The following is a 68,676-nucleotide window of genomic DNA, read 5'->3' as shown; positions in this document are numbered from 1 at the left end:
TTTGGCCAGTCCTGGGCCTTGGACTCAGGGCCTGAGCACTGTCCCTGGCTTCTTCCCGCTCAAGGCTAGCACTCTGCCTCTTGAGCCACAGTGCCGCTTCTGGCCGTTTTCTGTATATGTGGTGCTGGGGAATCGAACCTAGGGCCTCGTGTATCCGAGGCAGGCACTCTTGCCACTAGGCTATATCCCCAGCCCCCCTTTGGGGTCTTATTATGCCTCTCAATTATGGCTTGACCCTTTGGGTTATAAGGTATTCCAGTGGTATGTTTAATATTCCACCTTTGGAAAATGCCTGTAAAGGCTTACTGGTGAAACAAGGTCCATTATCTGTTTTGACCTGTAAAGGCAGTCCTAGGATAGCAAAACATTGTAAGAAGTGGCTTTCAGCATGCCATGTTCTTTCCCCGGTATGCAGAGAGGCTCAACACGCTCCAGAGCATGTGTCAATGGACATAAATATATATTTTAGCCTTCCAAAGGGGGCGTAATGGGTCACATCAGTCTGCCAAATTGAGTTAGGTTTGAGACCTCTTGGATTCACCCCTGGAGATTGCAGGGGAGGGACTTGCACGAAAGGCATACATGATTTGCAAGTCCTTATAATCTTTTTTAAGTCTTTTATAGGAATTGAAGGAAATCTCTGATGTAACCCTCTCCAATTTAAGTGAGTACGCTCATGGAGTCCTTTGGCCATTTGAAGGTTTTGAGGTTGTACAATGGCCAGAGCTATGTTGGTTCCATTAGTGGCCAGCTGGTCAGCCATACGATTACCTTGTGCCAGGTCCCCAGGCAGTCCTTGGTGTCCACGAAGGTGCTGTAAAAAAAATAGGCTCACTCCGCTCTTTTAACAGAGACCTGACTTGGATCATCAGAGGAGTGATTGGGTTTTCATCCAATTTGATATATGAACATACCAGGTTGGGTAGCAAATTAACCACATACAGACTATCAGAGAACAAGTTCATTGGCTGTTTAACATGGGTCAGTGCCAAGGCAACTGCGTACAACTCTTTAAATTGTGCAGAGCCAGTGATGGCTTCAAAGTAATGGGTGTTCTCTTTCCCACCAGCAGGGGGTGAGGCGGAGCGCACCACTACGGCAGAGCCGGCTCGTCCCCCATCTGTAAACACATTGGCAGCCTTGACAAGAGGCTTGGTAGAGAAAAGCACAGGGGGTGTCCATTGTAGCCTGGAAAATGAGGTCACCCATCTCGAAGTGCCATAGTGGCAATCTATCTTACCCATAAAACCCTCCAGGGCACTAGACACACGTGCATTATTTCTTCTGACCCATTCAAAATCTGACAACCGGCAGGGAATAGTTAGCACGTCAGGATCTCTTCCATAATGTCTCAGGGAAGTATCCCTGCCCTTAATTACCAAGTCAGCTAGCTGGGAATAAACCCTGGGAGCTCCTCCCACTGATGCGTGCACCCACTGAAGGGGCTCGCCTGATTGTGTAATTACAGCTGAAGAAAGTTCGGACCCGGGGAGGATCCAAGCTTAGCCAATTAAATTCACCTAACAGTCTTTGCATCTCCACCAGAGTATAAGTTGCCTGGAAGGATAACTGGGGCTTGAGTGGGCATACAGAGTCTAGTTTAAGCTCTGCCCCCAAGATCTTAAAGGGGTATACTTTCTGAACCTTGTCACTGGCTATACGCAGCCCTCCTCTTTGAAGGAGTGTTTGGGCCTTGCTATAGGCCAAATCTAGCACATGGGCGTCTGCTGATCCAATAATAATGTTGTCCAATTAAATGCATATGGTCCGATCTGCTCCTGTATCAATTAAGAATCGGAACTTTTTTCCAAATATCATGATTACTGTCTCTGGCCTTATCTCGGGGGCAATAGGGACTGCCCAGCAAGGGGCTTGAGGCTGTTTATTGCCTTGGTTGGTGGGGAATTTGAAAGTCAGGCCGTAAAGCAGATGTTTTGCCCAGGGCGCATTTGGCCTGCCTCTCTCAAGAACCATCCTGCAGAACTCATGGAACTCTGTAGTTTCAAGGCCTCTGAATTTAAAAGTGGCCAGGCCGGTTTTTTTTTTTTTTTTTGCTGCGGGGCGCCGCCCGCCGCCTAGGAAAAGGAAAAGCGGTGGCTCAGGGCTGCCGAAATCTGCATATGTATAGAGTCAAGCTGAGTCTCACATGGAGGAGGGGTAGCAAGCCTGCGGCTGCTCTGCTCATCTCCTGCCTGCCGCAGCTTGGATTCCTGGGTACCGAACGAGCTTTTGTCCCAGGGCCTCTCGGAGTGGGGCGTCGGGGCCGCTCCAGATCAAAATTCCCTCCGGCTTCCTTCTCCTGAATCCAGGGACTCCCCGCCCAGGTCCCAAGAGAGGCAAGCCTTGAGAGTCTTAATGGCTCGCAGTGGGAATTTTCCTCCCCATTGTGCCGTTTGTAATTCCCGCTCTAGTCGGTCCCAAGTTTCCCACAAGAGTGGGTTGGCTCCAGTTAGCCACAGGACCCTGTGGGTCAATTCCTCCCAAATTTGTATGGCGCAGGGCTCTGAGATATTAATCCCTGCGTTTTGGAGGGTGAACTTTAGGATTTTAGGGGGCGAACTGTTTCGCCAACTCTGGACTTGTCCCATCCTCTTACCTGGGGTGGGAGGATCACGTGTCTCAGGGTTTCCAACCTGCTTTCTGTCAGGGTCGGTCGGGAGCCGGGCTTCCTCGCGTGGATTCGTGCAACCCACATGGGCGCCACAATGTTGGGGTTTTTTGCCCCTCCCGTCTCGGTGCCTGTGATGGCACCAGCACCGGCAGGGCGCTGTTTGGAGCTCAAATCTGTGTTTTCAGGCCAGCAAAGTGATTTTTTCTTTCTGGCCAGAATCCCTGTACTGTTATAACTTAGTTGGGCTGTCTTTCTAGGAGTAAAAATTTCTCTGGAATGGTAAAACTGGGATGTCAGAGGGAGCTTAGCTAGGGCTCTGCTGCTCCACTGCCATCTTCCCAGAAGTGTAGATATTTGTCTTTTTGTATGCCTTCTGACTTTGTACCTCCTCTTCCTCCTCCTCAATTTTGCATATACTTGAATACTCTGTGCCTGTTCCCTGTAGCTCAAGCGTACATGGATGAACAGTAAGGCTTACAGAAAAACTAAGTTTTGGTCACTATTATGCTATTGGTTTTGTTGTTGTTGTTTGTTTGTTTTTTGCCATTCCTGGGGCTTGAACTCAAGGCCTGAACACTGTCCCTGGCTTCTTTTTGCTCAAGGCTAGAACTCTACCACTTGAGCCACAGCACCACATCTGGCTTTTTCTATATATGTGGTGCTGAGGAATCGAACCCAGGGCTTCATGTATATGAGGTGAGCACTTTACCACTAGGCCATATTCCCAGCCCTGCTATTGTTTATCTACATCTATATTATCCTAACTGTAGTCTATAATTAAAAGTATAATTTTAAAAAATGAAAAGACAAAGGATACAAAAGTGAAGCAGATTATTTGAAGAAGATAATCAAAGCCAAAAAACTCAGCATTGAATAAAAATCACTCAAAGGCTAGCTTAGTGAACACAAGAAGAAGAAACAAGAAAGCTATAAGAAAACAACAAAATGGCAGGAAACAAGATAAACGTCCATAGTAATACTAAACACCAATGGACTAAACTCCCCAGCCAAGCAGATTGGATCAAAAAACAAGATCTAACCATTTGTTGTCTCCAAGCAAACCATCTCACAGTCAAAGATAAACATGAATTCTAAGTGATGGGTAGAAAAATATCTTTCATGCAGGGCTGGGGATGTGGTTTAATGGTAGATTGCTTGCCTAGCATGCATGAAACCTTGGGCTCAATTCCTCAGTACCACATACACAGACAAAGCCAGAAGTGGCACTGTGGCTCAAGTGGTAGAGTGCTAACCTTGAGCAAAAGAAGCTCAGAGACAGGGCCCAGACTTGGAGTTTAAGCCCCAAGACTGGCAAAAAAAAAAAAACCTTTCATCCAAATACATTCTGCAAGAAGCCAGGAATAATCTTATTGTTATCTGATCAAAACAATCTTTTCATTAACATCAGTACAAAAAGGCAAGGAAGGTCATTACATATTAATAAAGTGAATGATCCACAAAGAGGAAATCACAGTGGCTAATAGATGCGTGTGTATATATATGTATACATACATATGTATGTATATATGTATATGTATGTGCATATATGTATATGAGTATATATAAATATAATATTACATTATAATATAATAGGGCATGTATTCTATATTTCATATAACATATAGAATATAATATACAATATATAATATGTAATATATTATCATATATAATATAATGTATATTTTACATATTAATCACATATCATATGTCATATAATATATAATGTGTTATATATTTTAGAATATATATGTATATTTGTATATATATGTGTATGTCATATACATAATATGCACCAAGCAATGGAGCACCTAAATACATATGTATGTATATATGTGCATATATAATGTATACATTTTATATATACATAATATGCATATATATGATATATAATTATATAATAAATATATTATATGTGTAATATATAATACATAAATAATAAAATGGTATAAATGTCATATATTATATATTATATATAATAGATTATACATAATAGATTATAATACATACACACATATATGTATATATAATATATGTACCAAGCAATGGTGCACCTAAATATATATGTATACATACACATATAAATTATATTGCATATTAATTTTATAATATATTATATAATTATTATATAATTATATGTATATAATAATATATTATATATATACCCACTGTGTATACATATATAATATATGCACCAAGCAATGGAGCATCTAAATACATTAAACAAACACTTTTAGATTTACAGAACATGATAGATCCCAGAACAATAATAATGGGAGACTTTAACACTCCACCTCACCAAAAGACAGATCAACCAAATAAAAGATCAGCAAAGAAGTCTCTGAATTAAAAGACACCATAACCCAAATAGACTCAATAGAAATCTGCAGGGTATTTCACTCAACAACTACACAATTGACTTTCTTCTCAGCATCCCATGGAATCTTCTCCATATCCTAGGATATTAAACAAGCCTGGGCAAATACAAAAGGATCGAGATAATGCCTAGCTTGCTATCTGATCACAATGGCAACTTAAGCTAGATGTCAACAGAAAGCACTCAAATACATGGAAATACTGTTGAACAAGAGGGGGGTCAATCAAGAAATAAAGGAGGAAATCAGATAGTTCTCACAATTCATTGAAAATGAAAACACATCATACCAAAACCTCTAGGATGCAGCAAAAACAATTTTGACAGGAAAGTTCATAGCTCTAGCCATGCACATAGAGAAAGCAGAAGCTGATGAAGTAAATAATCTTAAAACGCAACTAAGGCTGCTAGAAAAATAGGAACCAATCAAACATAGAACTACCAGACAGGGGCTGGGAATATGGCCTAGTGGCAAGAATGCTTGGCTCATATTATACATGAAGCCCTTGGTTCAATTCCTCAGCACCACATATATAGAAAATGGCCAGAAGTGGAGCTGTAGGTCAAGTTGGCAGAGTGCTAGGCTTGAGCAAAAAGAAGCCGGGGACAGTGCTCAGGCCCTGAGTCCAAGCCCCAGGACTGGCAAAAAACCAACTAACTAAACAAACAAACGAACAAAAAAAAACTACCAGACACAGAGAGATAGCAAAGATTAGGGCAGAAATCAATTTACTAGAGACTAAAAACAAACAAACAAAAACACCTTATGTATATAAAATCAACTAAACAAAAGCTAGTTTTTGAAATAATAAAATTGACAGACAGCTAACTGAATTGATGAAGAAAAAGAGAGAAGAGACTCAAATGAACAAAATTAGAGAGGCCAAAGGAACATTACAACAGAGATCTCCAACACTTTGGGTCTTCAGTACCTTTCGTAGTTTTCAAAGGAACCTAAATCTGAAAAGCCTCTGAACAAAGGACCCAAGTTTCCTTGCCATATAAATAATACAAGCCCAGATAGTTCAGCTGAACACAGCAAAGTTAGTTCTGAACTCAAAATGGCTCAGAAGAGCCACCGGATAACAAGGGAAGGCATAGTCAAGGCCCAAGATGCAGGATCAGGAAGAACTCACCAAGGTCAAACTTTAGGACCCTTCAGTCCAGATATTCACTTGTCTGGCTCACAGATAATAAAAAAAAAAAAAAAACCCTGATGCTAGTGGAAGTGGAAAGATAAGAAAAAGTCCCTGGAGTAAAAGTGATTTTATCAGCTACCAGGAACCAATTCCATCTTTCCTCTCCATCCAGGGTCAACTAGGATCTAAAGGGTGCATATTCTCCTGCTGAAGGTGGCCAAAGATGAAACTGAGGGCTCAGACTTCACGCCCCAAATCCAGTATGTCCACATATCAGGTGCAGCCAGTCACCCCTATATACCAACTAAAGAGACATGGTAAAGGGCAGAGGAAGGAGGTGTCATCTGTGGCAGCCACAGAACAATAGCACTTCAGGACATTTCCAGCCATCTTTAGCTATCTTGGGTAAAACAGATATTTGCTTTATGTTAAATAGAAAGAATTGGGGCGCAGAGGTGAGAAGGCATAAATACAGCAGTCTCAGTTCATAGGTGTGTTCAAAAGTGAACATACACCATGGGCTGGGGATATGGCCTAGTGGCAAGAGTGCCTGCCTCATATACATGAGGCCCTGGGTTCGATTCCCCAGCACCCACATATACAGAAAATGGCCAGAAGTGTCGCTGTGGCTCATGTGGCAGAGTGCTAGCCTTGAGCAAAAAGAAGCCAGGGACAGTGCTCAGGCCCTGAGTCCAAGGCCCAGGACTGGCCAAAAAAAAACCACAAAAGTGAACACACACCAAAGGTGCAATGCCTGTGTGCCTCTGACCACATAAAATACTATTTCTCACAATGAATTCCAGGAAATGAAACACAAGACTTTTTTCCTTGTTATTTTCTTTTTGTCTTGTTTATCTGTCTTTAAAAGGGTGAGGGGCACAGAAATGGAGAGACAAAGGGTGCACAAATGCAGCAGGGATACTCACTAGACACCTTATTAAAAATGAAGGATTACACCTTGTGGGTGGGGACAGGAGAGGAAAAATTAGGAGAGAGTGAAGGAAGGGTAACTTTGTTCAAAAAGAAATGAACTCATTACTTAGGTGACTAAAACCACTCTGTATATTATCTTTATTATTTTTTTAAAGTGATGTCAGAAAAAAAGTGAGTGTCAGGTGGTCTGGAAGTCCTTTGTTTCAGGATTGTTCAGGTGAGGCTTTGTTATAATAGGAGTCATTGACATTTGGCAGGTGGTCTGTTCCTTTTTATATTCCAAGATGGCTGCAAAGTGACTACAGGAGAGAAAGGCTCAGAACACAGGACACGGATACTAAATCGAGCACTCTGGAATACTTAGCCTTTATTATGCTCCTAGTTAATTCATGGGCCCTAATTAAGGAGTCAGTTGTTCTTAGCAAAAAAATACCTTTTATAATATTAGGGGTGTTAATTAATTCTTAAATAAAGGATGCTTATTTTTAAGTTGATAATTTCATATGGCCCATGTATTAAATTATAAATATCCAAATGTGGGCTGGGGATATGGCCTACTGGCAAGAGTGCTTGCCTTGTATACATGAGGCCCTGGGTTCAATTCCCCAGCACCACATATACAGAAAATGGCCAGAAGTGTCGCTGTGGCTCAAGTGGCAGAGTGCTAGCCTTGAGCAAAAAGAAGCCAGGGACAGTGCTCAGGCCCTGAGTCCAAGCCCCAGGACTGGCCAAAAAAAAAAAAATAATAAATAAATAAATAAATATCCAAATGTCCCTCAGTAAATAAAAGACTCCAGGCCATTGGCTTAGAACAAAAGTCAATACAAAGTGGAGGCAAGTGTGCCAAGCTACTTCTTTTCCTGCTCTTATTTCATTTGTGGGGCTAAGTAGGAGTTAGTGCCTTTCAGTCAGAGAAGCTTTTAAGCACCTGTTATAATAGCAAAAGTGGGAAAAGTACAGTGTAAAATTCTATGTGCTGTATGTTTACAACTATGTGTATAAAAACACCTGCTTGGAAGAAATACTTCAAAATATTAACACTGGTAACTTGGGGGAAGGGTGAAAGCTTAGGCAGCCTGCATTTTTGCTTTGTTTTGTGTCTATTTGTATTCATTATTCAAATGCTCTTTAATGGAAAGAAGTGTATTATTACATAACTGGGTAGAAGTCTTAAATAGGTGTTAAGGAGAATAAAGAGATGGTAGTCCACAAACGGTAGAGGAAAGGATGAACTAATTCTGCAGTTATAGACATTATGCTGGAAATGAACTATACCACTTGGGAGGGAAGGGGGTTAGGAGGGAAAAAACTGGGAAAAAATGAGGGAGGAGATGACACCGTTCAAAAGGAAATATATTCAATATCTAACTTACTGTACATCACCTTTGCCATAAAAATAAAAAAGAGAGAGATGGGGCTTATGGTGAGCGGCTGACAAGAAGTCCTCCTGTGGTAGGTGTGGTGGAGGAGGACAGAAAGGGCCCCTTTCAGTGAGAAGTGGGTGGAGGGAAGGAAGGAAGCCCCACCCACTCCCCCCAGAGGATAGCTTGGGGCTGTGGCTGCCTAGACTCTATGTAGGTGGGGTCAGGAGGAGAGTGGAATCTGCTGGGCTTTAGAATACTTTCTGCCACCATCTCCTACTTCCTACTTCCTAGGAGTCAATGCTGTTCACCTGCTCTGTTCATCTCCCTCCCCTTTTTTAACCAGTGCCTCAATAGGGCTGGGGGAGACCTATAGCTCTGAGTCTAGAAACTTAATGATAAAATCCCTCCATTGCTGACTGCAGAAAGCAGCTCCTCCTCAGAATTCAACCAGCAGGCAAGGAAACCATTGTGAGTGAAGTCACACTACCTCACACGCCCACCACAGACAGCCCCTGAGCTATGTGGTTTGGGACGTGTGAAGTATGAGCAACAGAATCTAAATGTAGAAACCTGGTGAGGGGAAGGCAAGAGAAGGCATCTGCATCATTTCAGGAAGGCGCTTGATCATTCATTCATGCATACATGCATGCATGCATTTATTCACTCACTGGTATTTACTAAGCACTATTATAAACTAGTCACTATCTTCAACACAGGGAATACAATTATATATGAAAAATGAGGACTCTTCTCTTGGGGTGCTTACATTCTAATGAAAGAGGCCAGCATTCAAATTGTCCTTCAAATAACATTGCAGCAGTAATGATTGTTATGCAGGAGAGATTGTATGAGGATTATTCCGGGGGCCAGAGAAAGGTCAGGGAAAGCCTTAAATGACTAAAAATTGAGCTGAGATCTAAAACTGAGTAATGCCAACAATAAGAAGGGAATATAAATGTTCTTTCTAGGCAAAGGATAAAGCCTGCACAAAGGCCCTGGGGTAAAAGCACCTAAAAGAACAAGAATTAGTGTGGTTGGCTCAGACAGAATTATACTTTTAAAATGTAATTCGTTTCAGTATGAGAAGAGGTCATAGTAGTCAGTGCTGGATGCAGGCAAGCTTTTTGGAAGGCAATTACAGTGGCCCATGAGAGAGAAAACATAGTAAGTTAGACAGCCATCATAGTATGAAGATGGGAAGAATGGTTTCAAGAGGTATCTAAGGGATAATGGGCCTTCTGCCTCCAGTACTGTCTTGGGAATGTTTGCTTTTGATTTGCCTTTGGGAACTGGAGGGACCTGTGGGAACCTGTAAGTGTGGAGCCATGAGGCCTGCCAAAGAGAATGCCGTTTTCTGACTCTCAGGTGGCTGACAGCTGCCTGAGAAAGATCTCTTGCCCCTAGCATGCCAAAGGCCACAGATCCTCTCCTACATGTAAACTACCAAGCTTCCCTACTTCCCCAGATCTTGGAGCCAGGCAAGAGCCTCTCCAAATTGTGTTTGTTTACTGCTCACCTTCACCTCCTATTTTCCGGAGGTCTCTAATCCTAGGATTGTTTCCCTCATTCTGGTGTCAGTAACTTCAAAGGGACTGCTACCTTGTTTTCTGCACAGATTCCCCTATTCGATGTTGAATAAAAGCCCTGTTCGTGGGACCCTGAGTATCTATTGCTGACAGCACGCTGCAGGTCCCCTGGTAACCTGAAAACAGTTCCACGGTCTGGTCTCCATCATTGCTTTGCTCCTGGCCGCATCAGGACAAGGCGCTCGCAGTGCTTTGCAACAGGCCAAAGCTAGAGTCCGAGCCCACCAAGATTAGAGAATGGACTTTTCCCTTTGACCTAGGACCCCAAGAGAGAAAGAACAAAGAACTGCACCGACCATTTCCAGCTTAAAGGCATCTGTATAGCCAAGAACCGCTGAAACTTCAGAATTGGACTCAAAAGAATCAACATGGCCAGTGCTTTCAGTCAGCTGGCAGAAGCAACCAATTTCCGCTCTAGAAGAAAACAGCATTGTTAGGTCTCAAGTTCTTTCTACAAATGTCTTTCACAAACAGCATTCATCACATAATCAGAGATTGCGTGAGAAGTCAAGACCCTTGCTCATAAACAAGCATCTGCTCCTGGTGGAGAGACCTACACATAGACTGCAGCCCAGGAGGTATCATCTCCTTCATCTCCTCCCCAAGACAGGGATTGATTCCCTGGAAACCTCCTCAGATCATGACTTTATGGGCCAAGGTGCTTTATGCTGTAGCAGGCTATTACCCTGAGAATCTTTTTTTTTTTAACAAAATATCAAGATGGGGGCTGGGAATATGGCCTAGTGGCAAGAGTACCTGCCTCATATACATGAAGCCCTGGGTTTGATTCCTCAGCACCACATATACAGAAAAGGCCGGAAGTGGTGCTGTGGCTCAAGTGGCAAAGTGCTGGCCTTGAGCAAAAAGAAACCAGGGACAGTACTCAGTCCCTGAGTTCAAGCCCCAGGACTGGCAAAAAATAAAATAAAAAGAATTGGAACAAAAACAACAACAAAATATTAAGATGGCTAACAAGATGAAAGAGTTCATAAGCCATAAAATAGTAATCTATAACATTTAACAGTATAACCAAACACTGTTCTAAGCATCTTATAAATGTTTATGTGATGTGTGTGCACATATATTAAACAAAGTATGTATAAATATGTATATGCATATATATCTATACAATATATACACACATACTTTGTTTTATCCTCATAACAGACATAATCCTGTATTAGATGAGGTTCTGAGGCTAAGATCATCTTTTTTAAAATTTTTTATTGTCAAACTGATGTACAGAAAGGTTACAGTTTCATACTTTAGGCATTGGATACATTTCTTGTACTGTTTGTTACCTCCTCCCTCATTCCCCCTAAGATCATCTTTTGTCTTGTTGGGTTTAGAGGATATTTTTTGGTTGTAACTATTGTTTTAGGCTCAAACATATTCTTACTATAGATAGCCTTAATTTTTTATTCTTATGTAAATGCTAGCACTGACCATACTTACTGATTAGAAAATTCATTTTTCTCTTCACTATAATTTAATATGAACCTGCCATGTGATTCTCATTTATCTAGGAGACACAGATACCAACAGCCACCAAAGGATGAAGGATGGATAAGAAAAGAAAGATGTGTACAAGATGCATGCAGGACTATAGTACTCAAGGTTTTCCAGAGAAATAGAATCTATAAGATATATAAATATATAAAAAAGATTTATTATAGGAACTGGCTCATGAATTAAAATAACCAAGACATACCATGATCTGTCAATTGTAAGATGGATTACCAGTAAAGCAAGTGGTATGATTCCATCCAAGTGTGAAGGCTTGGGGAAGGGGTGAGGGGCAGGGAGATGTGATAGATCTCACTCTGATTCACATACATGAAGTAGGTAAGAGGAGATGGCCATAGTTCACACAAAGAATAAAGGGGAACTAGTGAGCCAGGCCAGGCAGTGGTAGAGAAGAAGACCTAGATCCATGACTCTAGTAACAGAAAGAAAATGAAGGGAGTAGAGAAAGAGCTAAACATGGAGCAACATCAGTCCTGAGCAAGATTGTGATCCAGAAGGAGAAGGCCCTGGAGAAAGCCACTAAGGTAACTGAGGGAAGCTTGTGTGTTCATATGCCAAATGCTGGGAGACTTCAGGCTTCTGACACAGCCACTGAAGTTAACAATGAGGATATTAGGAGGGAAACCCGGCCTCAGGAGACTGAAACTAGAGAGTAGGTAGTTGAAGAACTGTTCTAGAAGATACCCAAGAAGAGGAGAGACACAGTGTGGCTTTCCTGATGTGGCCTGTGACTGAAATGAAAGTAGAAGCAAAGGGAGATCACTATTTCTCATCAGAAAGCTCAGCTTCAGTTCTCCCTCAGAGCAGCTCTCTGTAGAGAGAGACTGAGGCACCTCAGAGGACAAAACTAAGGGGGTTTTGGTTCCCTCCTTGGGAATCTCTGTATGCGTGAGTGGGGATGAGGAAGCACCTTTACAGGGAGGCACAGGAATAAGCAGAAACCATATCCACAGCAGGTTGAAGCATAAAGTGTGTGAGGCTGACAGAGAAGGTGGACAGATCTGGGTCCATGGATAGTGGCTCCAGAGCCCTCATCTCTCACCTTGGGGACACTCTACTATAAATTGATATACCCTGCTCCTTTGTCTTCAACTGCTACTAGATCCAAAATGAAGGACAACAGGCAGGGATGTCAAGAGCCTGGATCAAAACTCACCACAAAGAAGTAAGCCATTATCTGAGCACAGGGGTCTTGTGGGCTAGTTGATGGGGTTCCTTGTGGTGCAGTGATAGCCACCACCATCTTTGTATTTTCAGGGTCCACTGAAAGTGGTGCCTCCATAGGACATAATGGTCCCATGATTCTGAGGGTGGGGGCTCCTAGTTATTCTGAACATCCTTTCAAACCTATTCCAGTGAGCAGGCTAGGGTAACAAAGCAGGTCCTTCATACTCTGAGAGAAGCAATGTTACTGGGCTTCCTCAATCCTTGCACCAACAAGAGAAGGCTCAAGTCATAAGAAAGCTCTGGTCTGGCTAGCAGGTGAGAGGAAAGGTCAAATGTCCATATGGGTCCCTCCATCACCATAAACACACAGGGTGAAGTCCTTGGTGATTTTTTTTTTGGAGGAGTTTGTAGGTTCGCCCCAAGGAAATAGTCTGAAAGGAATAGTAATGGTAATGAACACTCAGTCATTCGCTGTAGGGCTCCTGATCTCAGGAATCAGGACTGGTTTGCCTCCAGGTCTTGGTTGCAAAACAGCACAAACTTCTTCAGAGCTCCACTTAATGCTTCCTACTTCCTGCTCCACTGTGATCTCCAATAGAAGAGTGGCTGACTCCCCAAAGGTGTCAACAACTGTCTCCCCCACTGTGTCCTCTAGCAGGGTTCCAGAGCACATAGAGAAGGGAAAGCCAAGCCTCAGCATCATTATCTCCCTACCCAATTAGGGAAGATACACATATCATCAAGCCCAAGCTCCTCCCACCTCTTTATTAGCTCCAGTGGGCCTTCTCCTTCTACTCTAAAATCACATGGATTCAGACCCAGCTAATTCTCACCCATCTTGCCCTTTTGAGAGTTATATCCCTCCTCTACAGGGCCTGAAGGGCCAGGATTCATTTCCTACCTTTGCTGTCTGCTCTAGAACTTCTGTTCAGAATGTGTGCTCTGTATCTGCAGAAGTAGGGCAGTAACATCAGGTGGAAGCTGCTGCTACTGACTGGGATGTTGACTATGCAGGTAAAGGTCAGAACATGGTCCTCAGGCCTCACGGAGAGACTAAGGACAGACCCCTCTTGGGATAGCACAGTCTGTGGATACAGAGATGACCAGATGTAGGTTACATGGCATCCTCTGCTGCATACTGATGATACAATATCCATTCTCAATAATCCTGGAGCTCAGTGTGACACCGGATGGTGCTTTATACGTGCAAAATGAACAGACTGAAGACAGAGAACCCCACTGGACCTCCATTTCACAGGACAGGAGGAACAAGGCAGTGTGACCCAAATCCTACAGCCTGAAAATACACATGAAGAACGACAGAGGCAAGATTTGCACAATCACTTAGCTTCTCATTTGATTTCTAGAACAACCCTGTAAAGTAATAAAGATGGGACACATATGTTCCATTTCACAAGTTCAGAATGCTGACTTAGGGAGCTTGTCCAACCTCTTAGTTATTTAATCCAAGCCCAAATTCCATGGATTTGACCCCATGCCTACACAGATTAAAGGAACAGAAGTATGGAACTTTGTTGTAATTACACCTTTCCCCAGCAGGTGGCTCCATGGCATACCCTGGAGCCCTGAGACGAGGTTTCTCCCACTCCTGTGCACTCCTATGCACCTGCACTCCATCTCCTTTATCCAGTACATGCATCCCACACTCTTGTTCAGTTGTCCACATTGCCATTATTTGCCACAGACAAGAGCATTTGGGTGAGGCAGCAAAAGCAGCTGCAGGCAGGCAGGCTGGTCAGGGTCACAGAGCCTGGGAGAAAGCCACTCTGCTACTCAGCCTCAGCCCTGTGTCCTAACAAATTTGCTCAGGCGACAGCTCAACTGTGCAAATTAAGATCACACAGACCCAGAGTGTGCCCTGGGAGAAGGTGAATGGTCCTGCCACTCAGAGGAACGCCACTGCCACAGTCCCCTAAACAAAGCTAATCTAAATCATGGCAAAAATCACAGAAGAGGACAGGACAGGTGGCCTGTGAGGCACTGCTTGGAAACCAACTATCTCTTGTCTCTCATCCCGGAGTCTGTCATGAAATGGCTCCACTGGAGAAGGGTCCCCACAGAGCACAGCTGCCAGCCACAAGGGTTTCCGGTACAGTCAGGCCCAGGCCCCTCAGCACTGGGGGTTTCCCTTGCCTGCACACCAGCCATCTGGCCTGTTCTGTGTCAGTGTCATCTTTGTAGGTAGGGGCACGAGGACCCCAGGGACCCCTTCTTTCACTATCTGTATAAGTAAATTAACGGCCTGAGTCCAAAAGTGGCTCGTGACTCCACTACTGGTCAGATTAGCCAAATGTGTTGTGTGTGCTTTCTGCCCAGACCTATTGTTCCCTTGTCAATTCTCCCTGCTATTTTCAAGATTTCTTTAAAGAGTGTAATAGTGTCCTCCTATATCTGTTTAAAGGTTTGCTCTCAGAGGAAGACAGTGGTCCTATTTCAGTAAAGAAGAAGCTCAAAGCCCCATAAATGCATTCTGGCAAAGTCCAGCTCTCAGAGGCCATTACCCACTCTTCCCACTACCCACCTAGAAATTCTGCTTAAGTTGATCTGAGACAGATGCTGGGTCTCTGTAAATTTCAGAGAGTCTCCTCAGCAACCCTATGTTAGACATTTTCTTTTTGTGAGCATATGTTAGTCTTATACTAAGAAAGGGAAAATGGAAACATTAGGAAAATGCACTGACAGGGACTGAGTCTAACGTGGGATGATCATGTGGGAACAGAGTGATGAGCACAGTGAAAAGAGACTCCGAAAACCACAGTGTCCCAAGCAAAGACTCAAGATGTAACATTCCTCCTGCTTTTGATTTCCTCCCACCTTGAAGAGCACACACATTTGAGGGCTTCCCCACCTCATGACCTCTAGCCAGGCCATTGGTAGCCACTGTCTCCAGGGACATTTCTTAGGCCAATGGTGAAAGAATGTGTAAGATGGTCTTACTTTTAAAACACATCCACAGTTCCTCAGCTAAATTCTAGAAACAGCTTTTGGGGCCTCTTCAGAGCCAGGTTTCCTGCTGCGTGTGTGGCAGGGAAAAGGTGATATCAATGTGACATGGGGATGAACTCAGTACAAGGATATCAGCACAGTGGAGTCAAAGAGAATTAGTTCCAGGTCAGATGCCCTTGGGTTTGAGTTTGGACTTGGCTGTGCCCTAGCTGGGGGGAATATTGGCAAGTTTCTGAAGTTCTTTGAGTCTCGTAGCCTTCAGCTGTATGATGAGAATAAGGATATCTACTTTACAAGTGTGTTGGAAAGATTTAGTAAAAGACTATGTATCACACACAGGGCAAATGTCTGGCTGTTGGGATTTGTGTCCTGTACCTGACTCCTTTGTGTCACTTTCTCTTCACTTGAATCTAGAAAGAAGTTTCATAGTAGGCTGGCACACTGACCATAGCTCACTACGAGACTAATCCACCAGACTTCACTTTTTTACTTAGATGTGCATTCCCTCGCATCTTCACTCCTTGAGGAGCATATGAACTCCCAGGAAACACACACAACATGACTGTTCATAGGAAGCAGAATGAAGTACATACTTAAAACTCAGAAACTCGAGGAAGGCATAGCTGGACAAGGCTACAGCAAAGGAGCAGAATTTGAACTGAGCCCTCGGAATTACTGTACCAGGTATGTAGGGTGAGCAAAGCTGCAAACACTAGGTGGCACTCCCCTGGGGTCAGCTTTCATGCTAGCTCCAGTGTGTGGAGAGGAAGATCTGTCTGGTGTCTGCACTATGCTGTTGTGGGATGCTTCCCACAGCTCGGTCCCAGTAAAGCCACAGTAGCTCGAGGGAGGAAGTAAATACTGGTCTTCTGGGGTATTCTGTGGTGAGGGCACTAGGAAGCTGCAGTTCCCACAGGATGGGCACTATCTTCTCAGTCTGTGCACCCACAACCACTGATCAGGGATTTCTTTGTTCAACTTATAATAAGGAATCCCTTCATCTCATCTAGCTATGGTGATTGTGGACAATATTTCCGGATCTTAAGTATAAATCAGAACCAGATCCCTCCCTGAGCCATGCTGCCTTCTGACTCTAAGCTACAGTGGCACACCTTGGTCAGCTTCAGATATTCTGCCCCTGAGACTGCATGTCTGTGTGGCAAAAAAGATAGGCTAACAGAGATGACTCGTGTCCTAAATGACACTTCCTGTTTTCCCAGATAAGAAAACCAAGACTAAAAGAGGTTAAATAGTCTGGTATTTCCTACAGATGGCTTTCCTACAGATGGGTTGTACTGAGCTATATCACAGGTCACCAACCATGTGCCAGACTTTTCACTTAATCTTCCAGGCTGTCATCTGTAAAGTGGGAGTAATACTGCCTGCTTTATTCATAGCACAAGATTGTCAATAGGGACCAATTTTTTTAAATCCCAGTGAATGTTTTGTTTGAATGTTTTTGTTGCCAGTCCTGGGCCTTGAACACAGGACCTGAGCACTGTCCCTGAGTTTTTTGGCTCAAGGCTAGCTAGCACTCTACCACTTGAGTCATAGGTCCATGTCCAGATTTTTAGTGGTCAATTGGAGATAAGAGTCTCATGGATTTTCCTTCCTGGGCTAGCTTCAGACTGTGATCTTCAGATCTTGGCATCCTGAGTAGCTAGGATTACAGGTATGAGCCACTGGAGCCTGAGGAAGTGAATATTTTCAGTGAACTACCAACCTTTAGGCACATTGAAGAGCTTTGTTCGTATATTAAGGGGATACCTAAAGCTCAAGTAGAGACAAGCCTGACGGCAAATGACTCTGACAACCAGCACAATCTAATTTTCCTCTGAAGGAGAATGGATATAAAATTTTGGAACTCATAGGACTAAGAACCCAACCCCTCATCATAAATTTCTCAAGACCTAGCATTCTCTAACCTTCAGCACCCAAGACTATCTCCTGACACCTCTCGGATCCTTGGGGGTAAGAGGAACCAGAACTGTGCCAGTCTTGAGATCTTCTACTGAAGTAATTTGCATGGCATGGAAAACTAGATGCATGATGAAGGGTGCCTCTCAGGTGCTGGCAAAAAGACACAGGACCGGGGCTGGGAATATGGCCTAGTGGCAAGAGTGCTTGCCTCCTACACATGAAGCTCTCAGTTCGATTCCCCAGCACCACATATATGGAAAACGGCCAGAAGGGGCGCTGTGGCTCAGGTGGCAGAGTGCTAGCCTTGAGCAGGAAAAAGCCAGGGATAGTGCTCAGGACCTGAGTCCAAGGCCCAGGACTGGCAAAAAACAAAAAACAAAACAAAAAAAAGACACAGGACCATATCCAGAGCACAAATCCTCAAGTACTACATCCCCATGAGTCCTTGAAAACCTGAAAGTTGTACTCACTACACACTATGTTGAAAATGAACTGTACAACTTGTGAGTGGGGGTGGGAGGGGAAAAGAGAATGAGGGAAGGGTAACACTGTCCAAAAAAAAATGTACTCATTACCTAACTTATATAATTGTAACCCTCTGCACATCACCTTCATAAATCACAATTTAAAAAATCAAAAACCTGAAAGTCTCAAGAAACATGCTTAAAATGACAAGCTAAAGCAAAAGTGAATTTCCCAAAGTACTGCCCCTCCCCCCAAAGACCTACCCCTAATGACATACTTCCTCTAACAAGGTCCTACCTTCTCATGTTTTCAGAGCCTCCCCAAGTCCAGGAAGTGGCTGATTCTTATCTTGTGTCCCCCCATCATTTGGCCTCTTTAGTAATGCCCACACTTCTTGTGTATCATCAGTAGAAGAAATGTGAAGGATAAGATACAGCACAGAGGAATACATGGGCACACACAGACATGCAGAGTCTGGCTCATATAGCAGAAGAACATTCAGTGAAAATTTTCTGTCATTAGGTGAGCCAGTGGTCAGTGCATAGAGAAGAGACTAGGGTAGAGAACATGGTAAACTTACACAAGAAGGCCAAAGAGTAACAAGAAAAACCCTGGAGAATAGCCTGTCATTTTCTTTCAAAGACTGGTCTGCTTCACAGCAGCTATTAGATTGTGCATGTGTAAATGTCAGACACAAACATTTCCTGCTTCAAGTATTATAACTTTAGTCATATGCGGGTTTTTTTTGAGATGTGCAGTTATGCCAACTATTATTTTATGATTCAAGGGAATCATAATATCTTCTTTACAACTTTTCATCTTGATTCTTTGGTTTATTTGTTTTATGTTAGTCATATGTGGTTTTTTAATCACAAGATATGAATATGAGGGGACACAAAAGAAAGAATAAGGATCACCCTATTGAACTATTTAAAAGCCAATGCCAACAAATGCCACCACTTTGCTTTAAGCCCTTTAGGATTTTAGCATTCTCTTCAATGCTAAAAGGTCCAGAGTGGGGCTGGGGATATGGCCTAGTGGCAAGAGTGCCTGCCTCGGATACACGTAGGCCCTAGGTTCGATTCCCCAGCACCACATATACAGAAAACCACCAGAAGCAGTGCTGTGGCTCAAGCGGCAGAGTGCTAACCTTGAGCGAGAAGAAGCCAGGGACAGTGCTCAGGCCCTGAGTCCAAGGCCCAGGACTGGCAAAAAAAAAAAAAAGTAAAAGGTCCAGAGTTAAGAACCTGGTAGGCAAGTCTTTTTATAATTAGTTTACATCTTGTCAACAACCCTAGATTCATGTTTTTTCATCCAAGTTCACATTTAAAGTTCAATCTACAGGTTGCTTCTAAAGCACTCAGCTTACCATTTCTCACTTGTGTAAATATAATTGTACTTAGTAGTGCAGCTTTGTTTATACTAGATTACTCTAGTGCCTGTCACCTACCTTGCTCTAAAATCTTCCTGCTTCCTGTCTCAAAGTATAAAAAAAGGCTTCCTGAAAGCTCCAAGCTATATTGGTGTTAGAATATCTGTCTTCTCCTGCCCTTGGACTTTGGCACTTCTGGTTTGGGCTTTTAATTGTGGACTTGGACAGTTTCTCAACTACCATCACTACCAAAACCCCACCTCCCAATTCTCAAGCTTTTAGATTTGAACTGAGACTTATACTACCAACTTCTCTGATTATCAGGCCCTCACATCCAGATTGAAAAATACCACTGGATTTTCTGGTTCTCTAGTTTGCAGAAGTCAGATCATGGGTCCTCTTGGCCCTCATAACTACAGCAGCTAATTCCCATAGCAAATCTTTCTCTTTCCCTCCCTGTTTTGTTTTGGGTTTTTTTGCATGCATATTTATCTTATTACTTCACTGTCTTTATCTGTCTGTGTATATATTTCTCTATAGCTAGATGGATGAACAGACAGACAGCCAGATAGATAGACAGACAAACAACCCTAATACAGATGTTTTTATTACTGAAAGGGTTCTTTAGGAGCTAAACACTGTTTCATGTCTGTAATCCTGCTACTTAGGAGGAGGAGATCGGAAAGATGGTTCAATACCAACTCAAGCAAAAATTTGCAAGCCCTCCATCTTAACCAATAAAAAATTGGGCATGGTGACACACACCTGTCATCCCAGCTATGTGGGAAACATAAATAGAACTACAGTCTAAACCAGGAATAGCAAAAATCAAGACCCTATTCAACTGGATGCCGATGGCTCATGCATATAATCCTTATTGTTCAGGAAAGTTGAGATCTATAGATTAAGGTTCAAAGTCATCCCAGGCAAACAAATCTAAAACACTCTTATCTTCACTTAACCAGCAAAATGCCAGAAGCAGAGATGTGGTTAAAGTGGTAGAGCATCAGACTTGAGCAAAATAGTTGAGCAACACTTCAAGACCTAGTATCAGCACACACACACACACACACACACACACACACACACACACACGACCTTAAAGGTCATATTCAAAGATCAACCTGACTGATTTTCTTCCTATTTCTTGGGATTTTCATGCAGAAGATTATAATTTGGGAGGAAAATGGACAATGTAGGTTTCTGAGATCAATGTCACCTGCTGACTCAAGGCCATTCCCTGGGGCTTTCAGAAGCCCTCTGTTATTATGTAACCCATTGCTATTTTTTCTCTTTCAAGACATCATTTCTTCCCATGGCAATGGGGAAGATTAACATTAGTTGAAACTCTATCCTTAGACGTCATTACAATAGATCTGGGAACATAGCTTAGTGCTTGCCTAGCATGTATGAGGCTCTGGATTCAGTTCCTTGGTACCACATAAACAACAACAAAAAGAAAGAAAGAAAGAAAAAACATTTAAAATTAGTTTAAAAAGAAACCATTGCAACATAAGTTAATGAAAGAGAAAGGTGGATAGAATATGCTTCATGAACACTTGTTCAGATATGCAGTTCAGTTCAATCATCACCTGCTTCATCCTAATGTTTAGACATGGATGGGTTTCACTTCTAGCCTTGAGGACAGATCTGTTTACTGAATTTCCAGAACTGCTTTCCACTCTGCTCTTGTCACTTATGTTTGGATCAAAAGCGGCCAAACTTGAAGTCATGGACCTCAGTTCCTGCTCTGAGTTTCAGAATGACCATGAGTCACCACATGTCCAACCAATTAATTCCACATGAAACTCACATCAATCCAAGGGTTTAAGATTCCCTCAAGCCCACCCACACCTTATAACTTACCTATAGTTTAAGTGTAAATCTATGCATTTTTCAATGGAATTTATCCCTTGTCTTCTGAATCTACTGAAGGAAGATTTACTCTACTGTTTGCTGATGCTTCCTCTCCTCCTTGTATCAGATTGGGTCTCATCTGCTTTTGAGAGCTTTCCTTGAAAACTCTCCAATGAGTAGTCTTTGAAATCTTTGTAATGAAGTTCTGATCCTCTGGACCATTACTATGGGACCTTACCTTTAGAATCTGAGTTCTTTATGTTTGTCAAGGTAGAGACTGAATCACTCAGCAGTAGCTGCTTCTTTTGTCCTCCTCTTTTCTGTTATTTCCTTTTGAGACAGGGTCTTGCTGCCCTCAAGCTCACAATCCCCCTGCCACAACCTTTCAAGTGCCACAACCCAACAGTGCAGTAGCTGGTTGATGGCATTTTATTTTGTCATTTTCTTTTTTCTTTTTTTGCCAGTCCTGGGGCTTGGACTTAGAGCCCAAGTACTGTCCCTGGCTTCTTTTTGCTCAAGGCTAGCACTCTACCACTTGAGCCACAGTGCCACTTCTGGCTTTTTCTATATGTGTGGTGCTAAGGAATCAAACCCAGGCCTTCGTGTATGTGAGGCAAGCACTCTACTGCTAGGCCACATTCCCAGCCCCTTTTGCTGTTTTCTTAATCCCCTGAGATTGTTGCACTTCACCCCCAGCCTTAACCTTTAGGAAACCCACATGACTCTACTTCTGCACTAGACAGAACGTGGCCATTTCTTCCTGTTGTTACCAACACAGAGCTGAGGAAACAAATCTTCAAGACTTTATTAACTATGTTCTTATGTGTTCTTTTGGCTCATAAGGGTACCACATTCCAAGGATGCTGATACATCTTCTGAAATCCCTACCTATGAAAATTTTATCTGAAAAGAAAAGCAATCACTACCTCTCTCCTGGTATCATAGGATTGGAGAAGCAGGAGGACCTCATAAACCTTGGTCCCTTCACAGACAGAAGTATATCACAGTGTCCTATAGTGACTCAGACATGCCTGGATGTGACCCTCTCCCTTTTGGCCCCTCACCCTTATGACCTCCTAAGCACATTAATATTCCAAATACTAAACTCCTTCTTGAAGCCTATGGGCTTTGAATATCTATTAGTCTCTTGAATATTCATAGTATTTACTCCTCTCAACCCAAAACTCTATCAAAGGCAGTCAGATATTGTTGGAGTGAATGTGAACTAACCTTCCTTCATATGGTCTAAATAGTTGTGAAAATGAATCCAGCCAAGAAACAAAGATCTATGGTGGTTGCTGTACTATTTTGTTTTCAAAGTGGAAAATAGCCTAACTGTCCATTTAGTGGGAATCTAATTATATACATATTACTATGTCCATAGAATGACAAGTCCCATATTCTGTAGAAAAACACTAATATGTACTATACACTAAAATACATTGTTGGATGCAGGAAAATCCCAGGATACTATATTATGTGCTACCAGTTAAGTTAGAAAAGATGTATCCAGGGCTGGGGATATAGCCTAGTGGCAAAAGTGCCTGCCTCGGATACACGAGGCCCTAGGTTCGATTCCCCAGCGCCACATACACAGAAAACGGCCAGAAGCGGCGCTGTGGCTCAAGTGGCAGAGTGCTAGCCTTGAGCAGGAAGAAGCCAGGGACCGTGCTCGGGCCCTGAGTCCAAGGCCCAGGACTGGCCAAAAAAAAAAAAGAAAGAAAGAAAAGATGTATCCATATGCTTATGTAGGCATAGAGAAGTTTTAGAAGGAAATATTGAAAAATTTTATCAGTGGCTATCTCTAGGGGAGGAACTGGGAATCCCAACTCAAGAGAAAACATTTTTTACTGTGGATTTTCTATACTGCTGGTCCTTTTTAAATGCCTGTGTGTATTGCTCATTTGATAATTTTTAAAAATTGCTTCAACTTCCCCTTTCATGTAAAATATCTAAATGTGTCCAAAATAGCTTCCCTTCTTGGTAGTCTAGATACAGATCAGCAATAGCATCACTCCTTTCCCTGTGGCTGTGACCAAGTCTGTCACCTCCCTGTAAGATGCACTAGGTTTGACTTCTAGTCAAGATACTGTATGGCCTTGGCATTCTTATGGTTCCTGTGGCCTTCAGGATGCTCCCAGTAGTTCAGGAAGTTCTTCATACTTAGAAAGGGGCTTAATTAGTGCTTGTTGCTTGGCCTATTCTGCATGGCTCATCATCTTGGTGAGGTTCAAAATTTGCACACACATTGTATGAACTCCACACACTCCAGCCCATCTGGCCATCTCAAGATCTGCACAGTATTTGACACTTGAAAGGCCAGTGGTCAATATCTCTGGGATTAAACAGACTGTTCTTACTCCCAACATTTTTTTGTTGCTTCTGCTTACCAAACTTCTTGACTCTACAATTCAGCCCCAATACTTCTCTCCGGACACTGGCCAATTTGGGCATTTATTTATCTGGTCTTTCACTTTTTACACTTGCTTTAAGATGTGATCTGCACTTGTTTCTAGGAAGAAGCTAGCCTGGCCATGTCTCCAGGGTGAGGGATGGGAACTGGGAAAGAGTGAGTACATGCCTTGGTTGTCTTCATGAGATTCATGGGCCCAAGTGCCTGGGTTTCTGCTGCCACAATGTGAACAAGGATTAGTACTTCACCCCAAAGTCAGACCCAACCCAGCAGAATTTAACAGATGTGTGTTAACTTATTACCCACAAGTGCCTTTGGCTGACGCAGAGATAAAAATTGAGTGTAGAGAAGAAGCATAAATTCAATCCAGGCAAAGGATTCAGACTGCCTCTGTATAACATAAAAATTTTATATTAAATTTGTATGCTAAATGCAGGGTGAAAACAATTGAAGAACCACTTTCTAAGCGATATCATCTGCTGAAGTCTCAGTGCAAACCCTCCAGTTCACCCTCATCTTTTCCTTGATCTTAGTAAGACTCTAGAGCTTGATCCCCACAGATTTGCTGACAGGATTGGCTTAAAAACACAGGGAACCCAGCATAGCATCTTCCTCATCTTCAGTTCTCAACTATCTGAGCCCTCCCTCAGGTATACTGTGGGAGCATCCAACAGACTGAGAACTTAAATAGAATGTGGCTTCTGAGAGGATGCTCCTATAAATAACATAAAATAGATAGCTAATAAGATGTCATTGTCAATCAAACATCACACTGTAGATAAATCTGGTCTCAATCTCCCAGTTACCAGGATAATATATACTCTGGGTGATTTTCTATTCCAAGATGGACTGGTTCTGCATCACCTCTCCTTCCTGCCTTGCTGCCCCTTAGAGTCAATTGGTCAGAAGGAGAGGTACAAAATGGGGAAGAGGAGTACCAGGCTCTGCTTCCCAGCAAGAGCTGCCAGCCAAGTCACAGCCACCAGCAAGGCCTGATGGGGGAAAGTGGCTTCCTCTTTCTTGGAGTCACCATGTCTTTCCTTGCTCTTGCTTTGAAAAGTGATTCTGAGCAAGGGGAGGAACCAGAAATGGAACAGGTTAGAAACAGAAGGAGGGTAGCTCTACTCTACGTGTTCATAGAGCTTTATAGACAAAAGATGTCAGAATGTGACCAGCCTGAGCTCTCCACCCATGCTTGTCTGGTCTACAACTTGGAAGACATTATTTAACAATCTTGTTCTTGTAGGGGCTGTTGGAAATCCTTTTCTAAACAAAATATAAACCCTGAGTATATGTCTGTATTATTTCCATTGATGAATTTGTTCATAGAGATGCATATCACATCATCTGTTGTGCTGATTCCCAGAGCATGTATATACAAAGGCAAGATGGGCTGCAGCACTTAGGGATAAATATCAAGGCTCTCCAGTTCCTTTTGGCTCAGTCGGGCAGGGGTTCGAGCCTTGGGACATTGCTTTCCAACCTGCAGAAGAAAAGGGGAATCTTTCAGACTCTCACACCTGAAGATTTTTGTAAGATTCCCATGGGATGTGGATTATTATCCCCACCACATACATTAAGAAAATGAGGCTCAGACTCTTTTTACTTCATATGCTTTTCAACTCAGTTCTTCTTGCTCTGATTCCAGTGCTCTTTCAACTACACAATGCAGCTTCGTGATCTCTCACATCACTTGGCCCACAGTGTCCTTTACCGCCCTGCACTACTCTGTTGGCTCTAACGTTGGACTGTCACTGAAGAGCTAATGATCCTGAAGGTAAATACTCAGCCTCTCCTCTGGGACCAAAGACTTTTTATTGTCAGTTATAGGGCTTGAACTCAGGACTGGGTGCTCTCCCTGAGCTTTTTAGTTCAAGTTTAGTACTCAACCACTTTGAGTCACAGCACCCCTTCCAGTTTTCCTGCCTGGACTAGCTTGGAACAACAATCCTCAGATCTCAGCCTCTCCAGAAGCTAGGATTAGGATGTCACTGGTGCCCAGCTTTCAAAGACATTTTTATCAGATAAAGATGGAGGCTTAGGTATCATATAGGCTAATGAGGGGGATAATTCCCATGTGTTTATTTTTCTAAATATAAATGAGAAGCATAAAGGCTAGGGATGTAGCTCAGTGGTGTACTTAGTATATGCAAGTGGTCCTGAGTTTAATCCCCAGCAGCACAAAGCATGGGAGGTAAGGAGCAGGAGGAGAGGAGTAGGATAATAGCTAGCTGATATGTGAGCACTTAATAAGACCACATTCATGTGAAGACACAAGCAGATTGCTTTATACATAAGAATTCATTCAGCTGCTGAGCTCAATGGTCACCTCAACAGAAGCTTAAGCTCACCCTCCTCCCCCAATGGTTCCTAACCACTAGTTGACTTAAGAAACTCTTATTTCCCCCTCTTCAGCCCTTCTCTGTGTCCCCCACATGTACTCTTTCAAGGAAGATGTCATTTGTACTCCATAGCCTAGAAACAGCTTGAACAACGCCTTAATTTAGAATCCAAGCTACTTAGTAGTCAAACATAACCACATTGTGTAAACTCAGTTTAGATCTGTACTCTTCTGGGGCTCCCATGTCTTCATTTGGATTGGAGGAGCCTTACAATCCCTACACCTCTGAGAGTCAATGGATGACCCTTTCATAACTGTACCCTTTGCAACCAGACCTTGCTAAACTCATTTGTAGGAGTTCCAGAATCTTACCTCTTCATAGATGGTGCAAGTCACAGAAGGGCTACAATTCTTCTTCTTAAATCCAAAATAGAAATTCAGAAAGTTAAAAATAAATACGTATCATTGGCTCTAAGAAGCATTTCAGTAGTGGGTAGAGATTTCATAATGGAATACCAAAGCATTTAAATCTGGCACCTGAAAATGTCTTAAGGTCTTATAAATAGCTCTCATGATGGGATCTAAGTTGGTTGAATGACTTGGTGGAAAAAAAAAAACTGTGTGAAATATTGGAAAACTTATCCTAAACCCCTTCAAAGACACAAAACCTGATCTGTAGGGCCGTCTACAGTTTTGTGGAGTCCCAACTTCCTGCTTGCTCTGCCATGTTCCAGCTTATAATTTCATCCCATGGCTCAATCATGGCAACACCTTCTCTCCCCATCCCCTTCTACACCAGTTAAAAAGATGAGCATGGAGTGGCCTGCCAGTGTCTCACACTTGCAATCCTGGGTATTCAAGAGGCTGAGATCAAGCATTGTGGCGTGAAGCCAGCCAGGGCAGGAAAAGTCCTGGAGCTGTGGCTCAAGTGATAGAGCTCAGGGACAACACCCACACCTGGAGTTCAAGCCCTAGGACCAGCGTGTGCGCACACACACAGACACACACACACGCACACACACACGCACACACACACACACACACACACACACACACACACACACATGAGCATGGGCCCTAGGATATTCATTGCAGTGGTCCCAAGCACATACCTAAGCTATGAGCTGAGCTTGGAGAAAGCTTTGAGTGGACCATGATGGCTACTCCAGTCCAGAAGCCTTCACCATCAGAGGACTAATGAGAACTTTTGATCCCTGGAAATCCACATTGTGTTTCTCTACTGTACTCCACTTCTCCAACTCTAGGCAATACTGGATAATGGAAAAACATTCCAGTATCTCTCTCACCACAGCCCCAGCTGGCCTACTAAGGATCTTTCAATCATTACACAAAAGATATCTTTTTTTATCCCATCCTTTGCCTCCTTCAAGGGCTCCTAGAAAACCCTATAATCCATGGTTTTCAGAGCCTCACAACTATTCTTTTTCTTTGACCAGAACCAGAAAGGCAACTTCTCCTTCTTGGTCCAGTAGCATTTAAAAGAAGCTGCTCAGACATACACAATGGAGGACAACTCATTGGGCTTGCACACACATTCTGCAACCACACCCACATGTGCGCATGTAAAATACACATCTGCATCCCCAGAGGATGAGACTCACCTTCCGAGAATTCTGTACCACTGAATATAACGTTTTTGTAGTTTCTTCTGATGTGGAAGCTGAAGACTAATTAAAAGACAAATAAAAGCATTTCAGAAACTGAAATCCAACACAATCCTAAGAAGATTATAACATCCATCCCTCTGTCTGCTTTAACCCTGCCTAGGTAAAAGCTGTGCTAGTGAAAAGAACCAGAGACTAACCAGGCCAGGAGGTCTGTCAACCTAAATGATATTACTAATGACACTTCCTATGTATAGAGCATGAGTCTTGTGTATGTATTCTCTCCTAATTCTTATTCTACTCCTATAATGTGGAAAAGACCAGAATTTTTCCTACCACAGATGAGGGTATGGAAGACTGAAAATTCCAAATCAAAACAGTGTATATACAAGAAAGGTAGGATTCAAACCCCAGAATCTCTAGGATATTTTTTCTGAACAGCTAAATTTTCCTTCAACAGCTTCATGTTTCTCTTTGATAACACAGGGCCTGGAAGAAGTGTCCCTTGAGACAGGTAATACCTTGGGACAGGTAACACCATCGTCACTTTTCATTTGCCAGAGAAGAGGAAGATGATTTCCACAGTACAGGCTAATCAAGACTTCTTGTTTTCCTCTGCCAAGAGATCAGTGTGGCCCAAGCCAGAAAGTTGGCAGATATTAATTATGCTTATCGTTCATTTTCTTGACCACATAGTGCATCCAAAAAGCTTGAGAGAGCATTGTTGCTCCTGACCTTCCACTTTGATCACCAGCTGATAGAACGTAGTCTTTCCCTTGAAAGAGATTTCCCAGCCTCATTTCTCAATAAAGTCATCTTAGCTATCAATACTAAAGGGTGAGAAAATTTCTGTAGTCTTAGGATATTAGAGCCAGTATAGAAAGAGGTAGAATGCAAATTTAAAAGCCTTGGCTCAGGTTTGCCACTACCCAGGTATATGGTCTTACACATCTTAGTTAACCTGTTTCTCAGTTTCCTCATCTGTGATAGAGGGTTTAAACTATGAAGTATTAGGACTCTACATTATGGAGCTACTGTGGAAGATTTATTAAGAAAATGAACTTACTGTTAAGTCTAAATAAGATAAAAGGACTACTATGTCAATTCTTTCCTGAAAATAATTGTTTGTTTTTGTGTACCAGTACTGGAGCTTGAACTCAGTCAGGGCCTCTCACTTGGCTTTTCACTCAAGGCTGGCACTTTAACACTTGATCTATATCTCCCTTCCTAGATTTTTGCTAGTTAATCAGAGATAAGAGTCTCATGGGCATTTCTGCCCAGGCTGGCTCTGAACCTCAGTCCTTAGATCTCAGCCTCCTGGTTAGCTAGGATTACAGGTGTGAGCCATAGCCCTGAAAATAGTTTTAATGGGTAAAAGAGACAAATAGTACAAAGACTCCGATTATTAGAATTATCTATAGAGACAACAAAAGTGAGGTCCTGTAACAAGGTGGGCCAGGCCCCTTGGCAGGTATGAGAGAAGGATGAGTGCCTGCACTGGGCTCTCAGCTGTGTCTTATAAGACACTCCGGAACACACTACCCCAGATAACCTGTTAATGCACCAGTGGTGACACTGTCTTCTGGGCCTGGGGAGCACTAAAATTTCATTCTGCCATTCAAGGGTATGAGTTTGAGATGAGGAATTAGGAAGCCCCATGGATATGGATATGGAATGGAATGGATTAGAGAAACCAGAGTTGTACCTGGAGCCTGACCATAGAGTAGATGGTAGTCCCTTCTCCAGGAGATTTCTGTACCTCATTCTGCTTCTGTAAAAGGAACAGTTTGACACATGAGGTGACAAGAGCAGGCAGCAGAGTCTATACAGCTTTGGAATGAGTAGAAAGATAGCACAAAGAAAAGGAGGCCCCAGGAGAAAAGTGGTGGTAGGACTGGAGAGAGCCTCATTATTGGACACCTCAGAATGAGAAGAGACAGGAGGAAGAGCAATTTGTGGTAGAGCAGTATCAGAAGTAAGGAACCACACAGATGTGACAGGATTCAAGCCACTTGCCCAAAGGAATCTGTGCCTTTGCCTTCACTTCAGTAACTTAGAAACCCTCCTGTTATATAAGCACTGACAGTGGACAGAACAGCAGGTAGGGTTGTAATTGAGCCATTCCTAGAGGCACTGAAAGTCAGAGGGTTTAAACCTTTTTAGGACTCATCACTTTTAAAGTTTCTCTTCAAGATACAGCCTTAGTGACTAATTTCTTGGCCTCAAACCAGCCTCTGAGTGGCTCCAGTGCTGGGTGGAGCCCTGGCTCCAAGGCCAAGGGCCAGGGTATTGGGCCTTTCCTGTTCCCCTCCTCTTGGACTTTTCCCTTGTAAGAGAGTAGAGGGGAAAATATTTTTATCTTGCATATCCCTAGGTGCATAGTGCTAGTATGGTGGCTCTGGGTGGAGAGCCAGAAGGGCTCACCAGCCAAGATGGAAACTGAACTTCCCAGAAGCAAGAAAAAGCTGAGAAGCAGAGAAATGCAAGCCATCATTGGCAGCTAGGGTCAGGGGAATCTCTTGTGAAATGGGAGTTTTTTTTATTTCTCTTCTGCCCAAGCCCAGGTGAATTGTTTCAGATAGGTGGGAGCTGGGTCCAAGTGAAACCACATGAAACTTGGGATTTAGGCTATCATGACAAAACTGGGGGACAATGGAGAGAGGCCAAGTTGACAGAAGCCAGTCAAGGTCAACCCTCCAAGTTAAAGGCAACTTAAACTGAATCCCCAAGAGATTTCCATTGCTCTAAATGGAGTTTTTCTCCTGTGATTCTCTTGTTTTACCCCATCTAAAGCATTTTCACTCGGGAAAAAGAGGCTATATACTTGATTGACTGAAAGAGCTGGTCATTGCCTATAGTGAGCTGGAGAGAGGTCGCTGAAGAATCCTCTGGTCCACTGGCTCTCAACCAAACTGATTTCTCCCTCTAACACCTCAGCCAGACTTGTGCCTCTTCTTCCCAAAAGACTATCACCACAGACCCATGTATCAGCTACATAATGTATGCTTTGCGTGATCATGCCTCCCAGCTTGGATAATGCTTAAGGGATCCACAGAAGTAAATTAAGAAGTAAGTAATTAAGAATAAATAGAAGAGGGTTGCAGTCCTAGCACTCAGCCCTGTTGGGGTCAGCTGCACCTTTAAGGGGCCACAGCTGACCTCAGCCTGTCCCTCCCCTTCCTGTCTTTAACAGGAAGAGAAGGAAGTCTGACGTCACTTGAAGGACAGCCCCTTGGGACCAATCGGGGCCCCTCTCTTGTGCCCGCCTTTGGAGTATATCAGGGAGGCTCCTCATTTGAATAAACAGAAGCCCTAGAGGTTTTCTCCAGGGACCCACGCGTCTGTGTCGTTCTTGGCGGCTTTGGGGCACCCTGCGACCACATGCCACCGAGGCTACCCGTGGCCATCGCCCCGCATGAGCGATAATGGACCACCCAGGAAGGGGCGGACAAGCCCCTTCCCCCCACCAAGCGAGGGGAAGTCGAGGGACAGAGAGAGAGAGAGAGAGAGAGAGAGAGAGAGAGAGAGAGCCCACACAGCCCAACTGGCGAGACTGAGCAGAAATGAGGATGTCATGGTGCAATCTGGGAGTTGTGTTCCATCCCTTCTCAGCAGGTATAATGCCGCACCATTATTATAATGCTGCCACTATTTCTCCCTCATTTTCATCTTTCCTGATCCCTTACTTTTTTCCTTTTCCTCTATAACTAGAGCTATGAAACAGTAGGGAAATCAATGGGAGAAGGCTCAGCATCACTTTGAAAGGAAAATTGTCCACTTCTCTTTGACACCCTATTCTGAATGGCCATTCTCCAAAGAACATCATCCAGATCAGTTGAGAGAGCCCCCTAGAGTGTCATACTTGATTCCTCTTGACTCGCAGGTCCTGGACATCATCATAAACTGTCAAAATTCTTTGGGGACTGGTCTCTGTTGGAGGAAGGAAGCAAAGAACAGCACTTCAAAAATCTCCAGGGAATCTCTTGTTCAGGCCTCCACTTCTGACAGTTCACACTTCTACCAAGACCTTGAGAATGACTCTAGAAAGGAGATAGGTTAGTGCTCTTCCACAATATACAAAGAGCACAGTGGAGTACCTCCCCCTGACATCCTTCCATCAAACTCAGCACCTGCACATAAATCTACATACTGGGCATCAGCCTGTAAATATCCTGAAGCCACCACAGCAGGTATGAACTTAAAGAATGGACCTTACAGCCACTGGCTGCCCTCCCTGAACCATGTACACGTACCCCAAACTCCTCAGAGAAGAGGAGATGCTGTGCATGCTGGCCCATTCTACTGGACACAGGGCATCTGATGCCTCAGGGACCAGTTTCCCTTTGAGGCCATGGCACTTACGTGATTGCTTTCTCTTCTGCTTCCACACATACCAGCCAGTGAGGGTTCCAACGAACAGTATGACTAGAATCAGGATGATCACCAGACAGAGCAGAAATTGGGATTCTGATGGATACAGAATGCAAAAGAAATGAGTCCTCACTCCCTCTCTTCTTGCTTCTCACAGCTGTGGGGACTGTCTCAAAACCCATTCCCTACCCAAGACTTGATGGCCTGTAATCCTAGCTATTCCAAAGGCAGGAGGATCATGAGTTCAAAGCTAACCCAGACAAAAGTTATCAAGACCCTAACTAAAAATAATAAAACAAAATGAAACAAAACTAAATAAAATAAAATGGGCTGGGGGCGTAACTCAACTGATAGAGGATCCAAGTTCGATCCCCAGTACTGACACAAAGTAAAACAAAACTCTCCTTGCTGGTGTGGCTGGCCTCATATGTTATGACTTCACCATCAAGGTTGCCTTTCTACACAGTTGAGTGACATCCCCTGAGGGATGTCAGATACTAATAGTTGACAGGTCTGGTCCAGACAATAAATTCTGGAAGCTTTTTGCTGTTTATTTAGTGCTCTGAGCCTCAATTTTTCTCACCTGTACAAAGGAAATGTTATCTACCTGTGGGGGTTAATTATGTACTGTGATGTATATAAAGCATGTTTTATCTGTGGTTTTTAACTCAACAGACATTTGTTACACACCTACTATGTACCAGGAAAGTCTTCCATTTTACCTTCCTGATTTTTTCTGGCTCCACTGCTCTTCCTCAGGTGAACATCTACATTTACCTTTAGGTTACACATGCAGCCTGATGCACAATCCCACTGACAGGAAGGGAAAGGAAAAACTTAGTGTTTTTCTAGGTACTAATTAACTAGCTCTTGACAATAATCTCATTTAATCCTCTCAGCAATCCCATTTTTATACAGAGCAAAAATGAAAACTCTCCAAGGTTAATGACTCAGCCTGGGATCTCAAAACTAAAGAACGATGAAACCATGATTGTCATGGGCCAAAGCCCATGTCCTTGTCACACACCTTTCTTCAGCCTCGCTTGTTTCTTTTTTGTTTGCAAGTATTTCTTTTCATTAGAAATGCTGTGGTTATTTTATTTCCTTTAATGCCAAGTCTGGTGGCACGTGAAGTCCTTATTTATCTAATAAAAACAGATGCAAATTTAACCTAGGCAACTCTCTGAATAAGCAATAAGCCCAGAACTCTCCTAGGTGCCTGTGACTTTCCTGAGGTGCCCACTGACCTAGGGCTTTGTTGTGTATATCATTACTGCCTTGGAAATTATTTGGCTTGAGGTAAATTCTCACTCAGGAGGAAGCAGGTCTTTGTAAGTCTCTCACAGTCAGAAGATAATGGTCAGAAGCCATTATAGTCCTCATTGAATAAGTAGGCATTCCCTATGTGGAGGAAAAATGATAGAATTCTTGCCTAGACAAATATAAGCCTGGCTTTAAAAACAAACAAACAGACAGACAGACACAGAGGCCAGATCCTTGCTAAGGAAGGGTTACAAGGCATTGAGGGAAGAAGCTAAAGGATCTCACAATCAAGCCTGGTTGTGTGTGCCAACAATTTCAAATGCTGTTATAGGCTTAAGTGCTCTACTTACTCGAGGGGCCTCTCAGACAGCCCTGGGTGAGGTTGAGGGTATCACTGTCCCAGCTGACAAGGTTGCTGACATTGCAGGTATACGTGTGCGGGTCACTGTCATCCATCAGATCCTCCACATAGGTATAGTTCCTTTGTGTGGCAATCACCTCATTCCCTCTGTACCAAGTGTAACTCACATAATCATCTCTGGAGACCAGGCAGGACAGAGACACTTGACATACCCTTTCATCAAGGGCCGTCCACTGCCACAAAAGTTTTGGCTTCTCAACATGATCTGGAAGTAGAGATTATGGTCAGAAAGGTACTGCAAAGTACAAATCATCCAGGAACCAGAAGGATGTGTGGATGAGCAGTCTTGGAAACTCACCCAATACTGATACATTGAAGGACAGGGGGCAAACAAGCCCAGAATGGTAGGTGACCTCCAGTATATACAGACTGCTGTTCTGTGGTTTAGCGCTTTCGATGAGAAAACTTAAGTCCTTGCTGTCAAAAATAGTTGTATTTTGGAGATTATTCTGCAAATTCTTCAAGTTAGAATCATTCTTCCAAGAAGTCAGTATCACAGAAGGTTTCAAGGGCAGTTGCATCTTCCATTCAACAGAGTATATCTGTGTCTTTGGCTGTGGCTTGGGATGTTCAAGCTTGATAGGCTTTCCAGAGAGGCTGATCACACGGTGGTCAGTAGAATCTGGGCATTCTAGGAAGGAGAATCCAAACTCTATTACCACTGCTTTAAAGAAAGTGGCAGGAAGTGTCTGAGGCCTGACCAGCAGGCACCATAAGATGTGACTTCCTTTAATGTGAGAAAAGAGGACAAAGAGCCCACAGCCTAAGCAAAGTTTAAAGTATTTTTATCTGCCTCTCCTTCTCTCCACTTCTGTCCTCTAGTCTGAAAGAGCCCACAGACCACTCACAATATCTAGAATCTCTCAATGCAGTGCTTATTTTTAAAAACCCCAATGTCATTCTTCACAGATATAGAAAAATTTGTCCCAAAATTAATGTGGAAGCATAAGAGACTATGATAGTTATCCTGGAAAAAATAAGCAGTGCTGGAGATATCACAATCCCTGACCTCAAATAATGCTACAGAGTTATAGTAACAAAAATTACATGGTACAAGCATAAAAATAGACACATAGACCAATTGAATAGAAGACCCCAAAACAAAAATAGACAGCTACAGCCATCTGATTCTTTTTTCTTTTTGGCCAGTCCTGGGCCGTCAACTCAGGGCCTGAGCACTGTCCCTGGCTTCTTTTTTGCTCAAGGCTAGCACCCTGCCACTTGAGCCACAGCGCCACTTCTGGCCATTTTCTGTATATGTGGTGCTGAGGAATCGAACCCAGGGCCTCATGTATACGAGGCAAGCACTCTTGCCACTAGGCCATATTCCCAGCCCAGCCATCTGATTCTTAACAAAGATGAAAAACAAAACAAAAAGCAATCATACATTGAAGAAATACAGCTGCTTTAAACAATGTTGGGAAAACTTGATACACATGTGTAAAAGACTGAACTTAAGCCCCTGTTACCCTGCACAAAAAGAAATTTAAAATAGTTCAACACCAGAAACTTTGAAACTATTGCCAGAAAATACTTAAAGATCTAAGCAATAACTATTTGAATGTAATTCATTAGCTCAATAAATAAGTAACAAATGAGATTATTGCATAAATTAGAATACTTCTGCAATTATCATAGTAATGAGACAGCATATTTAATGAGAGGCAAATTTTGCATGCCACTTATCTGACCAAGAATTAATATCTAAAGTATATAAAGAGCTCAGACAACCAAACAACAACAAAATAATAATCCAATTAACAAATTAGAAATCCAATTAGCAAGTGAATTAAACAAATAGTTTTCAGAGTAAATACACAGTAAATACCACATGAATAAATGTCAACATCCTTAGCCATAAGGAAATGCAAATCACATTAGAGTTCCATTTCATCCAAGTCTCAAAAGCTACTATCAAGAAAACTGGGTATGGGACTGGGAATATAGCCTAGTGGCAAGAGCAGTCGCCTCGTATACATGAAGCCCTGGATTCAATTCCTCAACACCACATAGAAAATGGCCAGAAATGGGGCTGGGGATATGGCCTAGTGGCAAGAGCGCTTGCCTCGTATACATGAGGCCCTGGGTTCGATTCCCCAGCACCACATATATAGAAAACGGCCAGAAGTGGCGCTGTGGCTCAAGTGGCAGAGTGCTAGCCTTGAGCAAAAAGGAAGCCAGGGATGGTGCTCAGGCCCTGAGTCCAAGGCCCAGGACTGGCCCAAAAAAAAAAAAAAAAAAGAAAAAGAAAATGGCCAGAAGTGACGCTGTGGCTCAAGTGGCAGATTGCTAGCCTTGAGCAAAAAGAAGCCAGGGACAGTGCTCAGGCACTGAGTTCAAGGTCCAGGACTGACAAAGGAAAAAGAAAGAAAGAAAGAAAGAAAGAAAGCTAGATACTGGTGGCTCGCACCTGTTATTCTAACTACTCAAGAGATTGAGATCAAGGGAATCAAAGTTCAAAGCTAGCCCACACCAAACAGCTGGCAGAATGGTATCTCCAAAAATAACCAGCAAAAAGTAAGGTTAGAGGTGTAACCCAAATGGTAGAATACCAGCTAACAAGCAAGCCAAGTAAATATGAGAGTCTGAGTTCATATCTAGAGAAAGAGAGACAGAGAGAGAAAGAGAGAGAGAGAGAGAAAGGGGAAGGAAGGAAGGAAGGAAGGAAGGAAGGAAGGAAAGGAGAGAGGGAGAGAGAGAGGGAGATAGGGAGATAGAAAGAGGGAGGGAGCAAGGAAAGAAGGAAGGAGAAAGCAAAAGGGAGAGAGGGAGAGAGAAGGGAAGAGAGAGAGAGAGAGAAAGAAAGAAAGAGGAATGTGTGTGGGATGGAACCTTTAGCACTATAGCATACCCACTATGGAAATCAGAATGGAAGTTCTTCAAAGACCTAAAAATAGAACTACTATATGATCTTGCTATACAATTTTTAGGCATATATCTAAGGGAATGTCAAGATAAAATAGAAATACCTGCACACTGGTACTTATTGTGACACAATTCAAAGTAGCTAATTACTCATCAACTGATGAGTGGATAAAGAATATGTGGCATAAGGGGAGGGGGGAAATGTGGGAGTTAAGGGCTACAGACATGGCTCAAGTGGTAGAGAACCTTTATAGCAATCTTGAGACTCTGAGCTAAGCTCTAATAACACCATGAAAAAGAAAGGCAGAGAGAAAGAGGAAGGGGGAATGGAGGGAGGGAGGGAGGGATGAAGGAAGAAGGAATTTGATCAAAAATTATATGTGTGTATGCAAATATTACAATGAAAACCCTTTGTACAATTTATTTATGCTAATTAAAATGAAAATGTGTCTCTTGTAAATACATGTGATATGCATATACAATGAAATATTCAGTCATGAAGAAGAATGACAGTCATGTGCCCTCATGTCTACCATCTAAACAATAGTTTTAATAACAATGCTATAAATATCATACCTAATATGACTCCCTCTATTGTCATTTGGATATAAAGCATCCTTCTACTACAACTGTTGTGGAAATAGTATAAATATTCCTCAATAGACTAGAAATAGAACTGCAACATGATCCAGCAATCCCACAACTGGGTACATATTCAAATGAAATCAAATAGACACTTGCACTTATAGAATCAATCCAGCTACACACACACACACACACACACACACACACACACACACACACACACACAAATATTCTTTGGCCATAAAACAATAATGGCATTCACTCACTTTCAGAAACATTAGGTTAGGTAAAATAAGACAGGCAGAGAAAAACAAATACCATATGATCTCACTTATATATGATACCTAAAAGTTGGGTATCATAGAAGCAGAGAACTGAATGTTAGTTATTGAACACTGGAAAGGGCTTGGGAGAAGAATGGAAAGAGAATTAATACATATAAAGGTGAAGCTAATAGGAAGAATAACTTCCAATGTTCTGCAGCACATTAAACTAACAAGAGCTGCTGTTCACATTTGAATATTTGAAAATAGGGTTTTGATAATTCCTATAAAAATAAGATTTTCAATGTTCCCAGAACAAAGAAATGTGTCTGAGGTGATAGCTGTGGCAATTGTTGAAATATATACCCCACAAATATATACAATTATTATATGTCCTTTGGGAATAAAAGCAAGTCAGGAATGGTGACATAAACCTGTAATCCCAGTACTCAGGAGACTGAGGACGAAGGCATCTGGGTGTGGATAGTGGGTGAGAGAAATTATTACATAGCTTTCAATAGTAACTCTAAATATTAACAATCTTAATTTTCCAATCTAAAGACTGGCAGATGGAACTAAAAAAACAAGATCCACATATTTGTTGCCTACCGTAAATATATTTTATGGTAATGACAAACACAGCCTTGAAGTGAAAGGATGGAAAAGCAAATGGAACCTTAAAGTAAGCAGAAGTAGCTATGCTTGTAAGTGACAACACAGACTTTAGCTGAGAATTAGTCAGCAACGATAAAGAGAGTGGATCTGTGTTGATAAAGAGAACAATGGATCAAGGTGATACCATTGTAAACACATATGCACTGAAGGTGCATATGCATACTTCTAATTTCATAAAACAAACACTCCTGGACATAAAAGCATGGATAAGCCCCAATACCATGAGAGTTGTTGTCCTCAACACCCCATTTAATCAATAAGTAGGTCCTCAAGACAAAACTATCAACAGAAATCTTTAAAATTCCACTATATATCAAATATATTCAATGAGCACCTATGGAATATTCCACCCCATGCAGAATACACATTCTTCTCAGCAATTGATGAAATTGTCTCAAAATTGGATCCTAATTTCAGACATAATAAAAGTCTTAATAAATGAAAGAAAATTGAAATGGCTTCCTTCATGTTAACAGATAACAATGGGTTCAAACTAGAAATCAATATCAAGAGAAGCCAGAAAATATACAACACAAGGAAACTGAGCAATAAATTTTTGAATGATCATTGAAGAAGGTCATTGAAGAGATCAGAGGAAAAATTTTAAATTCCTAGATGAAAACACAACGTACCAGAATTTGCAGGACATGGCAACGGCAGTACTAAGGGCAAAGTTTACAGATATAGTGCCAACATTTAAAACGAAAAATCCAAGAACACTAACACCAGTGATTCGTGTCATAATCCTAGCTACTCAGGAAGCTGAAATCAGAGAATCATAGTTCAAAGCCAGCCTAGAAAGAAAACTTCATGACACTTCATCCCCAATTAACTAGTAAAGACTCAAGCTGGAGGCATAACATAAGTGGTAGAGCACCAGGTATGAATAAGCAAAGTGAAGCCTGAGTGCAAGGCCCTGAATTTGATCAAGAATACCTGCACAAATACAGTCACTAGTGGTTCATGCCTATCATCCTAGATACTCAGAAGGCTGAGATCTGTTCATTGCAATTTAAAGCCAGCCTAGAAAAGAAGATCTGTTAGACTCTTATCTCTAACCAGCAAAAGCTGGAAGTACAGCTTTGAGAAGGAAAAAAAACTCAAAACATAGCCTTGAGCAAAAACCTTAAGGGACAGCACTCAGGCCCTGAGTTCAAGGCCCAATACCAGCGCGTGTGTGCGCGCATGCACACACACACACACAAACACACAAATCAAAGAGATCTCAAAAATATAACCTAATGATACAACTCGAAAAACAAAGACAAGCCAAACTGAAAATCAACAGAGAGAGTTAATATAGATCAAGTTAGACATTAACAAAATGTCAGGGCAGACATTAACAAAATGAAGGCTAAAAGATGATACGAAGAATCAATGAAACCAGGGCTGGGGGATATGGCTTAGTGGCAAGAGTGCTTGCCTCGTATACATGAGGCCCTGGGTTCGATTCCCCAGCACCACATATACAGAAAATGGCCAGAAGTGGCACTGTGGCTCAAGTGGCAGAGTGCTAGCCTTGATCAAGAAGAAGCCAGGGACAGTGCTCAGGCCCTGAGTCTAAGCCCCAGGACTGGCCAAAAAAAAAAGAATCAATGAAACCAAAAATTGGTTCTTTGGAAAGATAAACAAGTCAAGTCTTAGTTAAGGAAGAGGACCTAAATTAATAAATTTAAGGATGATAAAGGGCTTATCTCAGGAAATGCTCAATTAGGGAATATTCCAAAACTACATATTCCAATAAAGTGGAAAAACTATTTTAGATGGATAAATATCTACATTCATATGACCTCCCCAAATTAAACCAAATGGATTTAAACAACTTAGACCTATAACAAACAATGAGTTTGATATAGTAATATATTCCCACAAAGAAAAGTTCAGGACTAGACAGATTCACCAGATCTTTAAAGAAGACAAACTTCCTTAAACTACTCCAACAAACAAGAAGGGAAGGCTATGAAGTATTACACTTATACTAAAACCAGATAAAGACACATGTACAAGAAATGGAAATCATAGACTAATTTTCTTGATGAACACAATGCAAAATGTCTCAATAAAATACTTGCAAACTGAATGTAACATGTTAAATAGATTGTATTCGATAAAGTTCGCTTCATCCAAGAGATGCAAAGATGATTCAACATATGCAAATGAATAGCCATACTATATAATACATAGAGAAAATAAAGGACAAAGATGACATGACCATCTCCATAGACAAATTAAAATTCTGTGAAATTTGTCAACTCCCTTGATTCTAAAAGCCCTGAAGAAAGTAGAAGCCATGTTCCTTAACACAGTGGCTATGTAGAACAAACATCGCCAACATTGTACTACAATATGTTTGATTAAAGACTCATAACTCTAACATGTTTGATTAAAAACTCAGACCTAGAATATACAAAGAATTTCCAAAATCAATAGGAAATAGATTCAACCCTACCTCCCCTCTCCCACCCCCCAAATAGCAAAAGACTTGGACAGGCACTTTACAAAGCTTCCACAGATGAGATGTGAGGAGCTGGGGAAAAAGAAGAGAAGACAAGAAAGGAGGGGAGGGAAGAGAAGAGAAAGGGAGGGAAGGGAAAGGGAAGCGGGAAGGGGAAGGGAGGAAAGTGGAGGGGAGAGGAGGGAAGGGAAGAGAAGAGAAGGAAAGGGAAGATGCAAAGGTAACTTCAACACAAGTTCTCCTGTGCTCAAAGAGAGAGATGAAGAGGACCCATATGAATGTGGTCGTTCAGAAGAGAGGGCCTCTGCTGATTTGGTGCTCAGGGAAGGCCCCAAGGCCACAGCCACTGCTGTTAGAACTACTTAGCAGTTGCAGGGGGCTTTTCCGGTGGTTGAGAAATAGTAAGAGGAAGAGCAGAGGATAGGTGATAAATGTCATTGCAGCCTCAGGAAGAAGTGGGCAGCAAGCACAGAATTCTTCAGAAGACCATCAGGAAACAGCCCTGAAGCAATGGCAGCAGTGCAGCCTCCAAAGGTAGCCAGGGGCCATTGACAGCTCAGCTTCCTGGGTGGCTGATTAGAGGAAGGTGAGGGGCCTGAGGCCCCAAAGGAGGGGACAGGGGAGAGTCCCAAAGCCAGTAGAACTTCAGCTGACCAACTAAAGTTGTCTCAGTTTTGTTATACCCAGAGCAGTGGAAACATGGGAGCACCACACACTGAGAAATGTGAAGGTCCTTTACTGAGGCTGGGTCATTGGAGAGGTGGCTATTGCCAACAACAAAGGAACTCTCCATCTCAGGGGGAAGTTAAGTGGGGTTTTTAAAAGCAGAAATTGCAAAATTACATATAGTTAGTTAGCAGCTGGGAGATTAGGTACTGATCAGATAAAGAGATACCTAGGGCTACTAGGAGATACCCTTAAAAAGAAGTGACTGGGACTTCATGACCTAAGTGGGTTGTAAAACTGGGGGTAGTAGTTTCACAGTTTTCTTAGGGGGGTTGTTTGCTCTTTATTTTCCCTTATCATGAAACTCTTCAAGGCCCTTTGTTATAAAACTGGGGCCAGGGCTATGTTAGGAATTCAGTTTGGGCTTATGCTGCTAGACTTAAAGCAATGACAAGCTTACACTCTCAGCCTGCTTCCCTCCTCTCCTCCACTTCCCTTCACACTAACCACATTATTAACTCCTCTCCTCAGACAAAGCAACTTCCTTCCTTTTACAAAATCAATCTGAAGCCAGGAACTGATGGCTCATACCTGTAATCCTAGCTACTCAAGAGGCAAAAATCTGTTCAAAGCAAGCCTGGGCAGACAAATCTAAAAGACTATCTCCAAGTAACTAGCAAGAAGCCAGCAATGGAGCATTGGCTCAAAGAGTAGAGAGCTTGGGTCAAGCCAAGTAAGAACTCAAGGTCCTGAGTTAAAGCTTCAGCATCTCCCCTCTCCCTCCCCCCACACAAACACACACACAAATTAATCTGACTCATGTTCCAGGCCCTGAATCCATTAACTGAATTATCTTATCTGTAATATTTTTCTCCAAGATAATGATTGCCTTCACCATTCATGGCTCCTAATCTACCCTTTCCTTTACCTAGAATGTTCTGTTTACCCTCATTTCCTAGGGAACCATTATTGAAGTCAGGGAGAAGAAATCTCCACCTTTTGATTCCCTTTTTACTATAAATACATCTTGCCTGTCAGTGACAATCAGCATGTTCTTTCTTTCCTTGTAGTTAGTTGTTAATGTAATTGTCTATTTTTCTTATGTCTGAAAGATTTCTTTATTGGTGATCCAGGGATTTGAACTCAGGGCTTTGCATTTGCTAGGCAGGGGCTGTGCCACTGAGCCAAACATCCAGCCCTAACTGAAAGATTTTTATAGAATCAATATATTTCCTCTCTGACTCTCCACACAAGCTTACAGAGTTCTTGGAATACAGAAAGGGATTAATGAATCTGTTTAATTAATAACTGCAAGAATGTCTTTCATTTAATACCCCCAAAATGACTCTCATATAGCAATGTCTTACAAAATAGCAGATGAGCCACAAGGGTGTGGTCCCCTGGGCTTTGGCCTCTTGCCTTACAAGCTCCACATCAATGCACTTCCAATTCCCATTTGCAGGACATTGGCACAAAAGCCAGTGTCTCTGAAGAACCCCCAATGTTCTTGCTTCAGCTGCTTCAGAGCAGGACAGCATCTGCTACAGATGAATCAAACACTCTGTGATTCTGCTCTAGCAGAAAAGTCCTGCCTCCACAAAGACTTACAACAGCATTATGATAATAGCATATAAAAAACAATGAATCAAGTACAGAATAGGAATACAATAGAACATTCCACAATTGATATTTTACAATATCAGTTACAAGTTGTAGCATAGAAAAGCCTCATAAGATTTTGAACACAAGAAGCTGGACATAGAAGTATATGCCATATGATTCTATTTGTTCCCAGAGAAGATTAACCTGTGCTGTTGAAGTCAAAACTCATGATCATACCTAGAACAAATTATGTTAAGTGAGGTAAGTCAAGCTCAGAGAGACAAATGGCATATGATTTCTCTCATATTCAGAAGGTATATCTAAAAGATACTAGGACTTAATAAATTATAAAGATCTCTAGGCATTCACACACAGTGAGACCAAAGGAGGACACTCTTAGAAGAGGAACAGGCACAGTGCCTATGCACATCTGATCATACAAAACAGTATTTAACAAGATGAACCAGGAAATGTAAACAATTTTTTAAATTTTGTGTTTTCTTTTCTTTATGCCCTTTTTGTATATATGTCTTTGAGAATGTAAGCTGAGGCACAAAAAATGGAGGGACAAAGGGTCAACAAATGCAGTAGTGTGCTCACTGCTGAAAATGAACTATATAACTTGTGGGTGGGGGTATGAGGAAAAACTGACAGAGAGGGAAGGGGTGACATCATCCAAAAAGAAATGTACTCTTCACCTGATGTATGTAACTGTAACCCCTCTATAAATCAACTTTATAATAACAATAAAAAAAATTAATCATGGTCATAGTTGTGGAGGAAGGAGAGGGTAAACCATGGGAGAGAATATAACTTTGTGCACTTTTCCATTCCCATGTCACACCTTAATAAGATGTAACAGAGTGGCCTGGCCTATAAAGACAACGGTCTGGCCTGGTTTGGAGTGGTTTCTACAGAGCTGGATTCCCATCAGGGTAGCATTGTAAACAGGATTCTCTGAATCCATACGCTCTCTGATGCCCAGCTTCAAGCCATTCATACTTGGAGAGGAGATCCGATAAAGAAGAGATGAACAAATGACTCCAGCATTTTAGAGCCAACCAAGATCCATCAGAGCATTTGCAATTAAAGACAACTCCCTTAGAGCTAATTGCTGATACACTGCCCCTTCCCTGCTCCCATTATTTTCTCTGCTTATCTCACCTAAACTCCAAAGCACCTGTGATTCAGCGTGCCTTTTGGAGTTTCTTCAGAATGGACAACCAAACCTAAATTTATGGACCGAAGTGAACTCTAAGCCCAGGCCTATACCTATGGGCCACAATTTGAAGGTCCCTGCACTGGTCTGAACGTTTCCTGCCCCCAAAATTACCTCAGTCTGCCTCCAAGTGCCTAAAAAGAATTTACTTATTCACTCAATCAAAATATTTGAATGTCTGCATTCGCTGTGATGCTGTCAGCTCGTCATGTGTTCATGTTTATTCCAGTAACAGTACAGGCTCCACCATGAAAGGGTCATGCACTTGTTTACCATTGAACCTCACTTCCAAGCCCAGACCTTCTCACAACAGATTCAGGAAGGAAATGGCAATAGAGCAGAGGTGTTATTGTAGCGATAAATAATTATTGAAGATCTATTTGTGCCAGATACTGTTATGGATGCTGAGGGAGCAGTGAATAAGCAAAACAACAACACACACACTACTCAACAACAACAAAAAGTTCTCAAATAACTTGAATTCTAGTGTGTTGAAGACTGAGAGATTAAAAAAAATAAAATGAATAAGCATATCAGGTAAAATGGACATGAGAATGACAGAGAAACATCAAGTAGAGCCAAAGATAAGGGGCTAAAAGAGGGAGAGCTGACACTTTCTGTGTGGAAGACATCACTGAGAAGGTACTATTCGAGCTAAACCATGGAAAAGTGAAGGAGAAAACCCACGGCTAGCCAGGAAGCAGCACTCCACGGAGAGGAAATAGTGGATGCAAAGCCAGAACACAAATCTCGGGCCTCAGCTTTACAGAAATCTTCGGATGGCATCTCATTTCACAGAGTAAAAGCCACACCTTGGCAGTGGCTTAAAATGACCAGGGCAATCTCCCGGTCATCGCTCTTCTATGTTCCCTAGGTGACCATGTAGATAGCACAGTAGAGGCTCTGAGATCCCAGAGGAGATGAAATTCATGTCCATGCCAGTCCCACCCCATCCCAGACCAGAACTCCTTACTTTGGCCCTGCTGCCCCTTGAAGAACAGGAGGACTGTGAGGGTGATCACTTGCCCCAACATTCTCGCAGGACTAGAGGTCAAATGGGCTCCTCTTTGCCTTAGGTGCTCAGTCGTGCACAGACGCCGCAGCCACCAGCAGGAAGACGATGGGAGCAGAACTGCCTTGCTGCATGTCCAGCCACAATTTCCTCAATTGAAGGCTGATCACTTCTGTTGTGAGCTGACAAGGCCACCAAGAAAGCCTCGGCCGCTGACCTTGGTTTTGACAGTTGCCGCAAGTGAAGCTAGTGAACCTGGCCTCAAGTAGGCGGGTGCTAGTGACTCACAAACCAGCATCAAAATCTTGTTTGCTCTACTCCAGGCCAGCTGCTTTATTTAAAAGGATAAAGGGCAAAGAAATATTCTAATGACCTTCATCCTACTGGTAATAATGAGGAGATGTACATGAGAACTACACTGTACTGTCCCAGCCTGTCTCAAACGAATGGTAGATTGTGGAAATGAAAGGGAAACAGTTTAGAGTGAGCTGAAAGTAAAGTTTGGGTGCTAAAGTTGAAGGAGAAGAGAAGGTGGGATGACTTACGAAGGTAGGGACTAGGGTCTGACAGTAGCAGAAAAATTTAACAAGCCTGGGGATTCTATGAAAGTTGATACCAAAAAAAGAAAAAGTGTGTGTGTGTGTGTGTGTGTGTGTGTGTGTGTGTGTGTGTGTGTGTGTGTGTGTGTGCTGTCCTGGGGCTTGAACACAGGGCTTGAGCTTTTTTATGCTCCAGGCTCACTTGAGCCACAGCTCTACTTCTGGCTTTTTTTTTTTTTTTTGGATGTTTAGTAGATCTAAGAGTCTCATAGACTTTCCTGCCCAGGCTGGCTTTGAACCTCACTCCTCAGATCTCAGTCTCCTGTATAGCCTGTATAGCCAGGGTTACAGGTGTGAGCCATTAACTTAATACCACAACTTTAAACACATGCAAATTATATCATTTGTAAAAGAATTTACTTTTTGCTCCTAGTTCCCTATCTATAATTCTAGATCTTCTCCATTCAACTCTTCATTCAACTTTTAGTTCCTTACTTTCAGATCCACCTTTCTCTTTTCCATCCTTTGGTCCATTTGCAGTCAGTTTTGTCTGGATCTGGTCAAGGGTGAAGCAGACTGAAACCCTTGGCCACCAATGGAGGAGTAGTGGTATTCTGGACAAAAGGACTGGATTTGGTTGGAGTCTACACTTAGATATCAGTTCCAGTTCAGTAACTTGCAAACTGTGAAATATTGAACAAGTCACTGAGGCTTCAAGATCAACAATACTCCGAAGTGCTGTTGGCTCACTCCTCTAATCCTAACTACTTAGGAGGCTGAGATCTGAGGGTTATAGTTCAAAGAAATCCAGGATAGATATATTCAAGAGATTCATCTTCAAATAACCAGCAAAAGGATGGACTTGATTATGTGATTCATGTGGTACAGCACCAGCCTTGAGAAGACAAAACAAATGAGAGTACAAGGCCCTGAGTTTAGGCCCTGGTACCAATATACACAGGTGCACACGTACACACACACACACACACACACACACACACACACACACAATCAGCCACACTTGTCTGGCTTTCTTCTCAAGACAGGTTTTAGGATCAAATTAACAACTATCCCTGAAAGTATGCATATAAAACCCTGTGCAATGGCTGGAATGTTTCTGTGCACCCAAAATACTTATCTTGATATCTAATCTAATGTGATATTAGGGAATGGAGTCTTAGGAGGTGATCAAATCACAAGGACAGGGCCCTTTTGCATGGGATTAATGCTGTGTCCACATAAGGAGAGAGAAGTATGTCAGTAGGCTGTATCCCACAAGAAAGCCCTCACCTATTCCCACCATGCTGGCACCTTGATTTTGGACTTCCAGCCTTCAGAGTTGTGAGAAATAAATTCTGTTGTTGATAAACTACACAAATTATAGTATATCCTTTTAGACTAATATAAGATGTTGGATTTCTGTTGTTTTTTAACATAGGCCTTCATAGCTTTTACTAATGAATACAATGATTATCGTCTCTTCTCCACTTTATCTTATCCCTCACTTTATCTTATTTCCTCAGAGTGGACTGACAATGTTCTTGACTTTGAGAAGTGGTGCTCAAAATGCTGAAAACAAGGGTAAATTCCTCACATGGCAGAGGAAGGATGAAGTCCAACTGGTGGAAGTAAGAATTGAACATGAACTAGAAATCTGCTTCAGCTATCCTGACCTCAACACCTGCTTCGACCCCACTCCCACACCTGTAGATGACTTAGAATCCTCTGGAAACTGAACTAGGAATTGTGGTTTCTTCTGTGTCTGTCTGTCTGGTGGTCCTTAATAGGCTCTACCACATAATAACTGTTATTATTTTTCTATGTCCTGCCCTGTTTAGCTCTGAACTTTTCAACACAAAATTTATGCTCCCTTTAACTTGAATGTTTCTAGAGCCTAATTCAGTGTCTGGTTCTTCAAAGTAGTTTAATGGATTGTTAAGTGCTAAAAGAATGAATTAATTTCCTAGAAAAGGCATTTTCATTCCCATTGAGAAATGGTGCTGTGATAGTTGGGTGCTGATGGCTCATACCTGTCATCTTAGCCACTCAGAAGGCTGAGATCTGAGGACTGAGGCTCAAAGACAGCCTGGGCAGGAAAGTCCATGAGATTATTATCTCTAATAAGCTGCAAAAAAGAAAACTAAAAGGCAGAAGTGAAGCTTTGGCTCAGATGGTAGAACACCAGTCTTGAGCAAAATAGCTCGGGGACAACGCCCAGGTCTGGAGTTCAAGCACAGGATTGGTCTGGGACACACACACACACACACACACACACACACACACACACACACACACGCTGTGCTAATCCACAACAGTCTCTGGTCTTGTGGTGTTTATATCTTTCCCTGAAAAGTTCTTCATTGGGGAGGACTTCTGTGCAACTTAGCCCAAAAGTTATAAAGATCCAAAAATTCTGCAAAGTCCATATAATTTTAGAGACTTGTATAGCTCCATTTCCAATGCAAATTCATCAGGGAACTCAAATGGGAACATGTGACAGTCAGCAACCATCTAGAAATCAAAGACTCTTCAATCCCTGCCCTTTCTTCCATTCTTTCTCCCAGCCATGCTTTTTCCATGTTACAGTGAGTCGAAGTCATCATACTAAACTCCACTACTAATGCCAATGGCAAAATTCACAAGTTCCCATGACCTTTCACCTCTGGGATGATTTGCAAATTGGGATTCCCAAGACCATGGTCAAATAAGTCAGTTCAGTAAAAAAAAAAAAAAAAAAATTAAACTCACAGAATTCACTGAAAATTATATACAGTTAGTTCCCATTTACCAGTAGGGGAAGAGGGCCTTAAGTCCCCAAGACAGAGGCTGGGAGAGTTCCAAGCAGAGAGTCTATGCACAGAGCTTCCTGATGTCTTCTGCTAGTGGGGTACGCAGGCAGCATCTACTTGTCCTAGAATTGTGTGACACTACACATGAAATATTGGTAACCAGAGAAGTTTCTGAGCCATGGTGACTAGAGTTTTTTAACATAGTAACATTCATATGAGCTTACTACCCACATGGCTAAACGTAGTCTTCAGTCCCTTCAGAGGTGATACGATGCTATGTGACTCAGTCTATGTCATTAGTATAGATTACCTAGCATGGCTCAAGAGTAAATAAAGACACTCTTAGCAAGCCAGACATTCTAAGACTTAGAGATTACCTTCCAGGAGTCCAGAGAAAAAGCTAAGCCTCTTTTTTGGGCACAGTTAATCTGGAAGGTTAACTGGGAAAGAAAAAATATAGAAATAGTAAAAAAAAAAAATGGGGGTGGGGTGAAAATGTTGAAAGGATGACACAGATCAAGATGTATTGTATACATAAACTGCTTTTTTAAATGGCAAAAAAATCACTACATGTCATAAAAATTAAGAAAAGTGAGGGAAGGGGTGGATTGGGAGCGATGGGTCAGAATATTAATAGGGGTGACATTGATAGAAATCCATTGTATTCATAAGCTGCTTTGTTGAATGACAATTCCTTTGTACAACTAACTTAAGGATAATGAAAACATTTTTAAATAGTAAAAGATGAACTCTTCATAAAAGGTCCAACTGGTTTTATATGTCTACCCAATCTTACAGTAATTCAGTAGATAATCTGTGACTATTAAACACGAAATGAGACTCATTACTTCTACTTCTACCTATCTAAATATTATCTATAATCTTGTTTGAATGAAAAACTTTCTCAAAGTGCAAGGGAAATATACTAATGAATTGCCATTTACAATTTAAAGACAATTAAATATAAATTTGTCTTGTACGTTTGTGTCTTTTATTATATTGCATAAGCAAGTATGTGATTTAGTAATTATGTTCTGAGGTTTTTATGATTGATAACAATGTTTTGAGAAAAAATGTGATACTCTGCCATGTAGTTTATAAATGATACATAATTTGTGAATTACAAATAGGAAAACACAAAATTCAGGATTTAATAATACAGTAATTTCTGCAAGCCAATTGTTCATTAATTTTTCTCCTTGTGCTACATCAGTATCTCTAATAGACAAATAAATATAATCTCCTCTGTCATTAACATTCTAGTTCCTAGATATTTTCTCAGTCTTTGTGACCCTATAGTTGGGAGAAGGCATCTTGGGCCCCATACCATAAAGCTTTCAAGGATAGAACACAAGCACAGCTGCCTCAATCAACTCCCGACTGCTGCTCCAATGAGTATGTGTTCCATATCCATTCCAGACAAAGGGAGAGAAGTCCCCACACTGGTGAGGATGACCCCCAGGGAAAAATCCTTCTCCACCAATGCAGTGCTGGCAAAGAAGAGGAAATAGTAAATAAAGTAGCAAATAAAGTAGCCCCAAATACACACAAACACACTTTAGTATTGAAGACTCAGTACTTGTGAAAACAGTGTTTCAAGCTGGGGCTTTGAGAAAGTGATTGAATCCTGAGGCCTTTGCCTTTCATCAGTTGGTTAATCCATTCATGGTTTTATATTTTAAACACACTATTGAAAGGTGGTAGAACTGGAGACATTAAGGGCTGGTAGGAGAGGTAGATCACATCTTGAAGGGTATCTTTCCCTTGTCTGTTCCTATCTGTCTCTTTCTGTGTTTCCTGACCACCATGAGGGAAGTAGTTTTGCTCCCCCATTGCCCTCTTAAGATGACATTTCTCCATTGCCATGGTCTAAGAACTATGGAACAATGAGCCAAAACAAATCCTCCCTCTTTTTCTTCTCTAAGGTTTTTGGTCACGGTGACAAAAAGCTGGTTAATTCAGCTGGTATCCCAGAGGGATATTAATGGCCAAATCTAGAAGAATCTTTGGTGCTCATTAGACTCTTCATCAGTACTGATCCATGCCTCCGGTAAAAGTTTTAGGCTCTAACCTGACAGTGGAGCTGCCTCATCCTGGCTGGGAAAGGGACAAGCTGTTGGCTGAGGACCAAAGGAAAAATGGGATCTTAAAGGTCCATCTCAGAATCCTTTTTCACACCGTTACTTTGAGGAGGGCTGGGTCTCAGGGGAGCATGCTTAGTCTTGACAGCCTATATGGTGGGGAACCCAAAGATTCCATCCTCAACCTGCTTTGGCCCAGAGCCAGCCCGTACAGACTAGAAGTGAACAGAAAGGACCAGTGATCTTTGGTTGAAGGAGACATCAAGACTGCTTCAGGTGAGAGCCAAGTGTACCTGTCCTAGCAGTCAGTCCACGTGGAAACATGGAGCCACAGAAAGCACCTGCAGTAGAGGAGGGGCTACCATGAGTGTAATCTAGAAAAAGCTGTTGTCCAGGACTCTCCTAGTTAACTCTTCAGCAAATGTGGCTTTGAACCCCACAACTCCCTTTTGACCCCACTGCTCCAATATAACACTCAGACACACTGCTAGAGCCCAGCACCGTGGGAAACAATGGCTGGAGAGCCTCCTCATTCAAAATATGGCTAAGAAGGACCTTTCCCAGTCCAGAAGTGCAAGATCTGGGTCTCACAAAGAGTCCCTGGACCACCAGATGCTTGTATAGAGAAATTAGATAATACATACTTGCAAACTGTTTGGTGTAAGTGAACTGAACACCTGGGTGGGGGAGGGAAAGGGGGGGAGGGCGGGGGGCATGAGGGACAAGGTAACAAACAGTACAAGAAATGTATCCAATGCCCAACGTATGAAACTGTAACCTCTCTGTACATCAGTTTGATAATAAAAATTTGAGAAAAAAAAAGAAATTAGATAATACAGAAGATCACCACAGAATACCTCCAAGAGCTTGTTGATGCAACTAGCAAGTGTGTTCATTCTGCCCCTGTCCACACATTTCTGGTGCTTTTTCTTTAAAGACTCATATGCAAAATGAAAGTAACGAGAGCTATGAATTGTACAGCAGAGGTTCAGCCTTTATGGAATATAGTCTGCCAAACATAGATTTGCATTGGACAAACTAAAATAGCTACCATTCAGACAGAAATAAAACTGCCTTCCAACCTGTCTGTTGTTCTCTCCTGTGCACAAGGCTCTGGCCTGGTGCTAACAAGGTACTCAGGGAGTGATAATGGGGATCTTAAGAGTTAAGTCTTGACCAAAGTTTCCCAATCCAAACGCTGACTCTGTTCCATAGGCCAGTTGATGACCTTTAGTGACTCAGTTCTTTACCCTTAAGATGGGGCTAATAGTAGTTCCGACCTCAAGGGTAGTAATGCAAATTAAATGAGACAATATGTAGAACATTCACAGAAGAAAATCAAGCTGTACTAAGAGATAAATAGCTACTATCTATCATACAATAGGCTAACATTTTTCATAGGAAGAGTTTAGAAGAACACTGAAGACACTCTGGCTATAAAGTGAGTAATAAGACGCTGTTTTCTGGACATCACCAAAATCATAGACCACAGGTATTGCTGGGCCATTGTCGGTCCAACACTTTCCTCCTCCATATTTCGCAGAGTATTTCTACAAGGAAAAATGAAGTCATTGAGTAAGGACAACAAATACAGCTCACCCACACCTGTTGCCATTCATAGAGGAAAAGCAGTGTTTTCTCAGTCACAGATTATTTCCAAACCTATCAAATGAGGGTATTTCTCCTTTGCTGAACATTTCCAACACTCTAGATACTGCATATCCACCCCTGTCTTTCTCTAATCTATCCTGGAAAAGAATTTCTGAGATAAACGACCAGCAAATTAGTGTTAGGAAAACAGGCACATTGAGAGACGGCTCACAGCCAAACTCAAACACCTGCTTTTCTCTACACCCACAAAAAACAGCCCCAGCGAACATCCCTGCGTACCTGGTAGTGTCCAAACAGATTGTGTCCCAGATGCTGGAAGAAGCCAGTATAGGTATGGCACTTCAGCAGGGAGCGGTTCCTCCAGTTCTGCAGGGGAGTCTTATTGGGCACATGCCAGATGCCCAGGTCCTGGGCCTGGATGTCAAAGTAGCCAGGGTTCTGGAAAGAACCCAACAGTTATCCTGACCCAGCCACACCCACCCACAAGGCTAAAGACCCACGTGTGCAGCTCTCAGCTGAGCTCACAGCTCTGGGTTCCAGGTGCACAGATAGCCAGCTATGCTCATTCACTTCTATTTCCTGTGGACAATGGTACTCTGGCAATACTAGATTCTTAATGACATTATTTAGAAGAAGCTGAGATTGAAGACATGCATTTCTCTCTTCTGTTACAACCCTACCTTCCACAGCCCTCCTCCCAACCCTCCCTCCTGCATGCTGGGGGCCCAGACACACTCAAGTCCTCACACTTCTCCAGCTGGGTAGAAGTTCACACCAACTTTGTAGTCATTGCTTGTGGCGCCCTCTGCAGACCCAAAGGTGTTGTAGTTGGCCCAGTTGCTCTCTCCCTCTGGGTAGTCTGCTCTGTTGCCCTGCAGAGTGGACCAGCAATCGCACACCATGCACCTCTCCACCAGGAAGTTTTCATGCATACTGGCCACCAAGGTCCAGCCACCGCCCCCAGTGGTCATGTCACAGTAGAACTGATTTGCATTAGACAAACTAAAATAGCTACCATTCAGACAGAAATAAAACTGCCTTCCAACCTGTCTGTTGTTCTCTCCTGTGTACAAGGCTCTGGCCTGGTGCTAACAAGGTATTCAGGGAGTGATAATGGGGATCTTAAGAGTTAAGTCTTGGGCTGGGGATATGGCCTAGTGGCAAGAGTGCCTGCCTCATATACATAAGGCCCTGGGTTCGATTCCCGAGCACCACATATACAGGAAATGGCCAGAAGTGTCGCTGTGGCTCAAGTGGCAGAGTGCTAGCCTTGAGCAAAAAGAAACCAGGGACAGTGCTCAGGCCCTGACTACAAGCCCCAGGACTGGCCAAAAAAAAAAAAAAACAAAAAAACAGAGTTAAGTCTTGACCAAAGTTTCCCAATCCAAATGCTGACTCTGTTCCATAGGCCAGTTGATTACCTTTAGTGACTCAGTTCTTTACTCTTAAGATGGGGCTAATAGTAGTTCCGACCTCAAGGGTAATAATGCAAATTAAATGAGACAATATGTAGAACATTCATAGAAGAAAATCAAGCAGTACTAAGAGATAAATAGCTACTATCTATCATACAATAGGCTAACATTTTTCATAGGAAGAGTTTAGAAGAACACTGAAGACACTGTGATCGCCCACCATGCACTTCCCAGACATGAAGTTTTCATGCATACTGGCCACCAAGGTCCAGCCACCGCCCCCAGTGGTCATGTCACATAGGTCTGGTAGATGGCGTTGTTGGTGGTGCAGAGGAAGTACGGGCCATCTGTAGAGAGATCCAGCCCAGAGCTTCCCTGTCTGCGGGTTCCTGGTCCATCTCATCCCCAAAACCAGATCTAGGAATGGGACATATGGAGCAAAGGCTTCTCTTTTGAGTCCTATCAAAGAGTCTCTGGGGGTACTAGATTTTCCCTGAGCTCAGAAGACCGTGCCCCTGAGACAAAGGCAAGACATAGAATTACCCAAACTCATAGTGGCAATTTCTATAAAGCTCAATATGGAATTCTCAGATGATCAAGCATCCCACTCTTATCCAAAAGAACTGAAAGTAGGGATTCTGATTCTGTTAATCATTAATTGAATTCATTTCTGAAGATAGTGGTGATGGTTGCACAATACTGTTAAAATAGTTCTGAAATGTATACTTAAAATAGGCTAAAATGCATCTAGGCATAGTGCTACATGCCAGTAATCCCAGCACTCACTTCTAATTTAAAATTTGGGTTGATGATCTGTACTGTATCTTATTTGATCATTGTCAGAGAATTAATATTTTTGTATTTGTTTCACAAATGAGAAGCCAGGATTTAGAGATGTCATACAAACCTGTCCATTCACATTTATTCTAACTAAACCCATTAATATTCTTCTTGCTGTTCTTAGGATAGTATCAAACCCTTACCAGTAGTGACAATAAAGTTCTTCCTGATTTTATCCCTTCACTTCTGCTCTGATTTTAACCATTACATCCCCTGTGTTGTTCATAGTGCTCCAAGGAACTTGATTTTCATCCATTTCTTCAAAAGCATCAAGCCTTTCAAGCTTGTTAAATGTGTTATCCCTCCAATCACAGCCATCTCTCAGTGCTGTGGTTAGAAAGTGGCCCACAAATACTTATGTTGTTGGACCCTTGATTCCCCAGGCCATTTCACTGCAGCATTCAGAAAGAAGTTTTACTAAATTCCCTTATTCTTTCAGCTTGAAGAAAATCATAAAAGTCTCAGGTAATACAAAATAGACATGTTTCATATATAAGGTAGACAGGTGTTGGGGACAGCTGTGCCTTTAAGAGGCCACAGCTGACTTTAGCCTTTAACAGGAAGAGAAGCCCCAGCCCCTGGGGGCGAGCACAAGTTGGCCCTTGGGGGATTGTGATCCCTGCCCACAGAGGAAGTTTCATGACATCATCTGATGGGCATCCCAGTCAGCCAATCAGTCAGTCACCCCAAGTCCTTCCCCTTCCGCCTTTGTCATCGTAATAAATCCTTCTCCCCACCCTCTGGGCGGCGGAGACCCATTCAACCATCCAACCGTCTCCCCATATCTTTGTCCTGCGGCTCCTGACACATTATGGGGGGGCGGAGGAAGGGATTTCAGCATCCCACTTCAGCTTAGAGCAGTCCGGTAAGGACACGCCTTACTCCTTCTGCCAGTACGAGGGGTAGGGCGGACTTTCTTTCATAATTGAGGTTCAGGCATTCCCCCGGGAGATAGGGGGGGAAGGGGTCCTAGAGACCCCAACATTTGAGCATCTCCTCTGGAGAAGTGAGGAGAAAGGGGTCCTCAGAGGCCCCTACAGACAGGTAGGCCCTGCAATTTACTAATTGATGGATCAAGATATACTGTATTCCTAAACTGCTTGGTTAACTGGAAACTCCTTTGTACAATGACTTAAAGATAATTTTAAAAACTACAAAAACATAATTCTTCCAATTGAAAACAATAAGCTCTCAGAGATGATGACCTAACTGGATCCTTTAAATGCTGCCTCGTTCACTCACCTGGAGCATTTGGCTGCTTCTGTTTGATTTCCTTGCAGCTTCTAGGCAATGAAGACCAGAAAGGACAGGTCCAGACCTCAGGATCAGAATTGCCCTCAGCTAGAGCACAGGCAGAGTTTTATTACCATGACTGGGTGTTCCCGTGCCACTAATTCCAAGCCCACTCCCCCATGGGGGCAGAGCCTCATTGCTGGGTTGAAAGCTCTGAGAATCAATCCAGTATCGTCTTCTTTAAAAATTAAAAAAAAATTATTGTCAAGGTGATGTACAGAGGGGTTACAGTTACCGACATAAGGTAGTGAGTAGTTTTCTTGTCAAACTTGTTACCCCCTCCCTCATTTGTCTTTCATCTTCCCTCTTTCCCCCTTCCTCTCCCCCCAGTATCCTCTTCTTACAGCCCATCTGACCCAGCCAGCACTGAGCACAGGCTTTTGCTACCTCCCTCACAATGCTTTCGACTGTGCTTGCTTCTGTACTAGTCACTGGGCATTCAACCAAACTAAACCTCTCCCTAAGAGCTTACCTCTGGAGAGAGTTATTCACAAATCGACAGGAAATTAGTATATTGAGAAGAGCAATGATATGCTCAGAATAACAAAAGAACTCTGTAGCATGGAGAACCAAGACTTCTAACTGGACACAGGGAGGTCTGGAATGAGCTATCTCATTCACAGAACGTCTTCTAGCCAGAGTGAAATCTTAGATCATTCTTAGATAATAAATGTGATTTATCGATAGGAAAAAAAGGGGGCACAGTTCCACACTGAGACACAGGGCCTAGAGACAAGGCATGCCTTAGCAATGCTCACTGCTATAGGTAAATCCTTCAAGTTTCCAGTTCAAGAGACAGAAATTAGCACTCAACCTCCATTCAAGGCAGCCTGTGCATGGAGAGACCTGGATCCCAGGGCAACACAAACTAATTTTAATGTATTCAAACCCTAAAAATGACCTGGGAGAATCGGGCTCCTGGGACCGCACCTGCACTGCACCCTCTGGTGGCCACAATGAGAAACAGCAGGAAGCCCAGTTGAGCCATCATCTAAAGAAAAGCAAAATGAAGGTCACTGCCTTGACTGTTCTCACCTCAGAATAGCCTTGCGCAGAGTCAAAGTCCCCTTGCCTTTCATTCCACACATCTGTGGGACCTAAATCAGAATTGAGTGGAAATCAGGGTCCCCTCATTCACCGAGAGCAACCCCTTCACCACACCAGTTGTTGAAAGCCACCCACTCAGTGGAGATTGGAAGGTGTCTCTGGAGAGGCTCCAGAAGTGGGGTGGAGGCTTTGATCCCTTTATGGGGCAAGCTCATGGAGCACAGACCAGGCTTCCAGCCCCACTCTCCCCTGGCACAATTCCTAGTGGAGGTGGGACTACTGCTTATTACAGGAATAGTTCTGTATACAGTGATGATTTGTGAAATTAGCAGGTTGTAAAGGACAAAGTAAAGTTCATCTACTAAAATTGCTCCCAGATTTGGGGATTTTATGGATCTCTGTTCTTTTGAGGGGAAAAAAATAAATGAAAAGACTAGCAAAAGTTGATACTAGTTTGAATTTTTGTGTCTTTTCTTCTGATTAATTGTTTTAAATTCAACATCTACCATCATTATTTCACAGAAAAAGGAAACTTTAAGAACAAAAAAGATACTGTCCCAGAATAACTGTAAACCTTTATCTTTCATAAGTTTAGTTTCAAACAACACTAAACTATTATACTGCCAACTTTCTCATTTTGCCACAAACTAGTAAAACTTTGCTGTAAACTACATTTGTTGCTGAGTATAATCCCAGCTATTAAGGAGACTGAGATCTGAGGATCACAGTTCAGAGGTAGCCCAGGCAGGAAAGTCTATGGGACTCTTATATCCAACTAATCAGCAGAAAGCTGAAAACAGACAGATGGCTCAAGTGGTAGAGGGCTAGTCTTGAATGAAAAGCTAAGGGACAGTTTCTAGGCCCTGAGTTCAAGCCTTGGTACAAATGCAAAAAGAAAAAGAAAAGAAGAAGAAGAAGTGGACAACTGTTAGAATGTTTCTTTGGATATATTTAAATTCATATCAACAGCTGGAGGCGTGGTTCAAGAGGTAGAGCATTTGTATAGATTCATCACTAACATAATGATGTCAAAATAATTTGGGTAATTCAAGACAAATGAAACCTGATGGTATGTGTCTGCACTGAGAGAGAATCACATAGAAGAAAGCTTCTCTCTCCTGGAATGCCTCATACCAGCCCAGCTTCTATATCTCCATGTGACTTGTTTACACTATGTTTTCAAAAATGAAACTTACAGCTGAGCACCAGTGGCTCACAATTGTAATCCTGGCTACTCAGGAGGCTGTGATCTGAGGATGGTAGTTCAAAACCTGTCCCAGCAAGAAAGAAAGTCTGTGAGATTCTTATGTCCAGTTAACCACCAAAAAGCCAGAAGTGAAGCTGTGGCTCAAGTTAGAATGCTAGCCTTGAACAAAAGAGAAGATCAGGGACAATATCCAGACCTTAGTTCAAGCCTAAAACCAACCAACACCCCCCCCCAACACACACACACATACACACACACACACACACACACACACACACACACACACAAAAAGAAAAGAAAAGAAACTAGTAATTTAAAAACATACACATACATAAACACACATATGGAGAATAATGGAACACATGCATAGAGTTTAATGAATTACCAAAAGACAAATACCTGTGAAATTATCATCCCAGTCAAGAAATAAAACTTTGTCATATCCCAGGCACTTTCCATATGTTCCTTCCAAATTTCAAGCCCTTTTCATGTAATCATCAGTCTAGTAAAAGTAATCATTAGACCAGTTCCAGTAGTAGTGAGGTCTTCATGCCTGACCATACTGTTAAAAATCTTATATGTAGCCAGGTACTGGTGGTTCGTGCCTACAATCCTAGCTACTCAAGAGGCTGAGATCAGAGGATTGCAGTTCAAAGCCATCCCAGGCAGGAAAGTCTCTGAGACTCTTACCTCCAATTAACTACTGAAAAGCCAGAAGTGGAGGTATGGATCAAGTGGGAGAGCACTACTCAAGGGAAAAAAAAATTCAAGGACAGCACTCAGGCCCTGAGTTCAAGCCCCAGGACTAGCACAAAAAAAATTTCATACATGTATAAAATGCTTTGATGTCCACAGTAGTACAATGCCTCTTGCTTATTCTGGAAAAATGGATTAAACAGAAAAATTCAAAACAAAACCTTCTCAGAGCTCTAGAGGAAAATGTTTCCTTGCCATGCACAACTGCTAAGGGCTGCCCATGTTCCCTAGCTCATAGCCCCTTCTTCTCAAAACAAATGACCAGCTAGATACCAGTGGCTCACCCCTTTAATCCAAACTACTCAGGAACTTGGAACCTCAGGATCACAATTTGAATCCAGCCTGAGTAGAAAAGTCCCTGAGACTCTTATCTCCAATTAATAACCAAAAAGCTGTGGGGCTGTGGCTTTACTGGTACAGGGCTGGCCTTGAGCAAAAACCGCTCAGGGACAGCACCTAAGCCTTGAGTTCAAGCCCCAAGACCGTAACACATACATACATATAGTATATGTTTGTATGTATATGTATTTAACTTGGTTTCCATCATCACATCTCCTTTTCACCTTTTAAAGGACCCACATGATTACACTGGGTCTATCACTGGGTTTGTATTATTGGAATCAGGAACTAGAAAGCTCCTTTCTTATTGAAGAAAGAATTACAAGAGACTTAAGCAGAAGAGGTAATACAAAGCAAACCCAAAGTTCAGTCTTCAAATGGGAGAGTGAGGAAAGCTTACAAAAAGAGTTCTTCTCTGAGAGTCCCAAAAATTCAAGCTTTTATTGAAATCTGTAGATACAGGAGTATCCAGTCCTGGAACACAGAGTTTATGTGTCATCCACACTCACATGTCAAACAGCGAAGCTCGTGGCCTTGGATGATCAGACTGGGGTTGTTCTTTTTTATAGCCTACATGGCTGTAGGTCAGAAAAATCTTCATGCATGTTACAAATTAGCCCATTAATGTCAGTAGTCCACAATATCATTCCTTATCAATATCCAAGCCATCATTTGTAGTTATTAGGTTTCCTAACTAACTGCCCAAGTCAGAAATCATTCCTCCCTCAAAGAGTGTAGACCCTAATAATTGTATAAGGGGGGAGGACTGTACATCTCTTTCCTCGGATACTACTTCCTACTGGACATGGGCATTATTTACTTATCTTATGAGTCCACCTTTTCTACTTACTGCCATTAGGGGTGTTGGCTGAGACCAAGGTGGCAGAACAGAATGATGTGGCAGCCTGCCTTAGAGGTCCCAGCTGTTGATATGTTTGTCTTGTGGTATTGGCTGAAAGCCCTTGTAAATACATCATTTTGTAGATAGAAATTTGGAAGCTCTACAGTTCTATTTGCTGAGGAGTTCATGCTTGGTCACCACCCATTACAAGAGAGGTTCTCCTTGCCTGTGGCTGAGAGCTGCAGTAATCTTCTAGTGGTATTGATCTCTCATCCCTATTTCTTTAGGAGTTCCTGCATATCTTTCAGATGTTTTTATTTTTTTAGTCCAAGGTGCCTAGCCATCCTTTCATGACAAATGGTGGGACTGGGTGGGACTGGGTAAGTAACCCTGTGAGGGTGCTCTGAAAGTTACTGTTTTCTATTCCTGTGGAATGTGACTTGGTACCCGGGATTCTGTGGCTAAAAGAATACTACTACTACTAATAATAATAATAGTAATAAAAGGGCAAAGAAGAATGCCTCATACCTGTAATCATAGCTATTCAGGAGACCAAAAAAAAAAAAGCGAAATGAGATCCCATCGCAGCAAACAAGCCATACATGTAGTCCCCACCACATGGGGGATTCAGGTAAAAGGATTGCAGTACAAGGGCAGCCAGGGAAAAATAGCATGAGCTCTGGAGAAACAATTAACAAAAAAGAAAAAGATTTGGAGTTCTAGCTTAAGTGGTACAGTGCTTTCCTAGCAAGTACAAGGCCTTGTGTTAAAGTCCTAGTACTCTGGAAGAGAAAGAGAGAGAGAGAGACAGAGACAGAGACAGAGAGACAGAGACAGAGACAGACAGAGACAGACAGACAGACAGACAGAGAGACAGAGAGAGTGTGACAGAGAGAGAGAGAGAGGTATTAACAAGATCTAAAATAGCATCCTAGGATTTTTCTGCTGGGACCACAGGCTGCAGTACTGGTTTAAAGTACCAAGCATGGGAGCTCTCCCCGGAGCAGGCCTGGTGTCCATTTGGAATGTGAGCGGTTACATCCAGGGTTGGTCATGCCACTCCCGCACTGATGGGTGCATCTGCAGAACATGCTGATAGGATAGCTGGTGGTGGTTTTTCCAAAGTAGTACCTGTCCATGTCCCTAACTTAATGGAGAGGTCTGGGGAAAGATGCCCATCCATGAGCTCTTCTGGTTCTGGTACTGTGGGGGAGGGGTGCTGCTACACATGCGACACAGGCGACACGCGGGCACTTTCTCATCTCCTTTGGCTTTGGTGAACTGATGTTCTGGCTTTAGAGCCACTCATAAATTTGTCAAGATGGCTTGGTGTTTCCCATCAATTATAACTCCTTACAAACCTCCTCCATGGCCTCTCGCCGTGGTCCTCCCCCTCGGCCGGGCTCCGCGCCTTACTTGGTCATCGGGTCCCCGGGCCGGGAGTCTTGTGAGGAGGAAGCGGACGCGGGTCGCTCGCAGGGGCAGAGCGGCCTCGCCCGTGGCCGTGGCGGCCGAGGACTCTCGAGGCCGCGTCCTGCCCGGAACAATGAAGCTCGGCGCGCGCGAGGGGCCGGGGCCGCGCTGCTCGCGGGGGCGCTGCTGGCGCTGCTGGGGGCGAGCGTGGACGCCGCAGGCCCCGCGGGGAATATTACTCCATATGTGCCTTCCAACCACACAAGTGGATCTAATGACACTGTGAATCCAACAACTTCAGTTCCACTGGTCTCAAGCAAGGTGACACTTGTCACCGTGAAATCCACAGCCGACTCCTAAAGTGGCAACCACAAAGCTCTCAACAAACGTGACTTCTACGACCTTGAAGTCCACGCCCAGAGCGACAAGTGTTGCACAGAACGTAACCAAGATGTCCACTGCCTCAGTGACCACCACCCACAGTAGTCTACCAGGACCTCTGGCAACAAATGTTCATTCTGAAGAAAATAAAGGATCAAAATTTGATACTGGCAGCTTCGTTGGTGGTATCGTGTTAACACTGGGAGTCTTATCTCTTCTTTATATCGGATGTAAAATATATTACTCAAGAAGAGACATTCGGTATAGAACCATTGACAAACATGGTGCCATCGTTTAAGGAAATCCATGGACCAAGGAAAGGAGAAAAACTGCAGTTCTATCAACTAATCTCGGTTATTACTTTAAATTGAAAATAATGTAAGAGGCCATGCTTACATTGTGCAGTGCATTACATAAATGCATGAGGATTCCTCCTCATTACTAACGGTTTGGCTTTAAATTACTATAACATAATTTATACACTGATTAGATTCACTTTGGACAAACATACTAAGATAAGACCTCTGTCTCTTTCTTTTTGTGGCCCTGGTCACATGGGACCAATAATTAAAAGATGACCTCAAAGGGCAGGATTCCAACTGGGTCTACAAGTCAAGCACTTATCACAACACTTAGGATTTTTTGCACCTTTCTTGTTCACACAGGGAACTCCCACCGCTTTCCAGAGCTGGATATATTCTAATTCCTAATGCCACACAACAGTCTTAACGCAAGAAAGCACCATTATGTTTTTATAGTATAGTAACTCATCTAAAAGCAGAATACACTCTTCAAATAAAACCCCAAACAGTGCACATGCTTTGCTCTGTTAGACACTCTTTAGTTACATTTGAAGTTATGCATTTCTGTTAACTTTTTTGAGCTTTCATTGTTAGATTATTTTCCCCTCTGTATTTTAGGCAAATCTCAATGTTATTTAGGCAAAATATATGATAGTGCTATAAAGATTTGGTTGTTAGATGTATTATAGGAAAACACTCTGCAAATTATTTGCTACTGTGAAAATACTATCACTGGAAATTGCTTTTCATATTCACATCTCTATTTTATTTTTATATTTAGTGAATTTTGCTTTCAATTTTTAGAAAATTTTAATGGAATGTAAAAGCACCTAACTTTTTTAAAAGCCCTAGCTGATTTCCTAAACAATATTTAGAGCTGTAGATTGTCAGAACTGTAGATGAAAGCTGTGTTTAATAAAGCAGAGCCGAGAGGATTTCCCCAGCTTGCACACCTGCATTTGAATACACTGTAGTTTCACTTGGGCATGGGGAAATAACATTTTATACATATATTTTGGAGTAAATTCTTACTTTAGATAGAAACTTTGCTTACCTGGGTATCCCCTAGACAACTCCACTTCCTCCTTTGCTATCAGGGATATAGGAGGTACTTTCAGATGCACTATGTTAAGAGAAAAAGCACAGTATTACAGAAACACCAGTGCTAACCAATGTATTGTTGCAGTGTTTTCACAGTTTCACAGTTTATATTCCAGCACTCAAACTCAGGGTCAAGCTTTAATAAAAGGGGAAACTTAGTCACTAACTACTAAGATAATGTTTCTGTCCTAGAGGGCCAAGGTAAACCACACCAATTTCTGAAAGTAAAAATGAACAAAAATGTCTTGGTGCATATACACCTACATTTAGTAAAAAACAAACAGAAGATAACTTCTGCTATCAGTTTTGGCTTGGAGAGAATGCTAGATAGCAAGATTTTGATGTGAAAAGATCATTTCTATCTGCTGTGCATTATGACTAGTTGATTGACAGGATAAAAATTGTTCACCATGGCTATGCTTGATCTACATACCATGCAGGAAATGGTATAAACCTTATGTAGTTTGGGTTGATTTGAAACTCAGTAAGTTGTGCTTTCATTTCCCCGCACAGTTTCAGTATAGCCTCTAATGTACTTCAGTACCAGCCTCAGGAGTTTTTTGAATACTTGTTTCTGTAGCACTTTGAAGAAAGAAAACTACTTTTATAGTACTGAGTGCCAGTATTTGCCTTGAAAATGTCCTCTTGCTTTTTGGGCTGAAAATAATGTAGTTTTGAATATATATATATATATATATATGTATATATATATATATACATATATATGTAATTTGTTATTTTCAGTGCATTATTTGACTCTGCAGAAATTGAAAAAACAGTAATATAAAACAATTGCTTTGAAACACATTTGCCATAAGCATAAATTGTCTTCCTAATTATGTTTACCTGAGAATGTATTTACTTGAAGATAAAAATAATCCACATCTATGTCTGAAAATCTGGGATAATATATAAAAGGAATAATTCAAATAGACAAAGAGTTGGCAGTTTATTACAGTATGACATAATTTTGTATTTTCAAGACAAAATTCAAACAAAGTGTTGTTACTGTTCTTTTCTATTAAGGTGACTAGCTTTTGGTATTTCATTGTTACTGAGATCTATTTTTAGAATAAAACTTGCTCTCCATTAAAAAAAAAACTCCACCATGAGCTCTCTACCACATACTTTTACCTTCTGGCTTTGTCCTTATCTACCTATTTCTATTTTTTAACAATCAGCTGCTTTTAAGACAAAGAGTTAACTTCCCATAGGAAAACAGTATATTTTTAATGCAGAAAATGTCCTCTGACTTAGAACTTTTTGCACCTCCTCATCCCTTACCATGTTCCCAGTTACATCCAGCACAAGCCCTACCACAGTCCTTGGCTATACTTTCAGCCTCTGGTTTTCCCTTATCTCTCTGTTTCCATAGTGGAACAAACTTTTGCTTTTAGCACAAAACCTTGTTTGTATCCAAAAATCCTTTCTTACCCAAAAATGTTCCCCATGGGTTTTATTTTTAGTGGTGGCCATGGTGGTCTTTGTTTTTGCTTTTTGGTGTTTTGTTTGTTTTTATGAGGGGAAACAAAAATCTATATTTAAAACTGGTACCAATTCTAATAACAGAGCAAGACAACACAAGACAAAACAGAGAAACAGAGTCTTATTTCTCTGAAGATCTCTTTAAATCAAAAAGATCTTCCAGGGATGACATGTCCAGCATTGATGGGCTGGTCACCAGTGTGACGGAAAGACCATGGGGCCCTGAAACATTTCAGGGGGCCCCTCCCCTGTGGAGATTTCCATCCCTCAGCAGTCAGCCCCCTAAGGCCACCTGCCAGTGGCTTCAAGGAACTCAGACGCCCAGCTCGGCACTGGGAAGAGTCGAGACAAACTATCCCACAAAAATAGGAATGTAACAGACAACACCACCACAAGTGGCCACGGGGTGTTATAAAATAAACCAGGCTGCTGCCACCAGCCAGGCCTATACTGACAGACACGGCCACACACAGAAGGAGAAACAAGGTCAAAATTTCTACTCTTTTGATGAAAATCAATGTTATCCCGGTCCAGGGAGGGGATTCCACTTCCCTCCCTGTAAGGACCTCCACAAGGGGATCAAGGCGTCCCTTGACCACCCTGGCCTTAGAGAGCTCCGCTGCATCCAGCCTCTCTCTGTCTTAGGCCCCTTACAAATTGTGTTCGACTGGCTTTCTTCTCACTTCCAGAGGTCTTCTTCACCCAGGCACCTTCCTCAAAAAGATGGTTAAGGACTCTATCCCAGAGGAGCCTCCAAGAGCTGTTACAGGGCCTGGGAGAGGGGATTCCATGTCTCTCCGGAGGGGATTCGACCACAGAGACAGTCTCAAGTAAAGATGGATTTATTGGGGAAGTAAAAATTGAACTGACAGGCCAGGGACAAAGCACAGACTTGGGAGCTGAAACTGGGACCCTGACCAGTGTTGGGGATAGGCTTGTAAAGGCAAAAACCACAACACAGGTGGTCAGGAAGATTACATAATTTTAGTACAACAACAGGGACTTTCCACATAGGTAAGACAGTTTCAGCATTTTTTGAAATATGAGCAAACATGATACACTTCTCAAAATTTGAGCTGTTTACAAACATGCAGACATCGGATATTTTTTAAGAGGGATAACATTTGAGCAACACATTAGTTAATTTTTTTTTCCAATTCCCAATGGCGGGGAGCTCTCAGTGAACTCAAGATGGAGTCAGCCTTGCTCTCCTCAATACTATCTAGCCTGTGGTCTCATTTCTCATTTCATGTCCCATATTATTCTTCCTCTGCGTGAAACCTTTAAGGCTTTAGGGGGCCCAGTGCTAAAGTTTGGAATTTCTTTATGACAGATGCTTTTCAATTGCCCAATAAAATGGGTTATGGAATAGCAAAAGATCTATTTATGTATGAGATAAACCTGTGAGAGGACATCAGTTCTGGTCTGGATTGCCTAATAGCAAATAAAATGGTGGGCAAGAGATATTAAAATGGCCAGAGCATATGAGGCATTGTCCTGTCTGATCACTGTACAGCAAAAATAACCCTTCCCACATAATTCCTTCCCAGCCACCATAGAAACAGGGTAAAAACATCTCCCTATAATCACAGGTAAGAGATAAAAGAAATGAAAGGAAATGACAAGCCATGGGCTGAGCAGGAGACTGACCTACCAAAATTGAAGGAAGACAAACTCACCTTCCCCTGGTAAAAAGTCCCCTTTACCCTCTTGCTTGGCTTCCCTAAGTGTCACCAGATTCAAACCAATAGGATGAGATGAGAGAAAGTTCTTATCTTAGTGGAAAGAAGAACTCAACGATGTATGTAGAGAAGCCTAAAACAGGAGATGGTTTATTAATGCAAGGAAAAGCCAAAACAGGAAAGGCTAAAGGAGCCCAGACTATGGGAGCCTACACTATAGGTCCTAAGACCTCAAGCTGTTACTGGGAACTTCAGACATGAGGATAGTCAGGCTTGGAAAACCTGTGTTATGTGTCATTGACTTCCAGAGACTGGGTTATACATTATCAACTCTTCCCATATATCAGGCAGGGGAGTTCTTGGCCTTGAATGGTCTGACAAGGGTTGTCATTGTTCTTGGGTGGAGGTGGGGAGGGACTGTGAGTTAGCCAGACCCTGCTATGTGTCATAAGCTGTTCCATTAATATCAGCAGTCCAGGATATGACTTCTTATCCCCACCCAAGCCATTGTTCCTAACTCCCTACCTACCTCATTCATATACCAGGCCCACCTGAATAATCCTGAAGAACCTCCCTCTCAAAACTGTCTAATTACATCTGCAAGTCATTTCTGCCATCTAAGACAACATATCCACAAGTGCCAAGAATAAAAATCCGGACATCTTCAAGGGTCGTTATTCTGTCTCCATACACCTTTTCTGTGGGTTTGAATTCTTTGTAATTTGGAAAGAAATAAAAATAAGGAAACATTAGAAAAATAGAAATAAATAAATGGTTGTAAATCTTTGTGAGGCTTTGAAGTGCCTTCTCAGGAGTTAACTCATAGGTCAAGAAGCCTTGTAGGAAAAATAAGCCCACACAGAGTCACAGAGGAGACAAGCAATGCATCCTCTAGATACACATACATTGTTGCCTTTCAGCTTAAGGAAAGGGGCTGGGAATGTGGCTTAGTGGTAGAGTGCTTGCCCAGCATGCATGAAGCCCTGGATTCAATTTCTCAGTACCACATAAACATAAAAAGCCAGAATTGGCACTGTGGCTCAAGTGGTAGAGTACTAGCCTTGAGCAAAAGAAGCTCAAGGACAGTGCCTAGGCCCTGAGTTCAAGGCCCAATACTGACAAAAACAAAAACAAAATAGCTTAAGGAAAGGAAAGGTACAACTCTTCCTTCAAATCACACTGCTGACATTTGAAAATTTAAAGAAGTTTTGTTTTGATGCTGCTAATAAACCAATAAAAATTAATGTCAGGCTGAGCACTGGTGACTAATGTCTGTAATCCTAGCCACTCAAGAGGCTGAGATCCAAGGATCATGGTTCAAAGCCAGCCTGGGCAGGAAAGTCCATGAGGCTCATATTTCCAATTAACTACCAAAAACCCAGAAGAGAAACTGTAACTCAAAGTGGTAGGGCACGAGCCTTGAGAAAAACATAGCTTAGGAACATCATAGCCCCTGAGTTCAAGATCCAGTACTCATACACACACACACACACACACACACACACTCACACACTCACACGTGCGCACACGCATTAGAATGTCAGGCAATAACACAGAAATGAGAATTTGTTCTAGTCCTTCACTTAAATTGATGTAGGGTACATGAAACATCTCCACCAGATAGTACCATAATCGACCTCAGAGAAAAATACTGCAACAGAAACATAGACTATTCTCACTATGAAAAAAAATGGAGCCGGGAGTATAGCTCAATAGTAGAGTGCCTCCCTAGCAAGCATGAGCCCCTGAATTCAAACTCTCTTCCAAAAAAAAAAAATAGAAAGAAAGAAAAAGAAGGAAGAGGAGAAAATGCACTTCTGTAATCGCATTCATGAGACACCTGGGCTGTACTGTGTCGTGAGTAAACTATTTTCTAAACATTAAAAGGTTTGAGCTGTAACAAAGTGGCAGAACACTTGTTTATCCATGTGTACAAGCTCCAGTTTCTCCAATAAATAAACAAATACCAAAGTTGGGAAATCAAGATATATGAACAAAAGGGAGAAAATTTGTTTTATTTTTTAAAGGAATTCTTTGTTAAAAGTAACAATGGTTATATGTGAGCACTTGCATAAAGAGATAAGTGTCATTAGATTCAGAGTTTTTCATTCTCTTGAAGATCAACCCTTCCATGTTTTTCTTTTGTTGCCTATGCCATTGATGTCGAATCAAAGAAATCAAATCCAGCACTGTAAATCTGTGACTGAGTTTTGCTCTAAGAATGCTACAGTTTTAGGTAATGGATCCATTTTGAGTAAATTCTTAGATATGGTTTTAGGTAAGGATCCAACTTCATTCTTTTGCTTGGGGTGTTTGCACTTGCTTAAATATTTATTGTTGCCACATTGAATGCTTCTGGAAGCCTTGTCAAAAGTCTATTGTTTATTTCTGAGCTCTCTATGTTACTCCATTAGTCTGTATGTCTATTTTTATGCCAGTAGCAAATTATTTTCATTACTGTAGCTTTGTAATAAGTTTTGCACTCAGCACATTTGAGGA

At 42.2% G+C, this 68,676-nt stretch overlaps 2 protein-coding genes and 1 pseudogene across 2 annotated transcripts; 1 reads left to right on the top strand and 2 right to left on the bottom strand.

Annotated features, from left to right (window-relative positions):
* Window positions 1-24,204: 24,204 nt before the first annotated feature.
* On the bottom strand, window positions 24,205-45,170 carry Cd244 (CD244 molecule). Its single transcript, XM_048357070.1, has 9 exons — window positions 45,017-45,170; window positions 34,012-34,344; window positions 33,643-33,918; window positions 32,021-32,125; window positions 31,521-31,588; window positions 29,364-29,429; window positions 27,656-27,721; window positions 26,406-26,450; window positions 24,205-25,175 (listed from the first exon to the last, which is right to left on the bottom strand). The coding sequence occupies exons 1-9, from the start codon at window positions 45,075-45,077 to the stop codon at window positions 25,095-25,097; spliced, it is 1,101 nt and encodes a 366-aa protein (XP_048213027.1). The 5' UTR covers window positions 45,078-45,170; the 3' UTR covers window positions 24,205-25,094.
* Window positions 45,171-51,849: 6,679 nt separating this feature from the next.
* On the bottom strand, window positions 51,850-56,611 carry LOC125360158 (intelectin-1a-like). Its single transcript, XM_048358192.1, has 6 exons — window positions 56,554-56,611; window positions 55,573-55,671; window positions 53,788-53,837; window positions 52,855-53,058; window positions 52,355-52,513; window positions 51,850-52,014 (listed from the first exon to the last, which is right to left on the bottom strand). The coding sequence occupies exons 1-6, from the start codon at window positions 56,609-56,611 to the stop codon at window positions 51,850-51,852; spliced, it is 735 nt and encodes a 244-aa protein (XP_048214149.1).
* A 4,570-nt stretch (window positions 56,612-61,181) lies between these two features.
* Window positions 61,182-63,280, top strand: LOC125360157 (annotated as a pseudogene).
* The last annotated feature ends 5,396 nt before the right edge of the window (window positions 63,281-68,676 follow it).

The sequence above is a fragment of the Perognathus longimembris genome, chromosome 11 (genome assembly GCF_023159225.1).
Source record: "Perognathus longimembris pacificus isolate PPM17 chromosome 11, ASM2315922v1, whole genome shotgun sequence".
In the NCBI taxonomy this organism is placed as follows: Eukaryota; Metazoa; Chordata; class Mammalia; order Rodentia; family Heteromyidae; genus Perognathus; species Perognathus longimembris.
This window is presented reverse-complemented; position numbering and strand designations above follow the sequence as displayed.

Bases quoted from the DNA above. Each gene is read 5' to 3' on its own strand.
- Cd244 (XM_048357070.1), bottom strand. From the start codon at position 45,077: ATGTTGGGGCAAGTGATCACCCTCACAGTCCTCCTGTTCTTCAAGGGG. The intron at 29,430-31,520 runs GTATGACACTCT...TTCCTTTTACAG, and splicing joins TGCGAGTCAAGAGGAATCAA to AAGCAGAATGAGGTACAGAA. The intron at 25,176-26,405 runs GTAAGATTCTGG...TTTCTTCTGCAG, and splicing joins CTTGCACCATCTATGAAGAG to GTTGGAAAGCAATGTCCCAA.
- LOC125360158 (XM_048358192.1), bottom strand. From the start codon at position 56,611: ATGGCTCAACTGGGCTTCCTGCTGTTTCTCATTGTGGCCACCAGAGGG. The intron at 55,672-56,553 runs GTGCGGTCCCAG...CCTGTGCTCTAG, and splicing joins CACCAGAGGGTGCAGTGCAG to CTGAGGGCAATTCTGATCCT. The intron at 52,514-52,854 runs GTTGGTGTGAAC...GGTTCTTTCCAG, and splicing joins CCACAAGCAATGACTACAAA to AACCCTGGCTACTTTGACAT.